The sequence below is a fragment of the Myxine glutinosa genome, chromosome 8 (assembly GCF_964187855.1).
Source record: "Myxine glutinosa chromosome 8, kmMyxGlut1.1, whole genome shotgun sequence".
NCBI lineage: Eukaryota > Metazoa > Chordata > Myxini > Myxiniformes > Myxinidae > Myxine > Myxine glutinosa.
The window spans coordinates 49454651-49526739 of NC_136268.1; the positions used below are offsets into that span (position 1 = coordinate 49454651).

At 45.6% G+C, this 72089-nt stretch overlaps 2 protein-coding genes across 4 annotated transcripts in view; one reads left to right on the forward strand and one right to left on the reverse strand.

Moving 5' to 3' along the window:
• Positions 1-9314: 9314 nt before the first annotated feature.
• LOC144893370 (uncharacterized) lies at positions 9315-46729 on the forward strand. The gene is made up of 5 exons (XM_078783953.1): positions 9315-9416; positions 9878-9947; positions 15697-16587; positions 26613-26842; positions 46022-46729. Exons 1-5 carry the CDS (start codon positions 9315-9317, stop codon positions 46727-46729), a joined length of 2001 nt encoding a protein of 666 aa, XP_078640079.1.
• A 9757-nt stretch (positions 46730-56486) lies between these two features.
• Positions 56487-72089, reverse strand: part of RANBP2 (RAN binding protein 2) — a 239538-nt gene continuing 223935 nt past the window's right edge. For all 3 annotated transcript variants that reach the window (XM_068124437.2, XM_068124434.2, XM_068124436.2), the window contains exons 30-33: positions 69469-69614; positions 67551-67824; positions 66921-67246; positions 56487-57553 (exon numbers count right to left, since the gene is read on the reverse strand). In XM_068124437.2, coding sequence (XP_067980538.2) covers positions 57227-57553; positions 66921-67246; positions 67551-67824; positions 69469-69614 — 1073 coding nt within the window. In that variant the 3' untranslated portion in view covers positions 56487-57226. The remainder of the gene's footprint in view (positions 57554-66920; positions 67247-67550; positions 67825-69468; positions 69615-72089) is intronic.

Genomic DNA, 72089 nt, shown 5'->3' on the forward strand with positions numbered 1-72089 from the left:
GAAGAAGAGGCCATCAAAATGGCTATGTGTGATGCTGATTGACGTTTCGATCTATGGTAATCAATAAAGCCTCCATCTCCTAAACTGCGACTCAAAGGCATCTTATTACAGTGTATAAGGGTGGTTGGTGTATAAGACAGCTTAAGTCTTGCTAAATTCCCCCAATTTTTAAACTCGTCCACCCATTCCCTACGGGAGCGGCTGGAAGGGTCTTTCCTCTCTGGGGTATATAGATTACTGTAGATCTAGGGTCGGGCCTCAAGAACATCGGGGGTGTGTTCATTTACCAAGTTTCTTGTAGAGCGCTCGCCAAGTGGTTTAAGCATTCAAGTAAGCACTCAATTCGAAAGTGACTCCATAACTAGAGCTAGTTAGCTGCTTGGTAACTGAACATACCCCAGGTTTCCTCCCTTTCAGTTTAGTGTTAAACAGCAGGAGCGACTGTTTCAAAAGGTAATCACACTGTGACGTGTTTGTGGTTTATAATATTTTTGACTTCTGGTAGGGGGTGCTCCCACAAAAACAGCACGATAACATGTTTACACACGTTAACACAGCGTTTGTTCAAATAGGAAAACCCCCTTGGGGAGATGGGATATTATTAGTATTAATATTGTTTTGTAAGAACATAAATATTATGTTATATTTAGTGTTGTTACATTTGTTTTCGATAGAAGCGGCCTTGGAAAAACGCCCTGAGAAAGCTATCTTAACACAGATATACACCTCAACATGCAACCCCATTGGTGGGGAAAACCCCCTTGGTGGAGAAAGGCCCCTTGGGGAGGGGGGCAAATGAATTCGCTACAACCTTCATTGTGTGACCCTTAGTGCTCCTGTCACGTTTGGTTGAGATTGGATAACTAACGATGGAATGTATCGCGGACAAAAATGGTCAGACAGACGCCAAATTGCATATTTTAGTATGATGATCTTTAAAATCATTATTTTATTTAAATTGTGATACGGGAGGGCCTTGCCGTTTGTGGGTTTCCCTTTCCTGGATTCTCTCGATCGCGATGAATTTATCGAGGCAATGATTGTGGATCGAGGTCAATGTGCTGAAATAATCGCGGGTTCGTGAACTATTTTCCACATTTATTCACCTCATTAACATGGGCCATCAACACAATAACCCCTTCGAATCCCCCAACATCAATACCATCATCTCCATCAACTCATCTTTATTGTCACCATTGCATTATTGGATCAAGTTTATCATCATTATTATTAAAGGTTGGTTTCATGACCTTAATAACTCAAGAAAATAAACTTTATTTGATGTCTTAAATAATTGTTTTATTCCTGAAAATAAATAGCACAAAAACAATGGGCAAACATGTTAATTAAGGGTACCGTTTGGCCACATTTTAAAGGTGAAGTCCCTAACCCTATTGTCCCCCATTAGCCCCTAAGTTTGCATATCGCAGATTTTCAGTTCATGGGAATTTTCTAGAATGTAACCCCCGCGAACGGAAAGGCCCTCCTCCATATACGCATGAACACTGCGTGGGGTATCGTGCTCTATGAACTCTCTAGTTACATACGTTATTGTGGTGGTTTACATTTGATTGTGGTCGAGTGTGGGGATGGAGGAGGGTTAATTTGTTTGATCAATTTAAAAATTCCCATTTCTGAATTTGGATAGCACCAAAACTATGAGGTCAACTCTTTGTAAACCACAGCAATTTGACAGCATGGCATTTTAGCACCACATCAATAAAACCAAGATATCCTAAAGGTTCACACACTCGCTCCTAAGCCATATAGCCTAGGTTTGAATCCTGACCCAGCTATAAACTGTCATCCCGGTCATGGTGTTTCACAGGCAGGGCGATTCATCAATGTGTGTGCCGTCCCGCAGAGGGACGTTAATCCGGGTATCCCGTCTGCCAGCATTAGTTGGACATTAGAGATCCCACACGGTCCTTCGTGAAGAGTAGGTGAGCTACCACCCGCATCTTTTACAAACTACAAATTCCTACCAAAATCACCTTTAGGCAAACGTAAGGCCCATAAAGTCAGTTCACAAAAGACTTGGGCCAAAAACGTTCCCCAGATGACCCCACAAGAAAGTGGGAATAAATGAGCGTAGTAGTAGTAGTAGTAGTAGTAATAACAGCAGCAACAGCAGAATTATAACTTGTTCGTGGAATGTATGACAGAATAAGATGTATAAAAAAGTTAGATGACGTGAATTTGCAAAATTTTCAATTTGGACTCGACGCCCTGATAAACAAGCCAAGGCTGAGATAACGCTAGAGAGATGAGTGGGAAGGGATAAAAAATAATAATCCTATATTAACTCTTAAAGGGTATCTATTGTATAGGATGTATAGGATCTATTGTATCTATTGTATATTGTATAGGATGTTCTTCGGTTGCATTGAGTAAAAGAGAAAGAGAAAGAGGAAAAGGAGGAATTACCTGTGAAGAGTATCGCTATTTAACTCCGAAGAATATGAATAAACTGATTATGAAAGAAAGACAAGACCTCGTGCAAAAACAATTGAACACCCAGTACAATGTGCTGTTTTTTGCGGTATTGGCTGAAGAATTGTAAGAACTAATGGATAGATAAAGCAATGAAACAAGAGATGGGATGAATAATTGAAAGATGTGGGAGTTTACGATCCTGCTGGTTTATTGCTCGAGTGGTACCGATTGGTGTCATTTTTCATCTTGGAAAGATATCTCTCTATCTCTTTTTTTCCTGTCTGCAAACAACCAGGCAATGATTACACCAGACGACTCGCTGAAATGGCTTTAGAATTAGCAGGAATTACCGTAAGTTATATTTACACGCAGGCATTGCAAAGCCATGCAATGTCGTCTTTTTGGAGAGGACATTACGTTTGTTGTCCAATTTGCCACCACTCGCTTGTGGACATTCAATATCCCACTGTGTCTTCAGAAAGCATTAGGTCATCCTGTACCACTACCTTGGCCGAATTCCTATAATCTTCCGGAGGAATTTAGCCGCTTAAACATACCACGGCAATAGTGCAGCCAGCAGACGCCTTAGCATTGGATGGATGGATTGTAAGTCGGAATTTCTCTAAAGGGCTACCTAGATATAACATAAACACTGGGCAGGGTGAATTTAGAAAAATGGGAAGAGAATGGAGGGGAAGAGGACTTCCGTTTCCCTCGAGCAAGGAAGCGACTTCGACCTCTGCACGGCATCAAAGTTACAGTATTTTCCCATTCGTCTGTCAAATTTCCACTCGTTATTTCATGTGTGTATGTGTTACTGTGTGTTTCGAGTTAGTGTTGGTTTGCAATTCGTGCAAACCTTTGTATAATTAATCGTTTTCTGTTCGCACCGCGTGTTCGACCTGGTCTTTCTAGGCTTCCCTCCCCCCATCAGTGTTTTGTGAATTTAAGTTCTTTCCTTCGTTGTATTGCTTATTTCTAAGATTTTCTCTTCTCCCCCTAACTTCCCCGGACATCTACCCTTTGTCTAATGTTTTAAATACAAAAAAAATAAGAAAAATAAAATTATTATTTCCTTCTAGCCTCGCGGGCACATGCTTGTTGTCTCACCCCGCCCCTTTTATCTCCTTTTCTTCCACCTCTTCCTTCCACCTCCAGCTGATACTCACCTTTCCAATTCTAGTTTCCTCCATCTCATTTAACCCTTTCTCCTTTCTCTGATCCACGCCCACACTTCAGGGACTTTTCCCAGATTGTTTTTCATGGTTTTGTTTAAATATGTTTAAACTTTCCCCTGCAGTGTTTAATTCAGTGGTTTATTACAACACGCTGTTTTTCTTCCTATTTAAAAGGCTTTTTAAAATTTCCTCATCAAATCATTCCATTAACAAAAAATTTTCAATCTCTTACAGTCATTCCTTTCTACATTCTCTAAACTCACCGTCATTCCACCCCTCGTCTATCATTTTCAAAAGGATCTCTGACTTGAAAATCACAATAAAGCCTGTTTGTTATAAATGTTCGTTTTTCATTAATCATCCACTTTCTAAACTCCCCCCCTCACCCCTCCCTTAAAAAACTCCCTCCTCATTTTCAATTCTTCCTCCTCACCCCTCCCCTCCTAAACTCCCCCCTCGCCCCTCCCCTCCCCTCCTAAACTCCCCCCTCCCCTCCTAAACTCCCCCCTCCCCTTCAAAACTCCCACCCCCACCCCTCCCCTTCTAATCTCCCCCCCTACTATTTTGCTCCAATTTTCGCCCCTACCCCCTCCTCCTCCTCAAAGCTGCCACCTCCCCACTTCCTCTCCCTTCCATCACATACATCCATCTCCTCCAACCTTCGACTTTACTCTGCCCACCCTCAATCACCTCACTATGCCTCTTGGCATCATCATCAAACCATTTGTCCTTCTCATCCTTCCCTTTCTCTTAACCCTTCTACAATCTCCGACACACTATCAACAGCTCTCCCGACCTCCCCCTCTCACCCCTCATCTTACCCTTCCCCTCCCATCTCCTGTCCTGTACCCGATGCTCCCCCTCCCTCTTCCTTAATGGTATGGACCTTAAACATCCGGGGCCTTTGCACAAATGTGATTGATCTCTCCATACAGGTTGCTTCTGACAAACCAGATGTAATCTGCTTAACAGAAACTTTCCTCCTTCAAGATGTCTCTGATTCCTTAATATCTCGGCTTCACGCTATTCTCGGCTTCACGCTGTTGAATCCAAAGATTTCAGAATCATTGGAATCTCCCGCGATGAAGCTATCTCCGAGGGCCTTTCACTCACTCACCGCAGGCAGGTAGGTGGTCTTTCTGTCTTCTACCGATTCCTCTCCGGCCTTGCTCCCCCAGCTCTCTCTGTGCTGTCCCCCAAATATTCCTACAGGTCGCACAAGATCTGCCAGCCACCCTCTGATGGTTAAACTGCCGAAATCTCGGCTCTCTGCTCACCTTCACTCTTTCATTCCTCTTTTCTCCCACCTCTGGAACAAACTCCCACACTCACTTCAATCACACTCCTCCCTCCAGGTCTTCAAAACAGCTGTTCACCACCATCTCTTATCTTCCCCCATCCAAAACCTTGATCTTTTCTACCCCCACTAATTCACCCCAGATCCACCTTGTTTGAAATTCCAACTTCTTTCCTGGAAGTCTTGGCAGTGTCCATATGTTTTATACCTCTCCCACCCCCCCCCCCCCTTCCCATGCCTTCCCTCCCCAAAGCCCTCTCCCTCCCACAGTTCTCTCGATGTCTCCATGTCTCTCGGTCCCTGCTCTCAAATGTTGTGTTTGGGTCCTTCCCCCTCTCTCCCCATCTTGTCTACCGCTCCCGATGTTATTTGTTTTGTGTGTCTGTTTGTCTTTCTGTGTGATTAATGTTCGCTCTTTCACGAGCCTCGATCTTGTATACAAAAAAAAAAAAAAAAAAATCTCTTCCTGGTTACTCCCTCCTCTGGTATGATAGACCTGAGCCTCGTCCTGGGGATGGGGTTGCCATCTTTATCAAAAACTCTCGTCCTCACTCTCCTTGCACTGCCCTCTCTCCACCCCAGCCCCAGGAGTACCTCTGGCTACGGCTTGCTCTTCGCTCCCACCTTTTGTTCATATGTGTTCTGTACCGTCCTCCAAACAGTGATGACTCCATTTACATCTCCCTGTCTGACAACATGGACCAACTTCTATCCACTCATCCCAACTCTCTCTTCCTCATATGTGGTGACTTCAACTGTCATCATGCCAGCTGGCTGGGTGTGGGTTCCTCTCACCCTAGCCATGGCACCTCAGCAAAGGACTTCTGCGACTCATTGGGACTGACACAATCTGTCAATTTCCTGACCCGGATCTCAGTCAATGGAGTATCTTCTCTTCTAGACTTGTTTATGACTAGCTTCCCTGCAAATGTCTGCTGCTCTTCTTCTGCTCCAATCGGCTCTTCTGATCATTTCCTTGTTAAAGTGGACATCTCTCTGGCCATTCTCAAAGAGCCTCCTCAGCGCCGACGAGTCTGGCATTTCACTCAGGCAGACTGGCACGGTCTTCAAGGAGCCATCAATCATCTGGACTGGTCTCCCATCTCTACCACCTCTGACATAAATTCTTCCTGGGAATTCTTCCAAAGTAAACTGCTCTCCCTCATGCACAGATTTATCCCATCTCGTCTTCAGTTGTCGTACCCTTCCTCCCATCCATGGTACACTAAAGCTTGTGACGAGGCAGTTACCATGAATCAACTTGCCTTCACCTCATGGAAGGCTAATCCAACTGAAGGTAATCTCAGTTCCTTTCACAAACCTCGGAACAAGCATGTGTCTACCCTCAGGAGAGCCAGGAAACAATATCTCTCTACTCTCAAGACTGAACTCTCAAACCTGTCTCCAATATGTTTCTGGTGTTTGTTCCCCCTCCATCACCTCCCTTACCTCAAATGGCTAATGGCTTGTGTCCCAAACCCATCTCTCTCTGTACCCACCTTACCCAGTCGAACCCAGCTGCTCCTGGACTCTGTGTCTTTCTCTCCTGGCAAGGTGGAGAAGTTTCTGTCAATCCTCGATTATGATTCTGCAACTGGACCAGACGGCATCAGCCCACGGGTCCTAAAATCCTGCTCTGCCACTCTATCTCACCCTCGCTCTGTTCTCTTCACCCTCTCTTTTGCTCAGGGTCATCTGCCATCTGCTTGGAAATCAGCCAACATCACCGCTTTACACAAAAAGGTGCAAAAACAGATCCTTGCAACTACAGGCCAAACGGCCTGCTCCCAATAATCAGCAAGGTCATGGAATCCATCATCGCTTCTGACATCAAAGCCTTCCTCTTCTCCAATGGCTTGATCTCGGATCATCAATTTGGATTTGCACCAAGCCATTCTACGCTGGACATGCTGCTTCTGCTGTCTCAACAATGGATGGAGGTCCTCAATGCCAAACTGGAAATTAGAGCTGTCTCCCTTGACATATCACGTGCCTTCGATACGGTCTGGCACCCAGCTCTGCTCACCAAACTCTCCTCCTATGGTATCCATGGAAATCTCCACGCATGGCTTGCGGACTTCCTCTTTGGTCGTAGTCAACGTGTGGCCTTGAATGGGTTTCTCCCATCTCCCCTTCCTGTTCAGGCTGGATTTCCCCAGAACTGACAGAACTTCTTGGAGAGGGTTGTTCAGAAAATAGATGGGAGGGTTTTCCAGACGATCTTTTCGGAGAGACATAGTGAGACTGTGAGATTTGCCAGGATTGAAAGACATGTTCCACTTGTTTGATCAGTCTGTGATTTTATCCAGGTCTCCAGAGAGTGAGGAGGCTGCAGACTGCCGATCTGAGGGATGAGGTATGGAGCGGCAGAGAGTGGAGTCATCAGCAAAGAGATAGAGAGGATTTTCCAGAGAGTCGGAGAGATCATTGATGAAGACCAGAAAAAGCAAAGGGCCCAGAACACTACCTTGGGGAACTCCAGCCTGAACGGGAAGGGGAGATGAGAGAAATCCATTCAGGGCCACACGTTGACGACGACCAGAGAGGAAGTCCGCAAGCCATGCGTGGAGATTTCCATGGATACCTTAGGAGGAGAGTTTGGTGAGCAGAGCGGGGTGCCAGACCGTATCGAAGGCACGTGATATGTCAAGGGAGACGGCTCTGATTTCCTGTTTGGCATTAAGGACCTCTGTCCATTGTTGAGACAGCAGAATCAGAATTACCAGTGATATAACAGGGAAGTTCCCACTTACCAGTGATATAACAGGGATGTTCCCACTTACCAGGTATATAACAGGGAAGTTCTCACTTAACAGGGATGGTCCCACTTACGAGGCATATACAGGTGGTGTACAAAAAAATGGACACCTGGGTAAATGAGGGACACCAAGCAACACACCCATTGCCTGTTTGTTCTTCCCGGCTTGACACCAAGCATTCCACTATCATCATCACACCCAGGAAAGTTGCTAAGATTATTCAAAGGCTTGCCATTTCAAATTCTACTGGATCAGGTAGAATCCCTGCAATTGCTTTGAAGATTTGTTCATCTGAACTGTCTTCTGTTCTCTCAAAACTGTATTGCTTGTGTTTGTCAAAGTCTGTGTTTCCACTTAGCTAGAAGCAGGCTTCTGTCGTCCCTGCCTTTAAAGGCTCCGGTGAGAAATCGGATCCTTTTATCTATTGGCCTGTGTTATGGATTCGGCCCTAATTATGGTTGTTATTGTTATCATTGTGGGTTCTAGATATGATGCTTATTGTGGCTTAAGGGAAAGGGTTATTGTGGTTAAAAGGTTTAAAAGCGCTCCTGGTAAAATGTGGCTGGAAATCGGATCGTGACCCGGAAGGAAAGGGAGCGAGTAAGAAGAGGCGGGAGGAGATGAGACTCGCTGATTGAACCGCAAACGTGTACGTCGGAGCGCGTCTTTGGGAGGTTTCCCATTCCGCCGCTATTGTGCGGGGTGTTGGACCACGTGACCTGTGGGTTGCTTCGATCGTCCACACCTCAATTGATTGTGATCGGACATTGATCCAACGATCGCTGGAGCGAGTCGACTTCGCCTTGGAGGGGTACAGAGACATTGGGGGAGTGCTGTGAGTTTGGGTTAAAGGAATAGATAAGGTTACCATCTTAAGATTTGATTGTAGGGTTGATTGCCCCCATTGTTGTATGGCTCTTTTTGTGTGATTTATAATATACTAGGACGTGCCCGTACGTGGGTGCCCGTTCGGAAAAACATTCCAAACCGCGTGGCAGTAACGACCACAGAACCCCCCCCCCCCCCTCTATTTACATGAAATGGTTTGGATCCATTCGCAAAGCCAAAGCGAACGACCACAGAACCCCCCCCCCCCCCCTCTATTTACATGAATGGTTTGGTCCATTCGCAAAGCCAAAGCGAACGGCTAAATCGCCATAGCTCGGTAACTACTTCTCCAATTAATATGAAACCTTGAAAAGGCACATCCTCAGGTCCCCAGCAATATACCTGGCAAGTTTCAAGTATATCGGACCCGTGGTTGTCGAGAAACAGCGGTCACAGACAAACACACACACACACACACACACACACACACACACACACACACACACACACAGACACACACACACACAGAGATTACTGGAATTATAGATAGATTATTGTTTGTTCATAACCCTTGGTGTGGTTTCATTATTGATTTGCTTGATTTCAACCAAGGATAACATATCTTTCTGCCGGGGACCCTCTCGGGGTTCGGAGGTTTACCGAGACCAGAGGATAGGGGAGGACCCCGTAACACCTGTTGGCCTTCTACCCATTATCAGCAAAGTGTTTGAATCCTTAACAAAACAAAAACTCATGACTCATCTGGAAACCCACAACCTCCTAACTGATGTTCAGTATGGCTTTCGACAATCAAGGATGTCGGTGACTGGTGATGTTCTATCCCCAATCACTGAACATGTGAATTGGGCTTTGGATCATCGTGGAGAAGCCAGGATTGTTGCTCTCAACATCTCGAAGGTCTTGACAAAGTGTCACACAAGAGCCTCATCCATACGCTAAAATCATATGGCATTCTGGAAGATTTATTGATACAATCTCTGACTTCCTTGAAAATCGTCAAATCTTTGTGGTACATGAGGGACAGTGATCCCCTTTCCATAATACTAATGCTGGTGTTCCTCAGGGGTCTGTGTTGGGTCCAATATTGTTGTTATATATCAATGATCTGCCTGATTGTATTCTTTCTCAATTAAGCATTTACGCAGATGACTCAATACTGTATACCACCTACCCAGGAACCTTGTCTCCTCATACCCGTATCGATGCTAGTACCACTCTCAATGAGGACCAAGAGAGTGTGATAAACTGGCGAAAAGACTGGCTTGTTGCTTTCAATAAAAAAGACCACCTTGTTATCTGTTTCTAGTTCAAGATCACCTTGTTTGCTGACTCTGTCTATGGACTCTTCACCTTTGCAGGAACTACCTGTTATCCATCTGCTTGGATTGGATATCAGCTTAAACCTCAGTTGGGAAAAGTACATGTCTGGTATAGCTAAAAGAGCCTCCTAGCACCTTGGCTGCTTATTTGGTGCTTGGCGATACCTTTCTCAAGCTGCTATGCTCCACCTATACAAGGCCACTATACGTCCTGTCATGGAGTATCATTACCATCTTTGGGCTGGTGCTCCGGCCTGTCACCTATCTCTTCTTGACAGAATCCAGTGACGTGCTGGCATTCTGGTGGGACAGGAATTGGCATCATCCCTGGAACCTCTCTCAGTCAACCGCTCTGTTGCTTCCTTGAGTCTTTCCTACAGATATTACCATGGAATGTGCTCTGAGAGTCCATCACAGGTTGTTCCACCTGAGCAGTCACTCTACATGTTTGGCAGTTTCATCCCATCCATACACTATATCTGTCCCAAGGAGTTAGACTATGAGGTATTCTGGTAGTTTTTTTTATCTGCACGGCATCACTCTGAAGCAGTTTACCTGCATCCTGCTTTCCCCTCTATCCCAACCTACCTCTATTCAAGAGGAATGTCAATAGATTCCTCCTTTCTGTCGAATATTTATACTTTCCTTTGTGTAGCCCTCCCTCAAGTGGCCTGAAAGGCTTGGTGGAGGACGATTTCCCATTTAAAAAAAAACAGCTTCCACAGAGGAGTGGCCCATGTGGTAATTAAGCAAATGACATCCCAGTGTGCTTAGGGTCATGTATATAATGCTGCACAAGCCTGGTTGCCTATAATATAGCTATAGCATGGCAGCAAAAGGAGAACCTCCTCTCCCCCTCCCAACACCCACCCACCCACCCACTGAGCACGTGTGGTCGCCCAATGGTTTGATGAGTGTGACACTGATGTTGTCCATATATCTTGGCCTTCTCAGTCGCTAGATCTGTGAACCCAATGGGACATTCATGGGATACTTTGGAAAGATGCCTGAGACAGCGTTTTCCACCTCTATCAAACAGATGAGTTGATTGACTTTTTTGTGGAAGAGTGGTGCGGCATCCCTCCTGCAGAATTCCAGATGCTGGCGGACTCTATGCAATGGCACATACAGGTCATACCGGCCACACATGGTGGCCCAATGCCCTATTAAGTGACTTTACATTGGTGTTTCCATTTTTTGTCCACTACCTGTACCCACATATAACCCACATACCTGGATGTTCCCACAAATAAGGAAGGTTCCTACTTACCAAGAATATACAAGAAATGTTCAAACCTTCCTGCAACATAGAAATAATGTTCTCCCTTACCAGGAATATACAGATATTTTTCCTGGGACCCACTCAAAATGACCACACTTGAGGCTGTTTAAAGGGACCAGGTTCAATTTTTGAATCCAAGCTGCTTCCTGTCTTCACTCAGGATGCTTTAAATAATAATAATAATACTGTAAAATATATATATATATATATATATATATATATATATATACATACTGTATAATACATATATGCCTTGTGTATTTATTTGTCTGTCAAGAAAGAAGTGACTTTATGTTCAAGGAGGTGACGTCACTGAAAGGGAGCACACACAATATCAGTGTTAGCGCTATTCGCCATTTTGTTTCCACTCAGGAAAGGTGAATTTATGCCATCCAAAACTTTTACAACACGCATCTGAATCTGGGTTGATTGCATGAGCATTCTAGTTGTTTTCACAACTACACCGCCAGAGGTGAGATGTTACATGTTAGTAATTGTTTATTTGCAGTTAAAATATATACAGGTGAGTAATTTTACTCAGTCATTTTAAAATTATGTTATCACTTTGATAATATGTATTTTCTGAAATAATCGGTTTTCTTTATGAAACAAATCCACAAGTTGTATTCTATGGCATGTCATGTCACTGCTCGGCCCGTCTTGGAACGTCATTCATGTCACAGCACGGCATGATCTGGCATACGTCACGCCATGGTAAGGCACGATCTGGCACACCGCGCATAATGTCACAGCACGACATGGCTCGGAAAGTTCCATAACGGTATGACGTGGTTCGGTTACGGCAAGGCTCGGATTGGATTGGTCCGTTACCACCCTGCATGGTCCAGCACATGGCATGGCTTGGCTCAACATGGCACGGATCAGACATTCTGTCACAGCTCACGGCACAGTTCGTCATGCCTCAGAATGATTTGGCACGGCACAGTTCGTCATGCCTCAGAATGATCTGGCATGGCACAGTTCGTCATGCCTCAGAATGATCTGGCATGGCACAGTTCATCATGCCTCAGAATGATCTGGCATGGCACAGTTCGTCATGCCTCAGAATGATCTGGCATGGCACAGTTCGTCATGCCTCAGAATGATCTGGCATGGCACAGTTCGTCATGCCTCAGAATGATCTGGCATGGCACAGTTCATCATGCCTCAGAATGATCTGGCATGGCACAGTTCGTCATGCCTCAGAATGATCTGGCATGGCACAGCTCACAGCACAGAACGTTCTGGCATGACGAGGCTCGGCTCAGAACAGTCCAAAAAAAACCGGCATGGTTTGGCTCACTTTTCGGCTGTCAACATCATTTAACTGAAGGAACTCCAAGAGTATGTTTCTTATTGTATGGAGTACGTGAGGGTATCATCACATACATTCAGGGAAAAAAGAAGGTAAACAGTAATCAACGATATGAGAGCCGTTTGTGTGTCACCATTTTTCTCAGAGATGGATAAACGGATCTTCGTCAAACTTTCAGAGGTTCATCAGTGAGAGCTTGGGAGTGTTCTAGACAAAAAAAAAATTTGGAAAGAAAAAAAGATAGTTTTTTTGCAATAAAAAAAAAAAAATCGCTCTATAGTGCATAAACCTTTTTCATGAATGACAGTTATATACAAGTACACATTCGCATAAAAAATACAAAACAATCACCAGAGATTTGAACACAAATAATCAAACAATTCCGGAAGCGGTCGAAGTTGGTGGTAAGGCTTCTTCTTCTTCCTGAGCGATATCATACTTAACTCGGAAACGTGATGAACTGCACATTTAGCAGCATATATTCAACGAAAAGGTAAAATGATGATTTGACATTTGTGATGGATTCTGATTTAGATGCAATTACTTTCCCATTATATTTGCCCTCATTTCAAATATGTTAGTTTCTTTTTCGCTTGAGCAACGCCGGGTAATCCAGCTATAAACACTTATATACTTTACTCGGGGTACAAATACAAATTTGCCTGGGGGGGGGGTGGGGGGTGGGGGGGCGGGTAACATAAGCTGTGTCCACGGCCTCGTGTGGGGGACCGGGAGAGGGGCATGAATTCTCTGTGTAAATGTGTACCGTGTAGCGCCACCTGGAGTTGGTGGCAGAGGGTATTACAATTTCCTTTGCACAGGCAAATTTTTCCTCCTTCCCTTCCCCCCCCCCCCCCTTCCCAAAAACAGAGGGGCCTGTCAAAGCCGCCACCCCATCCCCATCCCCCTCCCAAAAGATGTATATGTAGAATATCTTTCCCGTCCTTCTCTCCCTGCTCCCTTCCTCACCTCTCCTGCCTCCCCTCTGCCTAAACCCCCTCCTCCTTCCCGGGTACTCCTGCTTGTTTATGAATAAAACTGACCCATTACATTGCAAAATGGCGGCTCTTATTTGGTTAAAAACGGCATTTTCCAGAGGCTGACGTTGATGAAAGTTTGTGCAATGCAAGCCCTCATTGAGTAAGAGTCCAGGGTAGCCACTGCCCTTTGGAAAAGTCTTTCCATCGTCCACCTTACTTTTTTCCTTTGGTGAGTATTTTTCCCGATACAATGGTAGATTTCAATTCAAGCCTGCAATCCATCTCTGTAACATACAAACCAGCACACACCCTCGACTGAAGTCTAGTCTGGAACTGCCAGCGTGATGTGGACGAAGGTGCCTTTTGTTCTGGGGGTGAGAATGGAGCTTGGAGCTGACAGCTTCATTGGCAGCAGCCTTTTCACTGTGGGCCTTGGCATGCTGTGCACGACACGCGCCGCACCACGCTAAAGTCGCCCCGAAGTCTGTTGTGCGGCCCTGCGATGATATAGGCCTGGAAAAGTGTGTGGTGTAAATTTGAGTGTGATTATGTCTGGTTTATCAATTACCAACCCGGTCTGTGTGATCCTTTTTGTGTGCATTGTACTTGCATATCACATGTATTGCATGCAAGGGCTGGAAGGATAGCCTAGATCAGGTACGCACACTCGCCTTTGAACAGGTAGCCTTGGTTCAGATCTCAACCCAACTATAAACTACCACCCTGGTGTTTCCTATGGAGGGCAATGCATCAATGTTTGTGCGGTTCATCGAAAGGACGATATATATATATATATATATATATATATATATATATATATATACACAAGTCAAAGGACCTGTCTGCTAATACTGGTCGTTAGTAAACGCTAAAGATTCCATGGTACCTTTAACAAAGAGTAGGTGAGTAATCGCTGACACTGTGAACAAATTACAGATTCCTGATCAAATCAACTTCAGTCGAACATTATTCTTGGTCAGCAGGTTCGTGAAAAACTGGCCAAAAGCTTTCCCTGGCCGACCGTACTTAAAGTTGGGAAGAATTGGGCATGTGAAAATAAGTGGTGGACTGGTGGTGGTAGTAGTACTAGTAGTAAAAGTAACAGTAGTAGTGGTGATTGTAGTAGTCGTGACAGTAGTAGTAGCAGTACTCGTAATAGCAGCAGTTGTAGTCGTGGTAGTAATAGTAGTAGCAGTAGTACGGGTAGTGGTAGTATCAGTGATAGTAGTTGTAGCAGTAGTAGAAGTAACAGTAGTAGTGGTGGTTGTAGTCGTGGCAGCAGTAGTAGTAGCAGCAGTACTCGTAGTAGTAGCAGCAGTACTCGTAGTAGCAGCAGCAATAGTAGTAGCAGTACGGGTAGTGGTAGTAGTATCAGTGATAGTAGTTGTAGCAGTAGTGGTAGAGTAGAGGGAGTAGTAATAGTAGTAGTAGTAGTAGTGGCAGCAGTGGTGGTAGTAGCAGTTGTAGTAGTGGTAGGGGTAGTAGTGGTAGAGGTAGTAGTGGTAGCAGTAGTGGTATGGCAGTACTCGTGGTAGTAGCAGTAGTAGAAGTGGTAGTTATAGTAGTGGTAGCAGTAGTAGTGGTGGTAGCAGTAGCAGTGGTAATAGCAGTAGTCTATGCATCTTAGTAGTTTACTTCTTATTTAGCTTCATGAGCCAGGTGATCGCAGAGTTTCTAGTTGTGAATGTGTGTCTATGTGAAATGTTTGTCTCCGTAAATTTAGTCATTTCCATCTCTGTCTGATTTTCTTTCCACTCCGACAAGCCCACCCGACACCCAGGAAACGTGTCGATGTCTTTTTGTAATAAATGTTCCATGATATGTGAATCACCATGACCTCCTGGAATATCGTCCCTGGCTTCTTCTTCTTCTCCTTTGTAACACAATGTGCCATTTGTAGATGTTGTGCCATTTGAGTGCAAAAACGCTAAAACTTGCATAAAGTTGTCGTACCGTATACTAATGGGAAGAGGTTACATTTGGAGCAGGGTTTAAGCAAGAAAGCAACAGCAACAACAAGAAATAGAAAGCGGAACTTATTAATTTCAGTAAATACATCAATAAATACAGCACAGTATAAATTGACATAAAAAACAAACATTATTGATGAAACTCACTTTATTTAAGCGTTTTACATCTGGTACATCTTCGTCAAGCAAAGTGTGAAAGTTGGAAAATCCATTGTCTTCAAACGATGCTTAATGATTTCCTTGTCTTTCCGACCCTTCCCCAAAATGCACTCTTGGCGACCTGGACCCGAACCTTCGACCATGATCACAAGAGGCCATCCTCGACCCTTACCGTCTCAGTTTGCACCTGATTGCCGGCTTCGGTGAGGGCATCACTTTGCAGCATGCCGTAGACCGTCTTTTCGACCACCTTGTGGCTGGATTCCGACCCATTTGCGTCGCCGAGTCTCACAGACACCAGCATCACCACCGTCGACCTCGCCACACGAGAAAACCCAGGCCTGGCTACCCCCCTCTGCATGTCCAGGTGTTCCTCATGCCGAAGGAGCTCGGCTCGTCTTGTCGCTTGCTGTCGAGGCCTCCCTGGCGCCTTCGGCACTGGCATCTACCACCCGGTGCCCCTCATCGAGGGGTTCGTCTCTATACCCTTTCCGATTTGCCTGCCCCACTATGGTCAGTTGTGGAGGCTCCAGGAGGGCGGCCGATGCTACGTTTTGTGGTGAATGCGAGTCAGGACACTTTCTCCGCTTCCTGTCGCCTGTACACAGAGCTGCTCCTTGGCGGGGAGTCCAAGGACTTGGGTTTAATGGGCGACGAAGAGGCACTCGGGGGCATCGATGCCCTCAATAACATGGCGGGGTTGAGAGAAAGCGTGGTGGACGAAAAGATTGCCGGAAATTATTCTGACGAACACACGCGAAGATTCGCCGATTTAAAGGCCGAGGGCAAAAAGAAGAGCAGCACGCTTCATGGACATGATGGACAGAGGAACGATAAACGTGGAGGTTGTAACAGCTCCACCCTCACGAAAGACCATGTGAAGACCTGTGGACAGTCAAACGGAGTTGGCAAAGCAGATGATGGGAGTCTCATTGGGGACGAAGGCTGCAGGAAGTCCAGCGGCCTTACCCCAAGCAGACGCCTGACTAGTCAACCGAGCCAAGATGGAAGTGAATGGTCTAGATTTGCATCGGCTTTTGAAGGTAAGCTTGAATTCCAGGTAACTTTGATTATCGGCCTTATTCATCCGCTAAACCACTGAAGCTCAGGTGCCAGGTGGAGGACCATATGACAATACTAATTATACATATGGGATGTTGTGTTGGCCTAATGGTTAGGACTGGTTTACTATAGGGTTGAATTCAAATGGATTTATCCCTTCCTGTACATAACATTGATCTTTCAAAGTGATTATATTTATATTTATATTTTATTTTAGGAAATGTGATTGGACACGCACGAAAGGACTCCTGCTTAACACAACATCGGCAATTATATTCTCACACTTCAGGGTGTCTCAATAAAATGTATACTAGTGGGGCGGCTTAGCCCAAATATTCAAAAGAATTGTGCATTTTGTGAAACAAGCACCAAATTTGGCACAAATGTACATTAATATGTTGCGAACATTTTCAGATATTGGGCCACTTGAAATTCCGTAATTTTTTTTTTCAAATTTCGTAATTTCAAATTTTTCGGGTGACACCGTCACAATTTCGGTCTTCGAGGCCGGCCGATAGGCAAAGTGTGACCGGAAGGGACGAGGTTCTCCTGACCACGTGGCCCTCGATCTGGGAAGCGAGAGGCGTTCCATTAGTGGACGCGCCCCTCACGCCCGACTTTTGGGCGGCCCCGGCAGGCCGTTTGTTTTGACGTTCCGTGACAGGCCCCGCACCCCCACCTCCGGGCCGACCGGAAGCTTGTGCTGAGTACGTCATACCTGAACAACTCAGTGAGGCAGAACACAGCAGTGCACACCAGGGTGACCCCTTCAGTGCATAAACCAATTAACCTGTCCACTGCAGGGCATATAGAAATGAAGTTATTTTCTGCATATAATAATAATATAAGTTCAGTTCTATATAACAATTTCTGTTATCACCACTACCACTACAACTACCACTACTACAAGCTTTGTCTGGAATTTTGTGGACTAACAGACAAACAGACATACAGACAAGCTGGGATCAAAACATTACCTCCTTCCACCATTGAGTGTAGAGGTAAACATCATGGAAATTATATCATGCCCTAGATTTAATTCATGCTTACCCGTGTATTTGCTTCACTGGTTCACAAGGTCTTTTGCATACATGTAATTCAGACTCTCGTCTTCATTGCTGACCACACAATGTTCGCAACATATTAATGTACATTTGTGCCAAATTTGGTGCTTGTATCACAAAATGCACAATTCTTTTGAATATTTGGGCTAAGCCGCCCCACTATATCGGCCGGCCTCGAAGACCGAAATTGTGACGGTGTCACCCGAAAATTTTTAAATTACGAAATTTGAAAAAATTTGAAAAAAAAAATTACGGAATTTCAAGTGGCCCAATATCTGAAAATGTTCGCAACATATTAATGTACATTTGTGCCAAATTTGGTGCTTGTATCACAAAATGCACAACAGGTTTGCTATGCTGCTACACTAACAGACTTTATATATAAAAACCTATACTAGTTCGTCGTTCTGCACTGCCTTATGGGTATTTTTGGATACAAGATCGAGGTTCGTGTAAGAGCTAACATTAATCACAAAAAGCCAAACTGACACATAAAACATGACAAAGGGAGCGGGAGATAAGATGGAGAGCAGGGACATCGGGATATCTGTGGGAGGGAGAGGGCTTGTGGGGAGGAGGCATGGAAAGGGGAGGAGGGGGGGGGGTGGGAGAGGTAAAAAAAACACATGGACACTGCTAGGACTTCCAGGAAAGAAGTCGGTATTTCAAAAAAGTGGATCTGGGGTGAATTAACGGGGGTAGAAAAGATCAAGGTTTTGGATGGGGGAAGATAAGAGATGGTGGTGAATAGCTGTTTTAAAGACCTGGAGGGAGGAGTGGGATTGAATAGAGAAAAGAGAACTGATGATGTGTTCGATCATACATTAACATCACGTTAGGTATTAACACTCGAGATTGCACCTCTCTGCGCTACTTCATGAAATTCTCTGCAACATGAAAGTCTGTGTACATTTTATTGCACATCCTGTATTGTGCAGACATAGCCGGCCTCCTGAATGGAATAAATTACAAATTCCTGCCACCTTCAGTCAAATATACGGCTCGGCCAGCCGGTTCATGAAAGATTTGGGCCATCAACACCAAAAGAGGTGGGAATAGCCTGGTGTTGGCTTAGCGGTTAGGGTGCTGGCTTGGGATCCAAGGATCCTGGGTTCGAATCCCGGTCGATCGCTGAATTAATGCCAGGGGGGTTGACTCAGTCTGTCATCCTTCCCTAGGTCAGCAAATTGAGTACCAGTTCACTGGTAATTCCCTGTGTGTCACAAGAGGCAACTAACAGGGTTGGCGGCAGGAAGGGCATCCGGCCGTAAACATTGCTTCAAAAAAAAAAAGGGGAACACGGTGCCCAAAAAAGGCCAACCCCTGCTCTGCAGGGAAAAATGGCCTCCAAAGGTGGTTCTTTCTTCTTTGTACACAATATGAATCCCATGCGCCCACGATATCTGACTATTCACACGGCACGGACCTAGACAGGACAAGGTCACAAGACAATAAAAGAAAAAGCTGACTCCCACACCATGCCTGTGTGGGGTCAGTGCCAGTGGTTCGAGGGGGGAGCTACAGTGGTGGAGCATTGGCCGGAAGAGATGCGTATGGTGGTGGTGCATCTGGGCCCCACAGCCATTTGGTATTCGCGTGGTTGTCCAGCTTTGCTGAGTCCATGTCTGCCGCGTGTACTCATTGGACGCCTCTCGCCTACCAAACTCACTGCTCAGTCCTGACTCTGTATGTAGCTGCTCGCCCTCTAAACTGCTCTGTACTGGCTCTCCGGACTAACTGATCTAACCAATCACCAGTCCTGAACTTCCGTGGACTGTCCCCACCCCTCTGCTCTCCTTACCCCGCGCTGATTGGTTTTTCGCCTGGGCTCTCAGTATTCCCATGGTTATGAGCGATTTCAGGACGTTTCAGTGCTTTCCAGCATGGGCTGTAGTTCTTACCTTAGTACACGATCTTGAGGTGTTACTCTTGCCGTCCTTGGGCGGAAGAGGGGGTTCGCTGAGATCACAGAGCTGGTTATAATAGCAGTTCACTTTTAAAGAAACACACAAAGACAGATTACCAAGGGAACGATTTAAAGGATTAAAGAGGGGAAACAGTGGGGAAGCTTGTCAACACATTATGGTGGAGAGCGGTCACGATCATCATCTCCTGAATAAACTTCCATATATGCTCTGTCATTTTCACAAATAAACCACACACTCATACCACCACACATAACTGAACATACCTCGGGTTCTCTCCCTTTCAGTTTAGTGTTAAACAACAGTAGCGATTTTCAAAAGGTAATCATACGCGTTTGTGGTTTATAATATTTTGGGGTGCCCCCACGAAACGCCACGATAATCTATTTATACAAGTTAACATGGCTTTTCTCCAAGGAGGAAAAACCCCTTCGCGAAGGGGAATTTTATTAGTATTAATATTGTTTTGTAATAACGTTAATATTATGTTATCATTCGTGTTATTACCTCCACCACTGAAGGTGGATGGACGTTATGTTTTCATCCCTGTATGTTTGTCTATTTGTGAACAGGATATCACTAAAAGTAAATTTAGTGGAGAGGTTAAGTATCGGACACAGACGAAATGATTAGAATTTGGAGAAGATTCGAAGATTTTGGTGAGGATTTTAAAAAGTGATTCGTAAAGTGATTCTTTACCATCGAGTTATAAGAGCTAAAGCCGATTAAATCGCACGATATCTCAAGTTGTGGACGGATTCGGATAAAACTTCATGGACAGGTTGGGCACGTGACAAGGATGAATTTATTACATTTTGGTGAAGATCCAAAGCTGGTTCCGGATATGAGAATTTTAAAATTTTCTGATGTAATTCTTCATCATTGAGTGATAGGACCAAAAACGATAAATAGCACAATATTTCAAAAACTTGTGAACGGATTATGACAAAACCTGGTGGGTGAGTGAGTTAGGCGACAAGAACAAGCAGATTAGATTTTGGTTCAGGTCTGGATCCAGATCTGGCCTAATCAGTGGGATGTAAAATGTAATATGTTCGGCCTGGTAGAGATTTGCACTCTACCGAGTGCCATTCCAGTTACCCTCGCCAGGGGAGGGTATTGCATTTGAGTCCGTTTGTTTGTCTGTTTGTCCGCAAAGAATAAATATGATTTTCTCTGCAACTGTTGGTCCGATTGACAGGAAATTTTCACCATAGGTGCAGCTCCACCTGTATAATTTTTAAAATAATTATGACGTCATAGGTCATGTGGTTCGGCCGCCATCTTGGAAAATCAAAAAACTTTGCACCTCTATATCTCGGAAAGCGCTGAATAGAAAAAATTGAGACATGGCTCATTGTAAAGAACTCTCCATGCGGAATAAAATATGTTGATGATGTCATAGGTGCCTCCATTATGACGTCATAATTCGACAAGTACAAAACGTCATCCAATCAAGATGAATTTTCTTGAGCACCATGTCGGCATAAACGGGTGGAGAAAAAAAAAAAGATGACGTCATCAGTCACGTGGTTCGGCCGCCATCTTGGAAAAAACGAAAAACTTTGCACCTCCATATCTCAGAAAGTGCTGAATAGAAAAAATTGAGACATGGCTCATTGTAAAGAACTCTCCAAGGGGAATAAAATATATTAATGATGATGTCATAGGTGCCTCCATTATGACGTCATAATTCGACAATTACAAAACTTCATCTGATCAAGATGAAATTTCTTGAGCATAATCTTCACCGACAAGACATCAAGACCAACCTCATCTCCATCTCATCTGCTCCATCATTTGAACACCTGGCTTTTAAACTCTCTGGTCACACACAGTCAGTCATGGCTGTTGTCTACCGCCCTCCCAAACCACACCCATCATTCCTGTCTGACTTCTCCTACTTTCTGACCCAGCTATGTTCCCTCTCCCCCTCAATCCTCCTCCTTGGTGATTTCAATATCCACATGGACTCCACTGACTCCACGCTAACCACTGACTTCACTGATTTACTCACCTGCTTTAACCTCACTCAACATGTCAACTTTCCTACCCATAACCGTGGTCACATTTTGGACCTTGTCTGCTCTACTGGACTAATTTTGCACCATCTCTCTGGCTCCGACCTCACTCTCTCTGACCACCTAGCCATCACTCTGACCATCAACATCCCCACCCCAGCACCAAGGCATTATCGCACTATCAACTTCCGTAAGCTAAACGCTTTTTCACCTGCCTCATTCTCATCGACCCTCTCTGAAAAAATGTCCACTTCTCCCTTCGTTGACCTCCACACCCCTTCTGACCTCACTGACTACTACAACCACACTCTCTCTTCCTGCCTTGACCAAATTGCGCCTATAAAAACCAAAACAGTTTCTTTCACCCATTCTGCTCCCTGGTTTACCCCTGAGCTCCGCCTAATGAAAACTCGTGCTCGCCAACTTGAAAGACTCCGCAATAAAACAGGTCTCACAGTTCACTCCCAGGCCTACAAGAACCACATACAACACTATAAAGATGCCCTCTCCCGCGCCCGCTCCGCCTACTACTCTCAAATTATCCACTCTGGCTCCGGAAACCCAAAAGCACTCTTCTCTACAATAAACAAACTCCTCAGCCCCCTGAACACCACCACCCAGTCATTCACAATAGACAACTGCATCTCCTTCCTTTCATTCTTCCAACGCAAAATTGAAAACATCTACAACAGCTTGACCACCGCCGCACCCGCTCCCCCTCAAACCACCTGCCCCCCCTTATCCTGCCATCCCCTGTCTCAATTCTCCCCAGTCTCCCCTACTGACCTCTCTGAACTCCTCATCGGAATGAAAACTGCCACCTGCACTCTTGACCCCATCCCCTCCAGCTTTGTCAAGGCCTCCCTTCCTGCTCTTTCTCCACTTATCATTGCAACAATAAACTCCTCCCTGTCTACAGGCATCGTCCCACCATCCCTCAAAATTGCTGCTGTTACCCCCATTCTGAAAAAACCTGGACTAAACCCTGACACCCTAAATAACTTCAGACCCATCTCCAACCTACCCTTTCTGTCAAAGGTTTTGGAACGCGCTGTAGCCACTCAACTCAAGCATCACCTCTCTGCCAATAACCTGTATGAAACATTCCAATCCGGATTCCGGTCCAACCACAGTACTGAAACTGCTCTCCTCAAAATCACCAACGACCTTCTCCTCTCCTCTGATGCTGGCAACCTCAACATTCTCATCCTCCTCGACCTCAGCGCTGCCTTTGACACCATCGATCACACCATCCTCCTCACCCGACTTGAAACCACCTTTAACATTACCGGCACTGCCCTCTCTTGGATTAAATCATACCTCTCTGACAGACGTCAGTTCATCTCCATCAATAACTGCAAATCCCCCACTGCTCCCCTCCCCCAAGGTGTCCCCCAAGGTTCAGTTCTTGGCCCCCTCCTCTTTATCCTTTACCTGTCCCCCCTCGGTCACTTAATCCGCCGTCATGGTCTCCAATTCCACTGCTTCGCCGATGACATCCAGCTTTTCATCTCCACCAAGTCCATCTCCACCGCCACCCACTCTATCCTGACAAACTGCATCACTGAAATAAAATCCTGGCTTCAAATCAACTTCCTCAAACTTAACTGTGATAAATCTGAAATAATCATCATTGGCCCAAAAACGCTCACCAAGTCCACCCATAACTTTGCCCTCAACATCGACGGTTTCCCAGTGTCCACCTCCCCTCACATCCGGAATCTTGGCATCATCTTTGACCAAACCCTCTCCTTCGACAAATACACTAAACAGATCACAAAGACAGCCTTCTTCCACCTGAAAAACATCGCCCGTCTCCGTCCATCCCTCTCCTCTGTGGCTGCAGAAACCCTCATCCACGCCTTCATCACTTCCCGTCTGGACTACTGCAATAGCCTCCTTTATGGTTCACCCTCAACAATCACCAATAAACTCCAATACATTCAGAACTCCGCTGCCCGTCTACTCACCCATTCCCGGACCCGTGACCACATCACCCCCGTCCTTTACAAGCTTCACTGGCTCCCCATCTCCCAGAGAATCCAGTACAAAATCCTCCTCTTGACCTACAAAGCCCTCCATAACCTGGCCCCATCCTACCTGGCTGACCTCCTCTCCAGACACACTCCCACCCGCAACCTCCGCTCTGCTGGTACCAACCTCCTGACCCCCCCCATCCGGACCAAATTTAGATCCTGGGGGGACAGGGCCTTCTCCATCGCTGCTCCCACCCTCTGGAACTCGCTACCTCACACCATCAGAGACTCCTCCTCACTCACCACATTCAAAACATCACTCAAGACCCACCTGTTCAACACTGCATTCAACATTTAACCCACAGCATCTAACCCCTGACTATCTCCTCTCCTTCTCCCTCCTTTGTGCTTTGAATATTTCCCTATTGATTCTTCTTTTTTTGCAATTGTCTTTATGTTTTGCTATGCGTTATGTTTTGCACTCTGTCAAAGCGTCTTTGGGCTTCCTGAAAAGCGCTATATAAAATAAATGCATTATTATTATTATTATTATAATCTAGGAATAAAGTAGTTTAGGAGAAAAAAAAAAAGATGATTACATTGGTCACGTGGTTCGGCCGCCATATTTATTTTAACACAAAAGCCTTAAAAAGACAGATTACCAAGGGAACGATTTAAAGGATTAAAGAGGGGAAACAGTGGGGAAAATACATCCTTGCAATCTCCGATTGCTCTTTTTCTTGTTACTTTTGTTATTAGAAGTGGCCTTGGAGAAATGCCACAATAACCTATCTGAACACGAATTTACACCTTCACACGGATTTCACCCAAGGTGGAAAACCTCCTTGGGAAGAGAGGAGGGGGATTAAGCCACTATAACCTCCATTATGTGACTCCTAGTCCTTTTGTTAAGATTGGTTGAGATTGGATAAGTAATGACCAAATGTATCGTAGTCAGACAGGCAGATAGACAGACACCAAATTGCGTATTTTAGTATGGTAACCGCCCGAGGCGCTCATTAATTCAGGGGATTCTTAGAGCGGCACTTATTAGAGGAAATATGGTACACACTTTAATGTGTGACTTGCAAAGTTGTAAATGTTTCTTCGGACAAAATGTGTCTTGATAATTAACAAAATTTGAAGAACATAATTATAGACCCCCGGTTTGTTGACAAGCTATCATTTCTGCACGTCCATAATACTTTTCATAATCTGAGTACCAAAGCAAATATTTGAAGTCATATTTCACTTGGTTTGCTCATGTGAGTAGTTGGCACTATACAACTGATAGATATAGGGATGGTAACAAGAGATTATCATGTGAAACCATCCCAACATCTTTCCTTGAGTAATGGTTGTTGCCTGTCCATCCCTCCATACATTTGCAATCATAGTGCATGGCGATTGTTTCCATGTACGAATTTAACCAGTGATAGTCAGTTGGACAAACCATAGTTCACCACATTTTTCAAGGCAGAATCAGAGATTTATCAAAGCAGAATGAAAAACCTGATAAAGCAACGTACTCCACATCCATCATCCCAAAAGGACACGTTTCTGGAGAACCTCCCTTGATTTACAGGTTTCACACCTGCAATGCAATGAAACCTGCAATTTCACACTGCCAGTGGTTGATTAACGGTGCTTCCTTCCTTGCTCGAAGAGCCGTGATGTGTTACTTCCGAATGCTGTCATTGGCGATGACGCAATCTGACCGGATAAGAACGAGGGCCTTCTGTGATGACAATACAAGGACGTTGAGAGCAGTAAATACTACAAGTCTTCATTAACTTCATTGAACCGGGAGTCAATTACAAATTATACCGCTGGGTGAATCATTCCCGAAGCCTGTGGGCCATGCAGCTGATGCAGTGCCCACTGTACATTGGGGGAGGAAGTTGTAATTTGCACAGGGTGTCAGCAATAACTCCCATACTCTTTGCATTTCTTCTGTTGGCACGTTTTTGCCAAGCTAAAATTTATCTTGCCACAGCCAGAGTACCATGACCCTGTGAATGTCAGGGTGCACTTCCCTTGCTAGAGACTAGAGTACAACTTTCTCTGCCAGGACTGGGGTACATCTTCCCTTGCTAGAGACTAGAGTACAACTTTCTCTGCCAGGACTGGGGTACATCTTCCCTTGCTAGAGACTAGAGTACAACTTTCTCTGCCAGGACTGGGGTACATCTTCCCTTGCTAGAGACTAGAGTACAACTTTCTCTGCCAGGACTGGGGTACATCTTCCCTTGCTAGAGACTAGAGTACAACTTTCTCTGCTAGGACTGGGGTGCACTTCCCTTGCTAGAGACTAGAGTACAACTTTCTCTGCCAGGACTGGGGTACATCTTCCCTTGCTAGAGACTAGAGTACAACTTTCTCTGCTAGGACTGGGGTACATCTTCCCTTGCTAGAGACGAGAGTGCAACTTTCTCTGCCAGGACTGGGGTACATCTTCCCTTGCTAGAGACTAGAGTACAACTTTCTCTGCCAGGACTGGGGTACATCTTCCCTTGCTAGAGACGAGAGTACAACTTTCTCTGCCAGGACTGGGGTACATCTTCCCTTGCTAGAGACGAGTACAACTTTCTCTGCCAGGACTGGGGTACATCTTCCCTTGCTAGAGACTAGAGTACAACTTTCTCTGCCAGGACTGGGGTACATCTTCCCTTGCTAGAGACTAGAGTACAACTTTCTCTGCCAGGACTGGGGTACATCTCCCCTTGAGAATCATATGGTAGGATTTTGTACTTCCACTTAATTGCAGAAGCAACACCTTGCTTAAAATCACTTTCCCTTCCCTATCCCCAAAAAAGTCACAAAATATTTGCATCATACATTCATTTATATTTCTACAATTAAAATGTAGTTTCACAGTACTTACTGAGGATTTGAATTTTGTCAATGCAACTTTTTCTGAATTGGTTATATTCCTCCGAGACATACCGAAGAGTTTGTAAAAACCAAATGTCCAGCTCAGTGTTTTGAAAATGGGAACCAAGGCCTTCTTCTGGTTACAGGTTTTAGCTGCATGGCAGTGACAGTCACACCATCACTGCTGGTACAGCTGGCTGTGCAACGGCTGCCCATTGGAGTTCCACCAGGTAGATCTCCCTGTGCCTTGCTGGAGGTGAGGGTGCCAGGCAGTGAACTGGGTCGCTTCGTACCACTACTACCATCATCTTGTCAGCCAATCAGCGCCACACGCTGGCAGACCCGCGACCATGATGGAAACAAAATCCTTCTGCAGGTAATTACCTCTGCCACCAAAGGTGAACGGAGGTTATGTTTTCATCCCCTCTCTGTCTGTCTGTGAGCAGGATATCTCAAAAAGCTATGGACATATTTGAAAAAAACTTCGTGGACTGGCTGAGTGTGACAAGTGTTTGTCTGTGAGCAGGACATCTCAAAACGTTATGGACATATTTGAAAAAAAACTTTGTGGACTGGCTGAGTGTGTGACAAGGACGAATTAATTAGATTTTGGTGAATATCTGGATCGAAGAATTTTAAGTGATTCTTCACAATTGAGAGGAAGAGCCAAACGATACATCGCATACAACAACAACAACATGCATTTTAAAAGGCCATTTTCCCTGCTAGAGCGGGGGTTAGCCTTGCGGTCCCCATGACAATCTTCTCCATTTTGCCCTATTTTCTGCATCTCTCCTTGTTAACCCCCTTGCCCGCATTTCTTCTTCCACCATCTTTAGCCAAGTCTTTCTCGGTCTTCCCCGTCTTCTACTTCCTTCTACATTCATTTCCATCACTCTTCTCAACCAGTCACTTTCATCCTTCCTCAACACATGACCAAACCATCTCAACCTGTTCCTCTTCACAGCATCAATCACAGGCTCTATTCCCATCATCTTTCGCAATTCATCATTTGTCTTCCTCTCTCTCAACGATACTCCGCACATCCGTCGAACCATTCGCATTTCCACCCTTTCCAACCTTCGTTGCTGCTCTACATTCATTACCCATGTCTCGCTCCCATAAATCATAACACTTCTCACACATGCAGCATACACCTTTCACTTCAGCTTCAACGACACTCCCCTCATCATCAGCACGCCACTCAATTCCCGAAACTTCTTCCATGCACATCTCACTCGAGCAACCGTTGCCGAGTCTGATCCACCTTCTCCATTCAGCATGTCTCCGAGGTAGCAAAATGTTTTCACACCTTCCAGCTTCACACCGTCTCCAAGATCCAACTCAACATTTCCTCCATCTGCAGCTCCCTCTGTGCACACTTTACATTTGAATGTAGCTGCCACACTGGTTAATGACCCTCTCAGACCACTACATTTTTGATGAACCCACTCAGCGCACATTGTACACTGAATGGAGTTCACTCCGACACCCTTCCTACACACAGCACAGGGCCACTTCCCAGTTCTTTCCACCTCACCACATGCTTTACCACTTGCCATCACCTTCGTCTTTCCGATATTCATCTTCAGACCTTTTGTCTCCATACATTCCTTCCACGTGTTCATCTTTTCCTTCAGTCCATCCATACTTTCCGCAATCAACACCAGATCATCTGCATACAACAACTCCCACGGTAAACCCTCCTTTACGTTCTGAGCCAGCACCTCCATCACAGCTACAAATAGTAGTGGACTTAGTACCGACCCCTGATGCACTCCCACCTTCACCTCAAACTCACCACTGTTCCCGTCCTTCGTCCTTACAGCTGTGCGCGCTCTTTTGTACATTGCCATCACTACTCTGATCAACCATTCCTCCACTCCTAACTTCCTCAATGCCCATGTCAATACTTTGCGTGGAACCCGATCGAATGCTTTCTCCAGATCAACAAACCCAAGAAACAACTTCTTCCTCTTCTCCAGCAACTGCCTCACAATGAAAAGCGCGTCTGTCGTTCCTCTTCCTGGCATAAATCCAAACTGCATTTCGTCGATCTTCACTTTCTTCCTTATCCTCCTCTCCAACACCCTTTCCAATACCTTCATTCCATGCTCCAATAACTTTATCGCTCGGTACGAGCCACACTCCAGAGGGTCACCTTTCCCCTTGTATAGAGGGACGAGGGTACTCAGTTCCCAATCCACTGGAATGCGGCCTTCTTTCACCACCAGATTACAGATCTCTGTCATTCTCTTCACACCCCAACTTCCTGCTGCCTTCAACATATCTCCCACAACTCCCGTCGGCCCTCCTGCTTTTCTACCCTTCATTGCTTTTATCGCTTCCTCAACTTCCTTCTCAGTTATCTTCTCTGCCGGTCCTAAAACTGGGTTACTCTCTATGTTGCCATCCCATTCATTCTCTGTATTCAACAGCATTTCCATATATCTTTTCCATCTTCCTTTAATTCCATCTGGGTCGACAACGATTTGTCCCACTTCATCCTTCAAGCAGCTCACCCCCATCACATCACACCTCTCTTTCGCTATCTGCTTTGCAATCCTGAATACCGCTCTCTGACCCTCTTCCGAATCCAAGCGTTCTCCGAACATTTTCCTACATGCCTCCTGCGCCTTTGCTACCTCTTTCTTTGCAGCCTTCCTGGCTGCCTTATAACTTTCATGCTCTGCTGTTTCTGCTCCCGTACCCTTCGCCTTCTGCCACTCCTTGAACTTCTTCCTCTTCTCGTCAATCCTCTTTCCAACTTCATCATCCCACCACCATGTTTCCGAGTGCCTCGGTGGTCCTTTTGTCCATCCACATACCTCACCAACGGCTCCCAACAGACTAGCTTTCATTGACATCCAACCACTTTCAAGTTCAACCACATCATCCTCGACCCTACTCAGCCTCTCTTTTAATGCCTCCCTTACTGTCACCTCTTTCAACCTCCACACCTTCATTCTCGGTTGGTACTTCACCCGCCGAGCTCTCCTCGCACCTTTCACCCTTACGTCGCAGACAACCAAGTGGTGCTGTGAAACAGCCTCCTCCCCCGGGATCACCTTTGTGTCTCGGAGGTGCCCCCTATCTCGCCTACGCACCATCAGGTAAGTCAACGGTTGTCGTCGATCCACCCCACGTGTATGTAACAAGCTTATTATCCTCTTTCTGGAACTGAGTATTACAAATCAACAAATCAGCTCAATCAGCAAACTCCAAAATCCTTTCACCTTCTCCATTTCTCACATCATATCCGTAACCCCCATGAACTCCATCAAAACCATCCATACTCCTTCCCACATGTCCATTTAGGTCTCCTCCTACCACAACAACTTCCTCATCTTTCACGTTTTCCATCAGCTTCTCTATCGCACACCAGAACTTGTCCTTCTCTTCATCGCTCCGACCAACCTGCGGAGCATATCCCGAGATGACGTTCACCAAGAGCTTTCCAATCATCATTTTCACCATCATCAACCTATCACTCACTCTAGTCACACTCACCACACTGTCTACAAACTCCTCAGAAAACAGGACACCAACACCATTCACGCCCTCCAGGCACCCTTGCCACACAAACTTGTATTTCTGTCCCTGCCTACCCTTCACCATTCTCACACCACTTCCCTTCCATCTCGTCTCTTGCACACAACATATGTCCACTCTTCTTCTGACCAATACTTCCACCACTTCTCCTGATCTCCTTGTTATTTTCCCTACATTCCATGTCCCAAACCTCAGAAACCGATCTCCACTTCGGGCTGTACACTGCCCACATGTGGTTGTAATTGTCATGGTTCTCCTTTTGAAGCAATGTTTTTTATGGCCGGATGCCCTTCCTGACGCCAACTCTCTTAGTCGCCTCCTACAACACGCAGGGATACGGCGTACCTATTCTTATCCAGGGTACACACTGGGAAACGTTTAAAACATGGAAATCCTGGGGGGGGGGGGGGGGGGGGGGGGAGGGGGGGGGATCACCGCTGCGGTTTAAACATATTTAAATAAATATTTAAACAAAACCATGAAAACAATCTGGGAAAAGTCTCTAAGTGAGAACGTGGATTTGAGAAAGCAGGAGCAGAGGTGAAAGAACAAACGAGAATATAGGGGGCGGGGCACAAGTCGAGACGAGGAGGCCGCACGAGACACCAGGCCGCACGAGGCGCACGAGGCGCGGACAAAGAAACGACTAATTACACACAAATTTGCAACAACTACAAAACCAAAACCAAATAGAAACACACAATAACACATACACAACAAAATACGCAGCGGAAATTTGACAAAGAAACGAACGGGAAAACACTCAAACTTTGATGCCGTGGAGAGATCAAAGCAAGCCCCGTCGCTCGAGGGACCGGAAGCCCGATCTCCAGAGCCCGAGCAAGCCCCGACCGGAAGCCCGAACATCGCATGATATCTCAAAAAGTTATGGATGGATTCGGACGAAAAACTTGGTGGACAGGTTGGGTATGCGCCAAGGAAGAATCAATTCGATTTTTATGGAGATCCGGATACGATAGTTTTTTGGGTTTTTAAATGATTCTTCACCATTGAGAGATGGGGCCAAAATCGATATATTGTATAGCACGATATTTCAAAAACTTGTGGAGTTATGACAAAACTTGGTAGACGAGTTCATTAGGCGACAAGACCAAAGCAATTACATTTTGGTTCAGGTCTGAATCCAAATCTGGCCTATCAGTGGGATACAAGAAGTAGACTGTTCTGCCTGGCGGAAGTATGCTCTTCATCGAGCATCTTTCTAGCTCTTACCTCTGTGCTCCCCCGAAACAATTTACACTATAATATATATATATATATATATATATATATATATATATATATATATATATGTATATTGTTACGGAACCCAACGTCGGCCTATGGTTCCCCTTTGATGGGGGATTAGTCCCCTCGATTATTGCTGACCGACGTGGTCCCTGAAGCTACACCGCGGCCTCCGGAAAGGCTGGTGCACAGCCCCGTTCGTACCGCGGATAAGATGTTACTTGATTGCCGAGCGGTGTTTAGCAACCGCAGCACGAACTGTTAACAATGACTAACCCGATTCTGAACGTTGGCCAAATCGTGCCACCGGTATTCAATTTGGAAAAGACAAAGACGACGGATGTGAAGAAGAAGAAGACAAGAGGTAGGAAATACGAATATGATTTATTTACTATTTACAATCAAAAGAAACCAAGGAGAAGGAAGGATAATAAAATAAAGCAGAAAGAGGGACGGACCAGAAGGACACAGTGAAACTTAGCTTACCTATGCAGTCTTAATTAATACCCAGGACAGAACAAACAAAGACGGACTCACACGAATGGGGAATTTGCAGGTAGGAATGACTGGAAGGAGGAATGGGAAGGTTCAGCTGGTTCGAGCTGGATCCCGCACGGGACGTCGGGCTGGACCTCGACGGCCACCGATGCCACCGCAATCTGGCTCCCGCGTCGCAGCGGGTCGAAACTGCGTGGTCTCCAAGCTGGTGGTGGTGGACTCCAAGCCAGTGGTGGTGGACTCTCTGGGGACTCAACGTGGGGATCCCTTACTCATCTGCCGTCCCTGGCGCAACTCTTAGAACTCAATGGTTCGCTCTCCATGCTGCCGTGGGGACGTCGTGTGCTTTCTCAGGACTCATCTGAGGTGGGGGCGCCTCCCGTGGGTTATATATAGCCCCACCCTTGAACCTCTTCGAACCTCCCCGATCGCTCTTCCTCCGCCCTCTCAAGCCAAACCCCTCGTGCTTGGTTGGTTGTTCGGGGCTGGCTCACTCCTCCCCTCTATTACGAGGTGGAGACACGCCTTTCTTCTCCGAGTTGGAGCACATGGGCAATGGCGGCGAATGCAGTTGGCAATAGAGGCTTTGGGAATGGGGCTTTGGGAATGAAAGGGCATCTATCTATTTGAATTCGGTGCAATGGAGTGTCAATTAATGGAAGACACAGCCTTAACCTACATAGAATAAGGAAATAAACTACCAACAAGGAGGAAATCTATGATTGGCTAACGTGATTGTTTATGACCTAATTACGGGACGCACTTTGACCTTTATACACAACTGGAGGAAGGAGGGTGATATTTTACAATGTACTACACAATAAAAAAACACAATCCTCATATCCACAACAATATATATATATATATATATATATATACTGTATATATATATATATATATATATATATATATATATATATATATATATATATATATATAGTTGCGGATATGAGATTGGCCTCCATCCATATCCGCTTGTAAATATTCCCCTATTTCCCCAATACTTCCCAACTATCCCCAATCCCCCATTCCCTAGTCCCATTTTCTGTAAACAACACTCTGTAGACCCGACCTCCCCCTATTTCCCCCATTAAATGTCGCATCCAGGTCCACCGCATCTCACGTAGACAACTATAGGACATCTTGCTAGTTATTCTTAGTCTATGTCAGTTAAGGACTCGTTTCCATTAATTCTGACTCTTCGTTGCACCAGAATGTGATTGTATGGCACCGTTAGGAAGTTTAGGACCTCCCAATACCTCCCCGCAGCTCTTCCTCACGGTTCAGCAACAACAACAACAACAGCAACAACAACGGCGGCGGCGCGGGGAGTGCGCGTCCTCACTCCGGCTTGGTTAGCCGCCATCGAACATGTGCTCCGACGGGGTTACCACGTAGGGGCTCGCTGTCAGCTCCTCGTCAAGCGCGGAGCCCGGTAACCCCCTGCACCCAATAGAAGCGGCGGACCGATCCCATCTGGGGCGGGGCCAACGAGCCGAGGGCGTGTCACTCCCCGCTGAGCATGCGCAGGAAGAGGGAGGTGACGTCAGATGCGCGCTGGACTTGAAGGAAGAGAGACGCTACCTCCGAGCGCTGCAATACCTCCCCGCATCTCTGGACTGGACCGTGCGTGATTCTGCCCCTGAGCCAAGGTGCACCTTGTGCTATCGACTGCCTGTCCTTCCCTGCCATCAATCCCTGTGTAAGTCAGTCTTGTTCCGTTTGTCTGTGGTCTGTCTGGGATAGATAAGATTGTGTCTAAGTGCCCATCTTTTCTGTGCTTTACATCTTACCTTGTAATCTACCCCTTTTCTGCATCACCAATTATATCCTCCTCCGGAGGTCTTGAGAACTGTACCCCTTGTGTCGTTTCATTTATCCCAGCCGTTGTGTCCTTTCCTTCATTGATTTAGCATAGCGCGATTTGGTCAACGTCGGGTGGAATCGGGTAAACTGTGCGAACACGGCGGCCATTCCGCTTGGCCCATCATAACATCTTAATCCGCGTGTCCGTAACAATATATATATATATATTGTTACAGACACGACTTTGATGTTAAGGTGGGCCGAGCGGAATGGCCGTCGTGTCCGCACAAGTTACCCGATTGTGCCCGAACGTTGACTAGTCGCGTTACGCTGGCTCAATAAGAAAAAGAAGACACCCGGCTGGATTACAATAACACAATACGACACCAAGGGTTCAGTTCTCAAGACCTCCGGAGGAGATTATATTCGTACGGAAAGGTCAGATTACAGGGGCTAGAGTTATAATCACAGAAAGACAGGCACTTAGACACACTCTTATATTAACCCCGGACAGACTACAGACAAACGGGACAAGGCTGACTCACACGGGGGTTGATGAAAAGGACAGCGGGTATCGATGGCTCAAGGTGCACTCTTGGCTCAAAGCAGGGTCCAGTACGGTCCGGTCCGGTCCAAAGATGCGGGGAGGTATCGTCGCGCTGGGGGTGGCGGTGGCTTCTCTCTCCAAGCTGAGGCGCATCTGACGTCACGTCCGGCAAGCGGCTGCGTATATCCGGCGGGGAGTGACACGCCCTCGGCTCGTTAGCTCCGCCCAGATGGAATCGGTCCGCCCTTCTTATTGGGTGCGGGGGGGGGTTTACCAGGCTCCGCCCTTGACGAGGAGCTGACAGCTAGCCCCTTCGTGGTAACCCCGTGGGGCGCATGGATAATGGCGGCTAACCGAGCCGGAGGGAGGACGCACACTCCCCGCGCGCGCCGTTGTTGTAGTTGTTGTTGTTGTTGCTGTAGTTGTTGTTGTTGTTGTTGTAGCTGTAGTTGTTGTGGTTGTTGTTGTAGCTGTAGTTGTTGTTGTTGTTGTTGTTTGGGGAAGAAGATGGGAGGAGGTATGGGAAGGTCCTAAACTCACTACTGGTGCCATATAATCACATTCTGGTGCAACGAAGAGTCATAATTAATGGAAACGAGGCCTTAACTGACATAGATTAAGAATAACTAGGAAGATGTCCGAAAGTTGTCTACGTGTGGTGCGGTGGACCTGGGCACGACATTTAATGGGGGAATAAGGGGAAGGTCGGCTCTACTGATTGTTATTTACATGCAATGGGACTAGGGAATGGGGGATCGGGGAAAGTTGGGGAGTATTGGAGAAAATAGGGGAATATTTACAAGCGGATATGGAGGCCAAATTCCATATTCGCAACATTGCACCCTTCTCTACCCTCGGGGCGTCCCGACCCGATAAATTTTTACCTACTTTAGTGTGGCACGCAATGTAGTTCCCTCTACTATTAACTCTACCCTGAGTGCGACAGTTTTACAGATATTCACAAATGAGTAAATATGTCCCCCTGCGACGTTGCACCCTTCTCCTCACAGAAACACACCCACAGGATAACCGAATCCGGAAAGAATTCTCAAACTAAACATACAGCCGGTAGGGAGCATTATTTACAAGACTACGCTGCTATTTACACTACGATCCAGGACCTGTTTTTGGAGGAACACATGCAGATGTTATGCATAGAGAGAGCGCGCTTGCCAACATCGATACACCAACCCACGAGTGCTCTGTGGCCGACGGCCTTTAATAACGTGCAGAGCACCCTTCCCGAGCATCAACAGCACCACCCCACCACCAATCGGTGCAGTCACCATTGTTCATTGGAATAAAAATAAATTCGACAACCCCTAACCCTGCAGGTGTCTCTTGCTCTTCTTGTGGTGCACTTGGTGGTAACTAAAAGTGGTTCACCTGTATGGCATAGGTGCCACGTTGACCCATAGGTCCATCCCCGGGTGGTGCTTGGCCGCAAAAGAGCTGCGGTCCATTGTGGGTGGCCACAAACATTGCGGTCCATATGGTGTATCGATCCAGGCAGCCAACAGCGAAAGTGCAGGCCCACAACTGCGTAGCCAGCACCTCTCTCTCCTCTCTCTCTACCCCAAAGCCAGATCCTCGGAGGTGGGAGACAAAAGAAGAAACAAGTGAGTAAGGTGGTAAGGGCGCAAAAGTGCACGCAATGTAAGGTGATGCACACTGGGGGCACATGGGAACCAGGTGAGACAGGTACGTTCCTATCGTACGCCCCCCCCCCACCAGGTAACCTACATGGCCCCTCCCTTACCCCTTACTGTATCCACAAAACACAACACTACCCATAAACATCTACTTTACAAATCGACAAACATCCCTACTGTCTTCCCCGTTCCTCCCATAAACCAAATTCGTCTTCTCTCCCTCCTAACCAATCAAATTTGCCATTTTCAACTCTCATCATAATTTGCCATCTCCAACTCAACATCAAAATTTGCCATTACCAATTCATCATCAGTCCCTCCTAGGGAGGGAGAGATGGAATCACCCCAATGTCTCATCCACGTCGTGATGCGTCTCACAAATCCACACAGCGATTCATCTCCTGCAACAAAACAAAGAAAACACAGGTGTGGAGTCATCATCATCACCACAGGTAAGTGGCTGCGTATGGTGCGACAGGTTCATCAATCCTAACTATCTCCTAAATGACTTTAACAACTTTACACTACCCGGGGCTTTCTCCGGCCAAACCATTGGCCCTCTTACACTATGGGTTCTAAAAACCAATTCCCATTGGCCAAACTGTGGTGCTCTTCAATTTGGGGTCTCACTCCCCCGATTCATCTCCCGGTGCCCTCGTACAATTTCTGGGCTGCGACGTGTACCTCTCCCAGTGGGTCTACCCACCTGCACACCTCCACCACTGCAGTTGCCTCCGAGCTTACCTGCTCCTTACCCTAACCTAACTACCTGGGGAAGGCCCTCTGGCACTCTCCCCACTCGGTGCCCTCTCTGGCACTGGGCTACCCGGGTCCGTCCTCCGGATCCTCGGGCCCCATCCACAACTCTACCGGCTCCCAGAGCCCACCTGCGGCCTCACCTGGCCGACATCCTCACAGTGGTGGAGTGCCCAACCAACTACACACACTAACAGGCTACACGCCCAGCCATTTCCACAACACTAATGCACCCATCCACAACACCATTCTGCCACCGCACCACAAATGCCAATATCCAACCACAATTTACCTGCACCCTCTACCTAACACTTACACTACCCGCCCCGGGTACTCGTGAAAGGGGTCCACTCTTCCCCCATCCACACCTTCGCACCACGCACACCACTCCATACCACTTACTCCAACTCTCTCCACACACCTGTACTTGCACACCTGTGCTCTCACACCTGGTGCCACCTGCACCCTTCTCTCCCCAAGCGCATTCGCGCTGATCCACACACTCACTACTCATACACTGCTCCACACACCTGTCCAGTTGCACACCTGTGCAATCACACCTGTTCAATTCTCACACACACGGCATCATCTCAGCTAACTACTCCCTTCTGAAACTTGCGCTTCCCAGTCGTCCCTTTAAACTATTGCGCTCCCACGTCATTATCATCCATACTAATCTACCTGCGTCCCCACTACAGGTATCAGTCACTAACTAAACTTAACGTCACCTAATGTCAATCTTCGCTAGATCCCTACACACCATATCCTAACCCACCCGGGCTAGTTTTCACTGCCATACACCCCATAATCTAGTGCTCCTTTGCCCCACGCATGGGAAGGATGGTGGATTTGCCATCCCACCACATCGGGGGTCTCTCACTACCAATTTTGCACATCAAATTTCAACAAATCAAAAATTTGCCAATCACTACTCATCATCTGCCAATCACTACTGCCAATCCCTTGCCAATCATCAAATTTTGTTTTTCTCTAATTTTGGGGCCAAAACACTAACCTCATCACCCAGTCTACTCACTACTGCCTCTCGGTGCGCCAATTCCTGTCCAAAGCCCGGCTTCGTAAAGCCAAGCAATGGATGCTGGTTGTTTTGTGCCAGCGGCTGGATACGTCCGGCATTCGGGGCAGGGACGGGGGCTTACCCGGGCCGAGATCCCACGCACCACCTCGGCGTGGAGCCATCCAATGTCCCGATCTCGACCTGCCGGCACGTCTCAACAAAAAGTGGTCGCCATGACGACCCTTTCTATCGGGCTGCCAGCTCCGCCTAGTGGAGCCTGGACGCGGCCGTTCAAAGCGAGGCCCGGCACGCACCGAGGGCCTGCTTCGGCTAAAAGTCGCTCTAACCTCTAACCCGTGTAACGTCGATGCTTCACCTGGACGCTTACACCCCGCAGCCCGTTCCTTGCTCACACATCCAGCTGTGCCCATGCTCCTCGTACCCTTCCTTACACACCCAGGTACACCCATTCCACTCACAGCTTTGGTCACACACCTGACCACCGAACACTTTGGCACACACTCGTTGGTAGCACACCTCACCAATACACCTCTTCGCGCCCCCTCCTCGGTCACCTCCTCTGTGACAATCACAGGTGTGCTCTCATTCGCACACCCAACCACGTGCCTCACCACCAACTCCAGCGTGCATTCCCACTCACGCTCTACCATTCCAGGTGTGCATCCTTCCATCCCAGGTGTACATCCTCGCTCACCTGTCACAACTAACTCACGCTCCATGTCACTCTCACTACTTTCACCTCCATTCCTGACAGCGCACTCACCCTTACTCTTGACAGCGCACTCTTTCCTCAGGCACCTGTCCGTTACACACCGTTCTCGCGCACACGCTCCCGTTACACCCTCTGTAACACTCACCACAGCTGTGCATTCTTCCTTGCCTTTGACAGCGCACTCTTTCCCCATGCACCTGTCCGTCACACACCTTCCTCGCGCACACTCTCCCGTCACATCCTCTGTAACACTCACCACACCGCGCTTCCACGTGCTTCCTCGCACACACGCTACGACCGACTCATTCTCGCCAACACCCTCACTCCTTGGCACGCACTTTTTCCTCACACACCCCAGAGTCGGACTTTCTCGCACACCTCCTCTTTCGCACACCAGACCTGTCGCACACTTCACCAACGGCCTCTCACGAACACCCGGGTCTATCTCGACCCCCAAGCTTCTTAAATCCCCTGGCGCATCATACGCACGACCATATTGGTCACCACTTACACCGGGTCCTCTTCCTCTTCGCTTCTCCTCCATCACCTGCGAATCCCTCATCCGGTTAATGAGCACATCATCACGATCCAAACACAGACTTTGGACCAATTCTTTTATCTCCTCTTTTATCTCTTTCTTATCCCCTCTCCGTCGCTTCTTAATTTCGCTCATCCCTTCTTCCACTTCTTCTAATTTGTGCTTCACCTCTTTTATTCCCCGGTACGTCTCCTCAAGCTCGTCCTCCAAGGCTACCTTGACCGTTTCCATGTGCGTCCTTACCTGCCGGTCCTTCGTCTCCATTACCTCTACCACCTCGTCCAACCTCGTTGTCAGTCCCTCACGTACCATCTGACATTCCCTCTTCGTCGCTATCAAGTCGTCTTTTAGTTCTTTCTGTGTCACTTTTAACCCTCCTAATACCGCAGTGTTCCTTTGAACCTGCTCCGTTAGTTCTTTTTGTCCCTCCGTCAGCTGTTCCACCTCCTGCGTCAGGACCTCTATGCCCCCCTGTAACTTTACAGTCCCCTTTCTCACCTCCTTTTCCATGTGCTCCTCACAGTGCCTCACCTCCTCGCGCACTCCTCCGACCTCCTCACTCACTCCTCCTCTGATCTCCTCTCCCATCACTTGCATCTCCTGCCCAGATGCCACCCTCATCTGCTCCATTTCCTCCCTGTGAGCATCCAGTTTGGTTTCTACCCCCATTCTGACCCCCTCTATCTGCTGCTCCATTTGTTTAACTTCCCTTTCCGCTTGGTCCCTCATGTCCCTCAATTTGCCTTCCATACTGTTTTCTAACCCCTCTAACCCAGTTTTCACCTCTTTTATCCCGTTGTCTAACCCCTCAAAATTATTGTCTAACTTCCCAAATTTCTTGTCTAACTCCTCAAAATTATTGTCTAACTTCCCAAATTTCTTGTCTAACTCCTCAAAATTATTGTCTAACTTCCCAAATTTCTTGTCTAACCCCCCGATTTGATTCCCTAGTCGCTCCCCCATTCTGTTTTCCATTTTCTCCATTTCCCTGGCTCTTTTTTCGTTGTCGCTCTTCGACTCTGCCATGTATTCGCTAAACCGTGCCATGAACTGCTGCATGTCAAACGGCTGCATGTTAAAGCCCGCTGATACAGCCGGCTCGGCTACCGCGCGCTCGTGCGAGGCGCCTTTTTGCGCGCCCGCTACTTCGTGCGTGACGGCGCTATTTTGCGAACCTGCCGCCCTCACTGCTTCGCTCTCCTCTTGTCCCTCAATTTGGTCCTGGACCGACCCTGCTTCACTCTCCCCTACCGGACCCCAGCCGTCTTGATCCGCCATAGCGCGACTTTCAAAATTCGAGTTTCGTAAAACAAATTCGAAATTTCGCCGTTATACTTTCGTCGAGCGCAGTACCCGCGCTCCGGATCGATTTTGTCGAGCGCCGTACGCGCTCCGGATCGATTTTGTCGAGCGCAGTACGCGCTCCGGATCGATTTTGTCGAGCGCAGTACGCGCTCCGGATCGATTTTGTCGAGCGCAGTACGCGCTCCGGATCGATTTTGTCGAGCGCAGTACGCGCTCCGGATCGATTTTCCCTCCCAAAATTTGGGCCTAACTAATTTAGTCCCGGGTCCGAATCCCACTCCTGACACCAATTGTTACAGACACGACTTTGATGTTAAGGTGGGCCGAGCGGAATGGCCGTCGTGTCCGCACAAGTTACCCGATTGTGCCCGAACGTTGACTAGTCGCGTTACGCTGGCTCAATAAGAAAAAGAAGACACCCGGCTGGATTACAATAACACAATACGACACCAAGGGTTCAGTTCTCAAGACCTCCGGAGGAGATTATATTCGTACGGAAAGGTCAGATTACAGGGGCTAGAGTTATAATCACAGAAAGACAGGCACTTAGACACACTCTTATATTAACCCCGGACAGACTACAGACAAACGGGACAAGGCTGACTCACACGGGGGTTGATGAAAAGGACAGCGGGTATCGATGGCTCAAGGTGCACTCTTGGCTCAAAGCAGGGTCCAGTACGGTCCGGTCCGGTCCAAAGATGCGGGGAGGTATCGTCGCGCTGGGGGTGGCGGTGGCTTCTCTCTCCAAGCTGAGGCGCATCTGACGTCACGTCCGGCAAGCGGCTGCGTATATCCGGCGGGGAGTGACACGCCCTCGGCTCGTTAGCTCCGCCCAGATGGAATCGGTCCGCCCTTCTTATTGGGTGCGGGGGGGGTTTACCAGGCTCCGCCCTTGACGAGGAGCTGACAGCTAGCCCCTTCGTGGTAACCCCGTGGGGCGCATGGATAATGGCGGCTAACCGAGCCGGAGGGAGGACGCACACTCCCCGCGCGCGCCGTTGTTGTAGTTGTTGTTGTTGTTGCTGTAGTTGTTGTTGTTGTTGTTGTAGCTGTAGTTGTTGTGGTTGTTGTTGTAGCTGTAGTTGTTGTTGTTGTTGTTGTTTGGGGAAGAAGATGGGAGGAGGTATGGGAAGGTCCTAAACTCACTACTGGTGCCATATAATCACATTCTGGTGCAACGAAGAGTCATAATTAATGGAAACGAGGCCTTAACTGACATAGATTAAGAATAACTAGGAAGATGTCCGAAAGTTGTCTACGTGTGGTGCGGTGGACCTGGGCACGACATTTAATGGGGGAATAAGGGGAAGGTCGGCTCTACTGATTGTTATTTACATGCAATGGGACTAGGGAATGGGGGATCGGGGAAAGTTGGGGAGTATTGGAGAAAATAGGGGAATATTTACAAGCGGATATGGAGGCCAAATTCCATATTCGCAACAATATATATATATATATATATATATATATATATATATATGTATATATATATATATATATATATAGTTACCGATTTGGGAACCCCCCCCCCCCCCCCCTTCACTTGTAAATATCCCCCTTTGTAATATTATCCCCTTTTATTAATTATTAAATATCGCACCCTAGGCCATCGCAACACGCAGCCAATCTTAGAATCATCTTACTAATTATTTCCTATTCTATGTTTAATTAAGGCTCTGTATCCACTAGATTGACACCACGTTGCATTAACAAATAAGGATAGCTCCCCTTCAATAACGCCATACCCCAGCAAACTCTCTCTGCAAACAGCTCAACAAGCGTGGGGGACGCACCCTCTCACTGGCCTTGGTGCTCTGTATTGGACAAGAAGGCGGGGTCGCCGAGAAGAGGCGTGGCCGTGGCTCGCCACAAGGGCGGAGTTGTTCAGCTCCGTTACCAAATAAAGCTACAAACAGAGCATGTGGGCGGGACCCAAACGTGTCGCGACCCCACTTCATATATATGTTCGAGGATCGCGCATGAGGAGATGGGAAGAGAGAAGGCTTGAGACCAGCAGAGGTGATGCATGCACAGCACAAGAGGGTTGCCCGACGCGAGAGGTTGCCTGACGTGTGCCTTGCCTGAGAGGAAATCCCATCATTACTGAGAGAGCGAGAGGGTCGTGGCGTCGACGCAACCACGTTGGTTCCAGCGGTTGTCGGGTTCGCTTTAAACCACGACGCGAGGTCGGAACGGAACCTCGACGGCTGAACGAGCCGAACTGGCCGCCTTTGCCAGCTGAACGGACCTTCTCCTGCCATTCCTGTCATCATCCCCATGTGAGTCTGTCTTTGTTCTGTCCTGGGTATAAGTAAGACTGTATAGATAAGGCTGCCCTGTGTTCTTTTTACATCCATCTATCTTTGTACAGCTTTGATCTTTCTTTTCCTCTGGTGGTTGTTATAATAAATTCTCCTTCCAAGCTTTGGTTTCGTCTTCCTCCAGTTGCATTAGTCTTTTCTTTCCATTGGTCTCCGTGGCACGATTAAAACCGCTATAATCGGGTTAGTAATTGTTAACGGCCTGGGTCGTGACTCACTTCGCTCGGCGTGTCCATTACCGTCGCGACTCGGGCGGGGCTGTCTCCTCGCTGGTTGGGAGGTCACGGTAAGCAGGTATTCGGGGGGTCTTTTTTTGGGGTCTCTGGCCCGATTACCCTGGTCGTGGCTGACCACCAGTGACGTCACAGACCCCCAGGATCGGCGACGGCCAGTATAACGGACAAGGGGTTAACCCCCCTTGCTAACGGGAGAGCCGTCATCCCAGATCTGTAACAATATATATATATATATATATATATATATATATATATATATATATATATATATATATATACACATATACACAATTATACATACATACATATATATATATATATATACAGGGTATTTCAAAAAGATTGTTAAAAGTTTGACTTCCTGCCATTTATTTGTTTTTTGACCTACAGTTTTTGCTTTTCAGGGTTTGGTGGTGTTATCGTGGTATTTGTTCCCTGGGATTTCTAGCTCCATAGCTCAACTATGCCATTGATAGTGAAGCAGAAGACAGAAGTGGTGGCTCTGTAGTACGAGACGAAATCAACAACCACAACAATATTTTCTGGCGGGCAGAACCACCTGAGGAGATCACTGAGAGGTACCTGAAAGGGCCTAAGGTCACATGCTTCTGCACCTTCAATGCCAGGTGGGGAATGTTAGGGCCTTACTGGTTTGAGAATGACAACAGCAGGACGGTGACGATCAACGATGAGTGCTACCGGGCCGTGCTCCAGAAGTTCCCTGATGATCTAGCCCAAAAGGTCATCCCATACCAGCTCAGCATGACCTGGTTTATGCAGGATGGTGCACACCCGCACATAGCTGGTGACACCATCACTTTCCTGCAGCAGCTCTTCAGAAACTGCCTCGTTGCCCTGGGTACAGCTCATGACTGGGCATCCCATAAGCGCAGACTTGAACCCTCTGGACTACTGGTTCTGGGGGGCTGCCAAGGGCGCTGTCTCTGTCAACCACCCTGCCACACTAGATGACCTGAAGCAGGAGGTGTCAGACTATCTCCAGGCAGTGCCACATGAGACCTACAGGAAAGTTGGACAGAACATTGGAGTCAGGATCAATGCCTGTCTGAACCGCGGAGGGGCACACATCGAGAACGTCAATTACATGGATTTTGTGTAAATGCCAATTTCAGACCTTGGCCTCTCACTAACTCCAGCAGTGATTTACCACAATAGCAATCAGTGATAGAAAATACCACGTCATAAGCTTTCAATAAATGTTTGGGTTACGATGCTGAGGTTTCTGTTCCTTTGTAAATAAACGTTTAAAGTTGTATCACTCTTTTTGAAACACCTTTTATATATATATATTTGTACTATGTTCTTTAATTCCTTTATTCCCTTCCCTTCCAAATTCCTTTAATTCCCCTGCCATCCATCCACCTCCACACCTCATCCTGCATTTTATAAATTTCTCTCATATGACCCCCATGTGTATGCATAAATGTACACAATGAGTCAGTTACATTCAGTAAAAATGATCAAAGTAAAAAAAAACAAATGAAGACCCACTGCAATGAAAAAGAAATCTTTTTGGTGCCCATTTTGTCTCGAATTACCCAACTCCTTTGGATGAACTTCGTTGATGAAAGAGGGCTTGAAGCAGAAACAGCTGTCCAAAAGTAAGAGTTTAATTTTAGCTTTTGTAATAATCCCATGTGGCTATTGTTTGCTCTGGTCCATTATGAGCTCAGTATAGATATCTTTCCCTCCATTCTATCTGCAAGAAAGCTCACTTTTCAAGTACACTCCGACAAACCATCCAGACAAGGCCTCTTTGCCCGTCACCGCCTTTCCGACCACTTCCATTTCCATGGCAACAAGCACCATTGGAGCACACATCTCCCTTGCACTGCTTTTCAAAGGCCTTCGCTTGATCGTGTTCATAAAACGGCTCTAAATTTGCGTAACGTTGTAGTTCCTAGAGCCACTCAGGGTTAATAAATTCGAAAGTCTCTTTTCTTCTTGACCTTCATTGCTCTGTCACTTTGTCCGTCTCGGGATTGAAGACCCAGAATGGTCTCGAAAAATGATCTCCGCGCCTCGCTGGCAGTGTGAAAGAACTGTTTTGTCAGACATGGGAAGTGACTGATGTTGGGGGTGGTGAGGGAGGGGGAGGGGAGGGAAGAAGGGAGGGGTGCAATCGTTTAACACTGAAAAGTTTGGATTTTGCAATGGCACTTGTTTCAATGTACCGGATGTTAAATGTCCACAGACACGGATTTTTTTTTGTGATTGTATTGATTTTTAAGTAATAAACAAAGAACTGAACGTGCTTTTTATTTCTAACTACAAAGCATCTGAAAATGCAAAGCCCGTCCGCGTCTGTTTTTATTCAGACATAGTTTTCTTCTTCCATATGCTAATAAATAACGAAATAGTAAAAAATAAAAAAAATAAAAATAATTGACTTTACCTTTGAGTTTTAGTTCTTAAAAAAAATAAAAACAACAACAGCTTCTAGCTTTTGATTGGTGAACCAATTATGTGACCTAAGTTCTTAAAATTTGAGGTCAATTGGACGAAAATTGGCAATTTTATGTGATGCTTGACCCTTGACCTTTTCACAAAATTATTAATTTACCTTCTCCGTATTATAAAGCTTTCGTGAAAATTTGATGACAAAATTCAAATGGTAAAAAAGTTGCCACACACACACCACACACCACACACACACACACACACACACACACACACACACACACACACACACACACACACACACACACACACACACGACGTAATCAATGGCAAGGTTGTTTCAGCTCATAACGGACAATGGCCGAACAACTCGATTCACTCGTCAAAGTTAATTTGATGAAGATTTTTCTGATCAAGAATGATAGTCAAAGTCATTGTAAAAACAGCCCGCAACAAAAAAAAAACCCCCCAAAAAAACCCCAATAATAAAATAAAAATAAATAAAAAGCATTCTCGAGATGACGTAGTGGGTCACGTGGGTAATAAAATCGTTTTGGGGGGAGGGGGCGGGGAGGCCAGGGCCAATCAAGCATAAAAGGACACCCAACAAACATTAATATTTTCCTTCCAATATTGCCTGGGGGCACAGTTGTGCCGCTGATGCAGTGCCCCCTGTAGGTTAGAGCAGGAATTTAGAGATAGCTCGCCGACAAAGCACACCGTGGGATATTTAACGTCCATCCGAGGGATGGCATAAAGATAGATGAATCACCCTGCCTGTGAAACACCAGGAGGGCAGCGTATAGCTGGGTCAGTACTCGAACCCAGGCTAGACGGCTCTGAGATGTGTGCATACCTTAAATTACATACAAATGTCCTACTAATGGTTGTTTGTTGTTTTCTCTTCTTCCTTAAACGCAGACAAACAGTGTTCCAGTTCTGCTTGGACCTGAACCCTGGCTCTCTTTCCCAGTTGATGGTGCAGATGGGGATACAATTTGTTCTCTACCCACAAGCCCAGCACCAACGCCATCGCTCCGACCTAATTGCCAATCACTTCCAGCAAGCCCTGGTCCGAGTCTTCCTTGCTGCTCACCTGCTCTAAGTCCAACTCACAGCCCCACAAGAAGCCCTGAGCAACATCCACCTTGCCGATGTCGTCCACGTAGCTACATCGCCGCATCCAACTACCAATCGCCTCCTCAAAGCCCCACACGCAACTGTATCTCCCCAAAGTCCTCCTTTTCTCCTCCATACCAATCGCTGCCACATAGTTCCAGCAACAGAGCACAACTGTTTTCAGCTCAGCGTCGGCACTACTGCGGTCTTACAGCCAACCGATCTACCAGCCCCAGGTTGTCAACTTACAGTGCTTCTCACTCGAGTAAGCTAGTCCATGATCCATCGACCAAAAGACCATCCAGACATATGATGTCCCACTTGTCTTGTCACGGTCAACAATCATCCCGTTTCGCCAGCGGACAGCAACAGATGGGAAACTGCACAGAAAGTCGTCACAAAGCTCCACTGGCTCAACAAACTGGCCGAGCTGCAGGACCGAATGTCGTGGCAGAAAATACTTTGAAGGAAGGTCAGAAAGAAGCAGAAGAACAAGAATTTTTCATTTGATGCAATGGTTCAGGTTATCAATGTCACTTTCCTTCTCCACACAAAACATTTTTCATTCCCATCTGTTTATCAATCGAACTGATATAAATGATATTGCTGATGTGCTGTGGAAATGATGCATCCCATCTGACATCGCTTTCAATTTCACCGAAATTTCTGCTTTTTATGCTGATCTCGTCTTACTGATGGGTCTTTAGAGGAGAAACAGGTATCCCAAGACGGATGCTCAAATTACCAGGTTTGCACCATTTAGGAGCTGCTGTCAATATGAAGTTAGAGAAAAATCATTTCATGCTCACATTTTCATGCTTCTTTCAAATGCTGCACAAGGCTGCAGGGTAGCATCATTTGCTGATGTTGCGGTTGTACCGCTGATGCAGTGCCCCCTGTAGGATATGGCAGGAAATTGGAAATTTGTTCAAGGTGCCGGCAAATTGCTCACCTTCTCATTGATGAATCGTCCTGTCTGCGAAACATCGGGATGACAGTTCATAGTTGGGTTGGGATTCAAACACAGGATAGACGGCTTCGAGGTCAGTGTGCGTACTTGTAGGCCATCGTATTTTCTTGCTGTATCCTCAGAACATCTGTGGCTATACAAGATTGGTATTGTTATAGACAAAGGCAATATCAATGTAACAATTGAACACTGGTCCATGGTAATGCCCTGTGTATATCTCTCTGGGTATATCAGGATTGCTTAAGTTTGTGACAGCTATCTTATGATCCTCATCTGACATCATCTGGTGTTGTCGTCCATCATTGCTGGTTCGAAAAGAGAAACAATTGCTCCGCTTTTTAGTTTTTGACCCAAAACAAATTAGCCGCAGTTAACGCAAAGCATTGATTGAACATTTTAGATAGCCACGTGACAATCACACATTGCCCTTTTGGGGTTGTGGTTGCTTTCTGATCCACTCAGTTTAACCTTAACTCTTGCAAATTACTCTACCACAATAGTTCTGATCATGACATTTAAGATTTACTTCCCTTTAATTTTGCACACATTTATCCATGATTATACTGTAATTTTACATCGTTTCCTGGCATTGGGGCAGAGGTATGTGTGGGAGGAGGGAGGTGGAGGGGGAACATATCACAAAGTAAAGATCATAATGCTTGTAAATATGAAGTTGACAATTCATCTGTCTAAATATCATTTGACGACTTAATCTGCTGTGTGTGTTTTTTTGACAACTAAAAATGCGTTTAACTGTTCACTGTACATCGATTGCTAAATCATTATACAGATATTGTCTGGAATGAATGTCTTTTGGAAATATAATCAGATTTTAACCTACAACTCTGTCTGTATTCTAATGAAAAAGTTTTTTGTTTTTTTTTCCATTAACAACTAACAACGATACCCACCCTATGGGCGGGGCTTCAATTGGTTGGGAGGCCCAAATGAAAAGTCAAAATATCAGGCTTTTTTATTTTAAACGATTCATATAAACATCCGTTGAATCATATTACACGCAAATCATCAAAATCTAAACAGTACATGGCGCCCATTTTGAAAAAAGATTGAATTCTGCAAAACGGAAGCGGCCGCTACACGTCTTTCTCAGTCGCTCGTTTATATGTGAAGAGTGCGCGCCGAATCTGTTACACGGAAGCGGCCGCTACACGTCTTTCTCAGTCGCTTTGCACACGCTGCCATGTTACTTCAGAGCCGCACGTTTATATAAGAAGAGTTAGTCAGGAGTCGATCTACTCTCTCCTGGTACGTAGAATTTCAACAAAAGCCACATCACTGTTCATATCGGTAAATATTATTCCATCGTGTTTAGGAAAATTGGAAAAACAATATAGCCTATTTTACTCCCAGGGGTCCCAGGAATACCCACCCAAAATGTTGCGATCGATTCAGCCGTTGTTGCGGTACCTTCGAACGGACAGACGGACATTTGCTGAATTATAGTAAAATTGCATCTAAATTCATTGCGGAAGGTAAAAGAAGACGAAAAAAGAAAAAAAGGAACAAGTTGTGTTTGTCACAGGAATATCAATGTTTCATGTTGTTCCAGGTTCGGGCTCTGAAAAATGACAACAGTTGAAATTCTGCAATTTGAATATGGGGGAAAATAATAAATCAATTGCATCCTACTAGCAGAGAACTCATCCTTATGGATGGGTTAATTCCACTACTTTTATGGTCTCTGGGATATTTTATTACTTGTAATAACGGCTCCCACCAGCTGGCAGTATACAACACAATGTCGAGAAAATCGAGCCTCCACACTGAAACCCCCAGGACGTTTTTTTTTTTTTTACCCTTAAAACCTTCACTGACGCAACCCAAGTAGAACCACCAGCTTTTCACTCATTCCGTCTCGTGGTCCAAGAGTGCATCCAAGTCAAACAAAAACTTCTTGAATTAGAGCATCCATTGAAAACCAAACCCCATACAGTCTTGAGAAAAAGGACATTGGAAGGGTTACCCCTCCATTTTTATTTGGACAAAGCTTAGGCGATGCGTCGCTGGATGCCACCATTTTATCAATCTCGATGTTCCCCCACCCCGATAGTGAGCAGCAAATCTGATTAATCGAGACGGCAAAAAAAAATAGCCAATTACTGCTGAACTGAAGGTTTTTGAAAGCACAAACAAGGCGATTTGTGTTTTACAGTTTTCAAAATACATAATTCAATTGAAATAAAATAAAAGTTTTAAAGGCTGTAGAAAAGAAAAAAAACACAAACGAGAACGGTACTCATACAGCGCATAGTCTCTCCTCGCATGGTCATTCTGAACAAAAACACCATCGTTAACTGAACACACCGTTATTATGGCCGACTGCTATAATTGCCCAAAAATATTGGCACCCTTGCACTTTTTTCGAATAATGCACCATTTCTTCCAGAAAATTGTTGAAATTAAAAAATATTTTGGTATCCACATGTGTATGTCTCCCCGGTGTGTACCCTGGTTTAGAATAGGTACACCGTATCCCTGCGTGTCATAAGAGGCGACTAAGAGGGTTGGCGTCAGGAAGGGCATCCGGCCATAAAAACATTGCCTCAAAAAGAGAACCATGACAATTACAACGACATATGGGCAGTGTACAGCCCGAAGTGGAGATCGGTTTCAGAGGTTTGGGACATGGAATGCAGGGACAATGACAGGGAGATCAGGAGAAGTGGTGGAAGTATTGATCAGAAGAAGAATGGACATATGTTGTGTGCAAGAGACGAGATGGAAGGGAAGTGGTGTGAGAATGGTGAAGGGCAGGCAGGGACAGAAATACAAGTTTGTGTGGCAAGGGTGCCCGGAGGGCATGAATGGTGTTGGTGTCCTGTTTTCTGAGGAGTTTGTAGACAGTGTGGTGAGTGTGACTGGAGTGAGTGATAGGTTGATGATGGTGAAAATGATGATTGGAAAGCTCTTGGTGAACGTCATCTCGGGATATGCTCCGCAGGTTGGTCGGAGCGATGAAGAGAAGGACAAGTTCTGGTGTGCGATAGAGAAGCTGATGGAAAACGTGAAAGATGAGGAAGTTGTTGTGGTAGGAGGAGACCTAAATGAACATGTGGGAAGGAGTATGGACGGTTTTGAGGGAGTTCATGGGGGTTACGGATATGGTGTGAGAAATGGAGAAGGTGAAAGGATTTTGGAGTTTGCTGATGGAGCTGATTTGTTGATTTGTAATACTCAGTTCCAGAAAGAGGATAAGCTTGTTACATACACGTCCGGTGGGTCGACGACAACCATTGAATACCTGATGGTGCGTAGGTGAGATAGGGGGCACCTCCAGGACACAAAGGTGATCCCGGGGGAGGACGCTGTTTCACAGCACCACTTGGTTGCCTGTGACATAAGGGTGAAAGGTGCGAGGAGAGCTCGGCGCATGAAGTACCAACCGAGAATGAAAGTGTGGAGGTTGAAAGAGGTGACAGTAAGGGAGGCATTAAAAGAGAGGCTGAGTAGGGTAGAGGATGATGTGGTTGAGCTTGAAAGTGGTTGGATGTCAATGAAAGATAGTCTGTTGGGAGCCGTTGGTGAGGTACGTGGATGGACAAAAGGACCACCGAGGCACTCGGAAACATGGTGGTGGGATGATGAAGTTGGAAAGAGGCTTTACGAGAAGAGGAAGAAGTTCAAAGAGTGGCAGAAGGCGAAGGGTACGGGAGCAGAAAAGCAGAGCATGAAAGTTACAAGGCAGCCAAGAAGGCTGCAAAGAAAGAGGTAGCAAAGGCACAGGAGGCATGTAGAAAAATGTTCGGAGAACGCTTGGATTCGGAAGAGGGTCAGAGAGCGGTATGCAGGATTGCAAAGCAGATAGCGGAAGAGAGGTGTGATGTGATGGGGGTGAGTTGCTTGAAGGATGAAGTGGGACAAATCGTTGTGGACCCAGATGGAATTAAAGGAAGATGGAAAAGATATATGGAAATGCTGTTGAATACAGAGAATGAATGGGATGGCAACATAGAGAGTAACCCAGTTTTAGGACCGGCAGAGAAGATAACTGAGAAGGAAGTTGAGGAAGCGATAAAAGCAATGAAGAGTAGAAAAGCGGGAGGGCCGATGGGAGTTGTGGGAGATATGTTGAAGGCAGCAGGAAGTTGGGGTGTGAAGAGCATGACAGAGATCTGTAATCTGGTGGTGAAAGAAGGCCGCATTCCAGTGGATTGGGAACTGAGTACCCTCGTCCCTCTATACAAGGGGAAAGGTGACCTTCTGGAGTGTGGCTCGTACCGAGCGATAAAGTTATTGGAGCATGGAATGAAGGTATTGGAAAGGGTGTTGGAGAGGAGGATAAGGAAGAAGGTGAAGATCGACGAAATGCAGTTTGGATTTAAGCCAGGAAGAGGAACGACAGACGCGCTCTTTATTGTGAGGCAGTTGCAGGAGAAGTACATGGAGAAGAGGAAGAAGTTGTTTCTTGAGTTTGTTGATCTGGAGAAAGCATTCGATAGGGTTCCACGCGAAGTAGTGACATGGGCATTGAGGAAGCTAGGAGTGGAGGAATGGTTGATCAGAGTAGTGATGGCAATGTACAAAAGAGCGCGCACAGCTGTAAGGATGAAGGACGGGAACAGTGGTGAGTCTGAGGTGAAGGTGGGAGTGCATCAGGGGTCGGTACTAAGTCCACTACTATTTGTAGCTGTGATGGAGGTGCTGGCTCAGAACGTAAAGGAGGGTTTACCGTGGGAGTTGTTGTATGCAGATGATCTGGTTTTGATTGCGGAAAGTATGGATGGACTGAAGGAAAAGATAAACAATTGGAAGGAATGTTTGGAGACAAAAGGTCTGAAGGTGAATATCGGAAAGACGAAGGTGATGGCAAGTGGTAAAGCATGTGGTGAGGTGGAAAGAACTGGGAAGTGGCCATGTGCTGTGTGCAGGAAGGGTGTCGGAGTGAACTCCATTCAATGTACAATGTGCGCTGAAAAAACAAAAAACAACAAAAAAAAAAAAACCTTTAGAGGCCATTTTCCCCCGCAAAGCGGGTGTTGGCCTTTTTCGGGCACCGTGGTTGTTGTTGTTGGTCCTCTTTTTGAAGCAATGTTTCACGGCCGGATGCCCTTCCTGCCGCCAACCCTGTTTGTCGCCTTTTACGACAAACAGGGAATTACCAGTGAACTGGTACTCAAATTAGCCGACCTCGGAAGGATGACAGGCTGAGTCAACCCCCCTGATATATGGAAATATATCCATTATATGGAAATAATGTGTGCTGAGTGGGTTCATATAAAATGCAGTGGTCTGAGAGGGTCATTAACCATTGTGGCAGCTACATTCAAATGTAAGGTGTGCACAGAGGGAGCTGCAGATGGAGGAAATGTTGAGTTGGATCTAGGAGACGGCGTGAAGCTGGAAAGTGTGAAAACATTTTGCTACCTCGGAGACATGCTGAACGGAGAAGGTGGATCAGACTCGGCAACGGTTGCTAGAGTGAGATGTGCATGGAAGACGTTTCGGGAACTGAGTGGCGTGCTGATGAGGAGGGGAGTGTCGTTGAAGCTGAAGGGAAAGGTGTATGCTGCATGTGTGAGAAGTGTTATGATTTATGGGAGTGAGACATGGGTAATGAACGTAGAGCAGCAACGAAGGCTGTAAAGGGTGGAAATGCGAATGGTCCGGTGGATGTGTGGAGTATCGTTGAGAGAGAGGAAGACAAATGATGATTTGCGAAAGATGATGGGAATAGAGCCTGTGATTGATGCTGTGAAGAGGAACAGGTTGAGATGATTTGGTCATGTGTTGAGGAAGGATGAAAGTGACTGGTTGAGAAGAGTGATGGAAATGAATGTAGAAGGAAGTAGAGGACGGGGAAGACCGAGAAAGACTTGGCTGAACATGGTGGAAGAAGAAATGCGGGCAAGGGGGTTAACAAGGAGAGATGCAGAAAATGGGGCAAAATGGAGAAGATTGTCATGGGGACCGCAAGGCGAACCCCCGCTCTAGCAGGGAAAATGGCCTTTAAAATGCATGTTGTTGTTGTTGTTGTTGTATCCACATGTGTATGTCTACGGTTTGCAGTGAAACAAACCAAAACTAGAACAATGCGACTGTCACCAATATGCCTCCGCATAGTCCCACAACGGACAGATGTCATCTGTATGGGTAGTGGATCACGTTTGTGAAGTTTCGTGTTGATCGGATAAGGTTCGTTTTTCTATCCAAGATGGCTGCCAAATCACGTCACCTATGACATCATTTTCAATCTGTGTGCAACAGTGCTGTTCGATGATATATGTAAAATTTCGCATCAATAGGATGAGCGGTTTCAGAGATACAATTATTTCATATTTTTCTTTAATCCACAATGGCTGCCAAACCATGTGACCTATACAACAACAGGCATTTTAAGGCCATTTTCCCTGCGAGAGCGGGGGTTAGCCTTGCGGACCCCATGACAATCTTCTCCATTTTGCCCTATTTTCTGCATCTCCCCTTGTTAACCCCCTTGCCCGCATTTCTTCTTCCACCATGTTCAGCCAAGTCTTTCTCGGTCTTCCCCGTCCTCTACTTCCTTCTACATTCATTTCCATCACTCTTCTCAACCAGTCACTTTCATCATATGGAAATAATGTGTGCTGAGTGGGTTCATATAAAATGCAGTGGTCTGAGAGGGTCATTAACCAGTGTGGCCTATGATACCTATGATAGATATCATTATCTATGATACCACCTATGATATCATTATCATGCTTTTCTTCCCCATTGGGAGGACTTTACAATGTGCCAAGTTTAAAAATTTTCCATTCAGCGGTTTCCGAGAAAGAATTTTTTCATTATTTGCTTTTAACCCAAGGTCGCTGCCATACCACGTGACCTATGACATCACAATTATCATAAAAACATTCTGCATAGGTGTCACTCCTACCCTGAAAGTTTTGTCTCAATCGGACATTTGGTTGCTGAGAAAAACGAGGTTTAGCCCGAATGGACGGACGTACGTATGTACAGACAACCCGAAAACATAATGCCTCCAGTGACTTTGTGGGCGGAGGCATAAAAAGATGAACAATTACTAAATCTTAGCTTATTCCACACAGAAATGCTAAAATGGCCCAGTCAATATTATTGGCACCTTTTAGAAGTTGCTCGAAATAATTCGATTTCAAGCAGGTGATTCTCCTTTACTCTGGCATTGAACTCACCCGTGGTGAGTTGCAGGTGACTGCAATATAAAAATCACTCATTCAACCAGTTTTAATAGAGAAAAGGAGTCATTCTGCTGTTTTGTGTCACTGTGTGTACCACAGTGAGCATGGAGAAAAGAAAGAAAACCAGAGCATTGTCTGAGGTCAGACACAAGATTGTAGCCAAGCATGGACAATCTCAAGGCTACAAGTCTATCTCCAAAGACCTTGGTGTTCTTGTGTCCACCATACACAATTTTGTCAGGAAGTTTGAGGCCCATGATACTGTAGCCAACCTCCGTGGACGTGGCCGCAAGAGACAACTTGATTGAAGATTGCAGCGAAGGACTGTTGGAATGGTGGAGAGAGCACCTCGATCAACTGCTAAACAGATTCAAGCTGACCTTCAGACACAAGGTACAACAGTTTCAACTCTCACCATCTGTCACCAACTCAATGAAAGGGGATTCTAGGGTAGGAGACCCAGGAGGACCCCACTGCCGAGAGACAGAGATAAGAAAACCCGACTGGAGTTTGTCAAAACACACCTGAACAAGCCAAAATCCTTCTGGGAGAATGTCCCGTGGACAGATGAGACCAAATTAGAGCTTTTTGGTGAAGCACATCATCTCTATGTTTACAGAAAACAAAATGAAGCCTTCAATGAAAAGAACACCTTCCCTACAGTTAAACATGGATGTTTTGGGGTTGCTGTGCTGCCTCTGGCACCGGGTGCCTTGAATGTGTGCATGGCATCATGAAATTAGGAGATTACCAATGCATTTTGGAGCGCAATGTTCAACCCAGTGTCAGAAAGCTGGGTCTCCGTCAAAGGTCATGGGTCTTGCAGCAGAAAAATGACCCCAAACACACTTCAAAAAGCACCAAGGAATGGTTCAAGACAAAAAGCTTGACTGTTCTGAAGTGGCCAGCAAGGAGTCCATATCTAAATCCCATTGAACAACGGTGGGGAGATCTGAAAACAGCAGTTGGGAGAAGGCACCCTTCAAATCTGGGAGAACTGGAGCAGTTTGCACAAGAACAGTGGGACAAACTGCCAGTAGAGAGGTGTTGGAAGCTCATTCATGGCTATAGGAAGTGCTTGACTGCAGTTGTTTTGTCCAAATGCTACCAAATATTAAGTCAAGTGTCTAATTTTATCGATGCCAATTCTTTTTATTTTGTGATCTAAAAGGATATATTAAGTTATGAATCAAAAACAAAGGTTCTGTAATATTAACAGTGAAATAAAGAATTGTGGAGACCAAATACTTTTGTCAAATTCAACTTACTTTTCGAGAAAATTGTGAGTTATTTTTAAAAAAGGGCAAGGGTGCCAATATTTTTGGCCACGACTGCACCGGTATCATTCATGCACCCTATCATGTCACATACATTGCCGTTACACGTAGATTTATTGATTAATTATTTGGATATTTAACAACAACTTTTGTACACATTAAGGCTGAATTGAATCAATAAAGGTGAATATGAAAAAAAAAAATTATAACTATATTCCTCATGTCTAGTCAATCTGTTAAGCAGTTCTGAAGAAGGTATCTATAAAAATTTTTATATTGAATCCAATATGGCCGACAGACTACATGATCGATGACTTTATTAATTTAATTAACCACTCACAAATAATCGGGTTGTAGATCAGATATGTGAGGTTTCAGATGTTTCAGATAAGGATTTCGATTGAACCACTTATGGCTGGAATATCACTTCACAGATGACGTCAGTGACATCACCCGATATACCCCATGGGGTTTTTTTGACCTATGTCAAGTTTAAATTTTTATCATCGAGCGGTTTCAGAGAAAAAGATGGCCAATTTTTTTTTCTTTGAATTCAATATGGCTGCCATACCATGTGACCTATGATGTCAGAGACAGAAGGGAATTGCAATGGTCTCGCATCCCCTTCGGGGGTGAGACTAACAATATAGGACTTTCAAAATGACATACGCGTTCTAAAGAGGGCTTTCGTGCATGCGCTGTGTGCATTTTCAATGACTCGTTTATGCTTTTCAGGAACTTTTAATTATTCAGGGAATCATTTAGTTTTCTTTTACTATCTTTTGTCCTTGCCAACTTGGGATTTGAGTCCAGCGAGTATCTAGGAAATGTGTAAGCTGCGATCCAACGCAGTGCAGACACAATGCCTGTACAAAATATTTATTGTTCCCAATGACCCATCCAAGAAGCCAACCCCAGCACACGAAAATATTTCGACCATGCAAAATCGAAATAATCCTTTACAAAAATACTCGAAAGCAAATTATTTTCGCATCTAACATTTTATAAATTCGATTCACCAAGGTTTTCCAAACCTAACCACCACTCCACCCAACCCCTTCAAACTGCTCAATAACTGAGAAATCAAAACAAATGACAACAATAAATAAAAAGGGCAGATAATCCCCCATGCACGAATGTGTGAAAAATCACAGCTGCCTCGAGTTGGAGGTTAACATTTCTTCATATCAGCATCAATGTCATACCAACATGTTCAGATTATGGAAAGCAAGGCGATGAAGCAAGATAAACGATAGACCGCAATAAAGCGTTCAGTGACTCCAGTTCATATATAACCATGCTCTATTCAACGTAAAAATCAAATCCAATACTTTATTTTGAAAACTTAAATTTCATTACCCTCTCCCCGAAAGCTCTCGTGTACACAAGTAGTTCAACTTCTGAACAAAGTTGTTTATCACTAAAAGGAGTGTGTGTGTGTGTGTGTGTGTGTGTGTGTGTGTGTGTGTGTGTGTGCGTGTGTGCGTGCCCAAAACAGTGAGGGGGTGGGGGACGCACAGTTAAAGCCAAAAGATCACAAATTTCTCGCACGTCCATTTTAAATTTACTTTTCAGTGCGAAAATCCCAGATATTCACATCAGGTTAGTTTTCTACCGACTCTCTCTCAAGTTCTCCGCAGTCGCCCACCAACACAGGCTCGCTTGTCTGGCCCGCAACTGAACCCAGCGCCTCCATCTTGTGTAGCACCTCCAGACTGCCATGCAAGCAGCCGAACACTACATGCTTGGAGTCCAGGTGTGGGGTTGCTTTCAGGGTGATGAAAAACTGCGAGTTATTTGTATTTTGTCCACGGTTGGCCATGGAAAGAAGGCCCGCTTGCGTGTGGCACAACTTGAAGTTCTCATCATCAAATGTCTCTCCGTAGATGGACTTTCCCCCAGTGCCATCGCCGAAGGTAATATCTCCTCCCTGCAAACAATTTAATAATACACTGGGTATGAAATCAATACACCCTTCCCACACCCACTGCAATATACAATAGGTTCCCCTTCCCTTACGACCAAACCTCTTTCTTCACTCGCTTACATCAGTTCTAAAGTTATCACATTTTTACCTGACATGACCTCTGACCTCTTGACGCCATAATCTAATCAGTTCATCTTTGCATCATTAAACATACTTGCACCAAGTTTGACTTAGATCCCTTCAGCATTCTTAAGTTATCATGCTGTAAATAAAACTGTAAAAAGCTGTAAAAAGTTATCACTGCATAAACACTTCTTCCAATAATAAAAGCATTTAAAAATGATTCATTTCCCTATTTCTCTGCCAGAAGTACCCCAAAATCATCTTCATCCACAATATGTTCTTCTTCTTTTTCTTCAAATATTATTTGCCAAAATTGAGTGTCAGCTAGGCACTTGGTCCAACACATCCTCGTTTTGCTCGACCCAAGAAGGTAATCTTCCATCTGCTTGGAAATCAGCCAGCATCATTGCATTACATAATAAATAGCACCGCAAAGCGGGCGTAACCCCTCAGCCCATGCATTATGGAAACCAATTTCAAGATGGCTGCCGTGGCGGCCAAATTGTAAATCGCAGCGCGCCCATTTTTGAAAGGAACCTTCCTCTACTCAACCCCAACACACACTGCAAAAAGGGATTTAATCAGACAAGCCGTTCTGCTTGAAATTGACGGAAACCAATTTCAAAATGGCTGCCGTGGCGGCCATATTGAAAATCGCAGCGCGTCCATTTTTGAAAAGCACCTTCCTCTACTCAACCCCAACACACACGGCAAACATGGATTTAATCGGACAAGCCGGTCTGCTCGAAATTGATGGAAACCAATTTCAAGATGGCTACCGTGGCGGCCATGTTGAAAATCGCACCGCGCCCATTTTCGAAAGGAACCTTCCTCTACCCAACCCCAACACACACTGCAAAAATGAATTCAATCGGACATGCCGTTCTGCTCGAAATTGACGGAAACCAAATTAAAGATGGCTGCCGTGGCGGCCATATTGAAAATCGCACCGCGCCCATTTTCGAAAGGAACGTTCCTCTTCTCAACCCCCACACATACTGCAAAAATGGATTTAATTGGACAAGCCGTTCTTTAAATTGACGGAAACCAAAAGTTGACAGACGCCCAGACGCCCGGAAGACAATACCCCTTAGCCCAATTTGGGCTGAGGGGTGAAAAGGTGACAAAAATAACCCCTCAACTACAGATCTATTGACTTGTTTCCAATCATCAGCAAGGTCATGGAATCCATCATCACAGTTGATATTAAATCCTTCCTTTTCTCCAACAACCTCATCTCAGATCACCAATCTGGTTCCAGACGTTTGGAACAACCAGCACTCTTCCTAGAGCTGGCCGCCCGGCCAAACTGAGCAATCGGGGGAGAAGGGCCTTGGTAAGAGGTGACCAAGAACCCGATGGTCACTCTGGCTGAGCTCCAGAGATCCTGTGTGGAGATGGGAGAAACTTCCAGAAGGACAACGACCACTGCAACACTCCACCAATCTGGGCTTTATGGCAGAGTGGCCAGACAAAAGCCTATTCTTAGTGAAAGACACATGGAAGCCCACAGAATCTTGTTTCTCACAATCTGAGAGTCCTTTAGGTGCTTTTTTGCAAACTCCAAGCGGGCTTTCATGTGTCTCCTGGTTGTTCCAAACTTCTTCCATTTAAGAATTATGGAGGCCACTGTGCTCTTGGGAACCTTCAATGCAGCAGAAACTTTTTGTGGGCTTCCCCAAATCTGTGCCTCGACACAATCCTGTCTCTGAGCCCTGCAGGCAGTTACTTCGTCCTCGTGGCTTGGTTTTTGCTCTGATATGCATTGTCAGCTGTGAGACCTTATATAGACAGGTGTGTGCCTTTCCAAATCGTCCAATCAATTGAATTTACCACAGGTGGACTCCAATCAAGGTGCAGAAACATCTCAAAGATGACCAGGAGAAATGGGAGGCACTTGAGCTAAATTTCAAGTGTCATAGCAAAGGGTCTGAATACTTATGTCAATGTGATATTTCAGTTTTTTTCTTTTTAATAAATTTGCAAAACTTTCTAAAATCTTGTTTTCTCTTTGTCATTATGGGGATTGGTGTGTACGGTGTGTACCCTGGTTAGAATAGGTACACCGTATCCCTGCGTGTCGTAAGAGGCGAATAAGAGGGTTGGCGTCAGGAAGGGCATCCGGCCATAAAAACATTGCCTCAAAAAGAGAACCATGACAATTACAACTACATATGGGCAGGGTACAGCCCGAAGTGGAGATCGGTCTCTGAGGTTTGGGACATGGAATGTAGGGACAATGACAGGGAGATCAGGAGAAGTGGTGGAAGTATTGATCAGAAGAAGAGTGGACATATGTTGTGTGCAAGAGACGAGGAGATGGAAGGGAAGTGGTGTGAGAATGGTGAAGGGTAGGCAGGGACAGAAATACAAGTTTGTGTGGCAAGGGTGCCCGGAGGGCGTGAATGGTGTTGGTGTCCTGTTTTCTGAGGAGTTTGTAGACAGTGTGGTGAGTGTGACGAGAGTGAGTGATAGGTTGATGATGGTGAAAATGATTGGAAAGCTCTTGGTGAACGTCATCTCGGGATATGCTCCGCAGGTTGGTCGGAGCGATGAAGAGAAGGACAAGTTCTCGTGTGCGATAGAGAAGCTGATGGAAAACGTGAAAGATGAGGAAGTTGTTGTGGTAGGAGGAGACCTAAATGGACATGTGGGAAGGAGTATGGACGGTTTTGAGGGAGTTCATGGGGGTTACGGATATGGTGTGAGAAATGGAGAAGGTGAAAGGATTTTGGAGTTTACTGATTTGTTGATTTGTAATACTCAGTTCCAGAAAGGGGATAATAAGCTTGTCACATACACGTCAGGTGGGTCGACGACAACCGTTGACTACGTGATGGTGCCTAGGCGAGATAGGGGGCACCTCCGGGACACAAAGGTGATCCCGGGGGAGCAGGCTGTTTCACAGCACCACTTTGTTGTCTGCGACATAAGGGTGAAAGGTGCGAGGAGAGCTCGGCGGGTGAAGTACCAACCGAGAATGAAGGTGTGGAGGTTGAAAGAGGTGACAATAAGGGAGGCATTAAAAGAGAGGCTGAGTAGGGTAGAGGATGATGTGGTTGAGCTTGAACGTGGTTGGATGTCAATGAAAGATAGTCTGTTGGGAGCCGTTGGTGAGGTATGTGCATGGACAAAAGGACCACCGAGGCCCTCGGAAACATGCTGGTGGGATGATGAAGTTGGAAAGAGGATTGACGAGAAGAGGAAGAAGTTCAAGGAGTGGCAGAAGGCGAAGGGTACGGGAGCAGAAAAAGCAGAGCATGAAAGTTATAAGGCAGCCAAGAAGGCTGCAAAGAAAGAGGTAGCAAAGGTGCAGGAGGCATGTAGGAATATGTTCGGAGAACGCATGGATTCGGAAGAGGGTCAGAGAGCGGTATTCAGGATTGCAAAGCAGATAGCGAAAGAGAGGTGTGATGTGATGGGGGTGAGTTGCTTGAAGGATGAAGTGGGACAAATCGTTGTGGACCCAGATGGAATTAAAGGAAGATGGAAAAGATATATGGAAATGCTGTTGAATACAGAGAATGAATGGGATGGCAACATAGAGAGTAACCCAGTTTTAGGACCGGCAGAGAAGATAACTGAGAAGGAAGCTGAAGAAGCGATAACAGCAATGAAGAGTAGAAAAGCGGGAGGGCCGACGGGAGTTGTGGGAGATATGTTGAAGGCAGCAGGAAGTTGGGGTGTGAAGAGAATGGCAGAGATCTGTAATCTGGTGGTGAAAGAAGGTCGCATTCCAGTGGGTTGGGAACTGAGTACCCTCGTCCCTCTATACAAGGGGAAAGGTGACCCTCTGGAGTGTGGCTCGTACCGAGCGATAAAGTTATTGGAGCATGGAATGAAGGTATTGGAAAGGGTGTTGGAGAGGAGGATAAGGAAGAAGGTGAAGATCGACAAAATGCAGTTTGGATTCATGCCAGGAAGAGGAACGACAGACGCGCTCTTTATTGTGAGGCAGTTGCAGGAGAAGTACATGGAGAAGAGGAAGATGTTGTTTCTTGGGTTTGTTGATCTGGAGAAAGCATTCGATAGGGTTCCACGCAAAGTATTGACATGGGCATTGAGGAAGTCAGAAGTGGAGGAATGGTTGATCAGAGTTGTGATGGCAATGGACAAAAGAGCGCGCACAGCTGTAAGGACGAAGGACGGGAACAGTGGTGAGTTTGAGCTGAAGGTGGGAGTGCATCAAGGGTCGGTACTAAGTCCACTACTATTTGTAGCTGTGATGGAGGTGCTGGCTCAGAACGTAAAGGAGGGTTTACCGTGGGAGTTGTTGTATGCAGATGATCTGGTGTTGATTGCGGAAGGTATGGATGGACTGAAGGAAAAGATGAACAAGTGGAAGGAATGTATGGAGACAAAAGGTCTGAAGATGAATATAGGAGAAGACGAAGGTGATGACAAGTGGTAAAGCATGTGGTGAGGTGGAAAGAACTGGGAAGTGGCCATGTGCTGTGTGCAGGAAGGGTGTCGGAGTGAACTCCATTCAATGTACAATGTGCGCTGAGTGGGTTCATCAAAAATGTAGTGGTGTGAGAGGGTCATTAACCAGTGTGGCAGCTACATTCAAATGTAAGGTGTGCACAGAGGGAGCTGCAGATGGAGGAAATGTTGAGTTGGATCTTGTAGACGGCGTGAAGCTGGAAGGTGTGAAAACATTTTGCTACCTCGGAGACATGCTGAATGGAGAAGCTGGATCAGACTCGGCAACGTTTGCTCGAGTGAGATGTGCATGGAAGAAGTTTCGGGAACTGAGTGGCGTGCTGATGAGGAGGGGAGTGTCGTTAAAGCTGAAGGGAAAGGTGTATGCTGCATGTGTGAGAAGTGTTATGATTTATGGGAGCGAGACATGGGTCATGAATGTAGAGCAGCAACGAAGGCTGGAAAGGGTGGAAATGCGAATGGTTCGGTGGATGTGCGGAGTATCGTTGAGAGAGAGAAAGACAAATGATGAATTGCGAAAGATGATGGGAATAGAGCCTGTGATTGATGCTGTGAAGAGGAACAGGTTGAAATGGTTTGGTCATGTGTTGAGGAAGGATGAAAGTGACTGGTTGAGAAGAGTGATGGAAATGAATGTAGAAGGAAGTAGAGGACGGTGAAGACCGAGAAAGACTTGGCTAAAGATGGTGGAAGAAGAAATGCGGGCAAGGGGGTTAACAAGGAGAGATGCAGAAAATAGGGCAAAATGGAGAAGATTGTCATGGGGACCGCAAGGCTAACCCCCGCTCTAGCAGGGAAAATGGCCTTAAAATGCATGTTGTTGTTGTTGTTGTTGTATTATGGGGTATTGAGTGTCGATTGATGAGGGAAAAAATGAATTGAAACGATTTCAGCATAAGGCTGCAACATAACAAAATGTGAAAAAAGTGAAGGGGTCTGAATACTTTCTGAATGCACTGTATAGTAGTCGGGCAATAATGTCTAGAACAGCGTTTGTCTGTCTGTCACCACAAATGTTCACAAATCAGAGCTGAGGATCTCGTCACATGAGAGGGGGGGCATGTTTAGTAACTATTACAGTTGTATATTTTACTAAAATAAATATAATAACCTTCTGTGGAACGTTTTGGGGGTCCCAGCGGGTGTCGTAAGGTAGGTCGGAGGTTTCAGAAATTCCTCAATGCAATTACGATTTTGAAATGCGATCGACACGGACCTTGCTCCCGAATCCGGAAGTGAACAGATGGTGGTGGATTGCTGGCTTGATACCTCAATACAATTTGACTTTTCTCAATACAATTTGAGTCGCTCCAGTGACTAAACATTATATTTTGATAAATTAATACAATATTATTAATTTGTGATTGGAATGATGAATGATGCTGTCTGGAATGAAAATATAGAGAACGCGATGTCAATGCCTGACGTTTGACTGAAGGTGGCACAGGAATGTGGAATTTATTGGTTCATCATTTACCATTCACCGTTTTTGTTTTCACCAAGTCATTCATGAACCGGTTGTCCATGCCTGAAGTCAAAAAAAATTTAATACTTACATTAGGCCGAGAAAAATATATTTCCGGTCTCTGGTCAGCGCGCGCATCGATTTTGACTCTGCGCATCAACAATTATTATTATTATTTTATAATTTCCAACGGTACCTACAACAGCACGCGCCTGTTATTGCCAGGCCGGCGCGCTATCTCGGGGAGTACGGGTCTGTAAGGGTCGCCATTGGTATCGACGTTCGCACACGGTTCTCCCCTACAAAACTACGTTTATTTTGTCCAAATCCAACCAGCCGTTCCAAAAATATGAGCAGTTGAAAATGCGCATGTGCAGTGTTGACGCAATCGACAAATTGGAATGTTTGACGGTACGGCGAGGCGATCTTGAGAACGAAATGGCAGTCTATAATATGCTTGAAGAACTTAATGATTTTCAGAATAAATACATTTTAAAATAACTTAAGCGTGTGTTCATTATTTACGAAAAGGCCTACCAGTCCCATCGGCTGTCTTTAATTTCTCTCTGGACGGCGCCACGGCAGATGAGGAGGACCGCAAGGCATGAGGACACAAAAAACACCTTTATATGTGCAATCCATGCTGTTCAAAAAAGAAAAAATACCAAAAAAAAACTGCATTGCCACATCAATTCTGGAACTTTGGTCTGACCAGAGACCAGCAATATATTTTTTTCGGCCTTATTTGCTAACTGGTATCTGGTATCCCCACCCAGGTTATACTATGCTCTTCAACTAAAGCATCAAACAAGCTCGGCTACGCCGTTGTTGGACCATCAGTCTTGTTTTACTCTCGTTAGCTACACCCAAATCGCTCCTAATTTTCCAGTTTTTCCTCCTTGGTGTTTCCTTCTCCATGCATGCATGTTTTGCGTCCTGTTGTACACCGCACCTTTCCTATACCATCTCCAGGCATTGCAAATCGTCATTGCTGGGCACCGAAGGGGGCTCGGCAGTGACGCACGCTGAAAGGGAGTACTCAGTTTTCACTCTGTTTGTTTGTTTTCTTGTTTGTTTGTCCGGACGATATCTCGGCCATCCTTTGAGCGAGGAAGCTGAAATTTCGGCACAGTAGTGAGCAAGTCCTTTGTCAAAAACTGTATTTTTTGTTTTTTTTGAATAATCAATTAATTGAGGAGTTATTTAATTATTAGCGATTAATTAAGTACTTATTTAATTAATCAAATTTCCTTTCTCTTCTGACCATTAACTCAGGCACCTTTTGAGTTAGGAAGCTGATATTTGGACATGCCAATGACCAGATGATTTGGCTGCAAAGGCTATTTTTTATTTATTAATTAATCAATTAATCAATTAATTATTTAATTATTCGATTAATGACTAAAATGTTGTTTTTTTTAAGTTGCAGATTCTGATGAAATGGTGGTGGTTTATGTGTTCTCTGACCGAATTGATTAATAATTTAATTTTTTTATGATTATTATTTATTTATTTTCATTATTAATAATAATAATAATAATACATTTATTTTATATAGCGCTTTTCAAGAAGCCCAAAGACGCTTATAATCATTTATTTATTTTCTTTCTCATTTGGCCAATATCTCGCAACTTTTGAGCTCGGAAGGTAATATTTGGACATGTGACTAAGTGATGTGGCTATCAAAGATATTTTTGATTTATTGATTAATCATTTAATCGATTAATTATTTATTGATTAATCAATTAATTATTAATTTTTTTATTAATGACTTATTTAATTAAATTTCTAAAAGATACATCTTCAGATAAAGCACAAGTGGTTTAGTTATGCTCTTAGCCAATTGATTAAGAAAATATTTTGCGATAATCTTTTATTGATTTTAATTATACAATTAATCAATCAATTAGTGCACACATCTCCCTCCCAATGCAGCCTCAATGAGCTGCACTGCGGTATTGCCGGGCGCCCTGGCAATGCCGCGCTGTAGGATATTTAATTATTTGGCATGGGGGCGGTGTACTTTGAATGTATCTGTACTTGTTTTTATCAGTTTCGTTCTGATCTGATCAGTGTGCTTGCTCTTCCATGTGCCTCGTCTATGTATACAAAAAGAAAATTGCATTCTTCCATCCAAATGTTCAAGTTGGACTATTTTCATGAAGTAGGGGGTTGGTGTTACGTGCTCCTCTCCAAACCCCGGTCACGGTGTACCTCCGAGCCCCGAGAGGAGTCACGGCAGAAAGATGTGTTATTCTGTGTGTCAAAGATCAATGCTGAAACCACACCAATTGTTACCAACAAACAAGTATTGTATTAAGGTCACACAAGAATAACAGTACAATAACAATATTAATCAATTGTACAACCAATATATATCATTCCTATGATGGTACCATCAGTTTCGTACAATGTAACTCACTGTGCTCCAAGTGAGCGAAAATAATATTCCCAATGTCTCGATCCCGGCATCAAGCCAAAGTCGATCCACGCTCCAGTGATCGTCAGAACGATGTCGTATCGAGACCAGAATCCCGTTCGGTTGACAGTCACACTGTCAAAGATAGGCGAAGGTACCCTCAAGAGGCGACTGGGAAATCACACCTTCGGGTATGGACATTCGACGGCTCCCCACACGGCGAACCGCAAATTCCACTCAAAATCCACGACACACACGACACACACGACACACACGACACACACGACACACACACACACACACACACACACACACACACACACACACACACACACACACACACACCAGGTTCGCGTCTGGATGCAGTGAAATGGTTGAAGCGAGGTGAAGAGCCTGGAGCGATGCGAAATCAGGCGCGAGGTAAAATGGCCAACGGTCCGTTCTCGAGACGTAATGGCACTCCAATGATTCTCTTCGGAATCAACCGCAAAACCTGTCACGCAGGTTTATCTGTCACAGCGATGACACCTCTGTCGCAGGAATCCCTTTCCCAGGAAACCCCAAAGTTCGCTAGTGACCCCCGTTCGCCAGCGTTTGCTCCAGACCTCCAAGCAGCTCGGCTCCTTCTCCGACCTCACTTGCTCCGCTTCTTCTTCTTCCTCTTCCTCTTCCGATCCGGTTTCTTTTTAAAACACTAACTTTTTTTTACCTTTTGAAAACAGTAATCTCTATTTCCCTTAAACGATAACAATAATAGTACATGGAACCAAAAATGTTTACAATGGATGAGAACCACAACCACGGAAGTGACGAATCCATAACAGTTGGTCAGATATATATATCATATATAAGACAGGTCATATATATAAGACAGGAAAAAGCCACACATATGTGCACAAACATGTGCGCAAAGAACCTACCTGACACATGAATTCAGGAATAATGCGGTGAAAAGGCGAGCCACGATATCCAAACCCAGCTTGGTGCGTACACAGCTGCCGGAAGTTCTCAGCTGTGTGTGGCACTACATCGGCAAAGAGCTCAATCGTAAGCTTGCCCAGGGGCTGGCCACCGGTTGTCACATCCAAGAAAACTATGGGGTTGGAGATGCTGGAAAACGAACCGGGCTTGACAATCGAACGCTGATTCAATCTGGCTTTACACCACTGCACCAGGTCATTGAATGTGGTTGCAAGCTCTGGTGTCTTAAACCGTACAGCAAAATGTTCAACGTTTCCAGAACCATCTTCATTTCAGAAAAAAGAAAAAAGAAAACAAGAACCATCTTGTGAAAATAAGTAGAGGAATCAACATACCCACAAATGCAAATGTGTAAATAAATAAATTCCCTTTCAGCGGAAATTAGAAATAAAAAACATGGTCAACATCATGGGCCGGAACTTAAAAAGCTTTCAACAATCGGTGCACTTGTAACATGTCCAGACCAAAATGTTTTTTCTCCTTAAATGAGTTGATGGTAGAATAAAATTGTACATTGCCAAAGGTTTGAATTTGAAGCCTCATATAAGCATAATGATAAAAAGCCTCACCACTGTAGTCTGCTGCTGTCCAGGTAAAAGCATTATTGGAGGCCTGCATGGGAAGCAGTTTTAGATCTGATGTGATGGGTTGGTTGGCGCACACCTTCAGAATTTGATCGCGGCGCATAAGCAACCGAAAAGAATCCCTGCCAGGGTGATGCAGGATCTTCATGTCACCCACACCACGCTCTTTCCATTGACTGCCGTCCCGGTCAAAGCGGAAAAGCTTGACTCGCTCCTTGAACACAATCCTCTCATCCTCCTCCCCAGATCGTACCTCCACCTTCGTTTACACACATGCGCACGCACACACACACACACATACACACACACACACACACACACACACACACACACACACACACAAACACAACACAAACAACACACACAACACACATTAGTTTGAGAGATGCATGTTGCAAATGGAGCCTGTAAGGGAAATAGTGTTAAATAGAAAACCTACATGGAAGATGTGCAAAATAAAATAGGCAAACAACATAAAAGCAACAAGCCTTGTGTTTTTTCCTCATCAAGGGAGCTGTCAATAATGTTGAGCTTACAGTTATACAGTACCCAAAGAGACAAATGTGATGCTCGGGCATCAGTCCATAAGGGAGAACAGTACAGTATTCCATTGAGCTACAGGTAATGGCATGGTACGCTGTAGATAGTGCTGATTTTTCCAAGGAAAGACTTGGATCAACGAAGGATGCCCGAACCTGCTGCTGACTTTTAGGCCAGCTTTACTATTATGGTCAGCAAAGGAGAGGTTAGACCTGATGACGAATCAAAGAAGTTCAAGAGAAACTCTGCCAATGGATGCCCATGAAAAGAGATGGTTTGGTTTGTATGATTATCTTTCCGGAGCAACAGTGCGAGACAGATTTTTCAGGATTGACAGAATCCTACTTCCCATGCACGCCTCTAACATTAAGACCGAAATGTCTCATCTAAGCTTCAGACCAGTTCCAAAGTATAACTTGAGAAGAGCCTGTGTGTGTGGTTTCTAAGTTTAACCTCTATGCTCTCCTGAATTGCTGCATGGAATGAGTTGAAAACTTGTCATTGTACTCGGGGAAGGGGGTGGAGGGCGGGGGAATGACCCATCGATTAGGATGGGCTCTTCACCACTCATCAATTCCTGATAGGCAGAAAGTAATGCAGCCGCTGTATGCCTCCCGGTGGATAATATGGTATAATCTGCAAAAATGAAGACAGGGTTTTCCAGAACATCCGGGATGTTATGTGCATGAGGAACGTGACTGGCCCTGACACTTCTGCACCAATAGAGGTACTTAATGATGGGGACACTTCATGACTTAATATGAGCCTGTGGCTGAGGTTCCCCACCCCAAACCCCCCAAAGTCACCCTGCCCCTTACCCCCCTCACCATTTCGAATGGCGCTGGTGCAGGCCCATCCAATTAGCCATGGCACCAGCGGTTTTATTATCAAAACGTAAGAAACCCCCAAAGGCTAAGCGGGGAGGGGAAACAGTAAAGCAGAGGGGCACAGGAGGGAAACCTTGACCGTTTTCAGTGCTCACCATTCCACATGGGTATTGCATTTGACCATAACTATACTTGGCACCCTGATATCTCTGGTATCAAAAATGCTCAGGACATGCAATGTTCCCCTTTAACGGGTGCAGCAGTTGCCAAGCTGTCACAGAAGAGCGATACAGATGAAAAACAAAATTCTAGATTGAACTATTCCTCAACAATATTTAAATTAGTCAACAGCAAACTGCCCAAAATTGACTGACAAACAGAAAAACCTGAAATCATGGAGGTAAATAGTGCAATGCAACAGGGAAATTGTACAGCTTGTCTCAAAAATGGACAAAGCCTTGAGTTTTTATGAAAGTTTAGTAGTTTTACTACCATTTGTTACCCACTCGTGATACAACCACCCTGAACAGCCTCACCTCTGGCAGATAAACGATGGGCTCAAAGTGGATGTCAACGGCATCTTCTTCATCGTTGCAACGTGACGCTTGCTCATCAGAATTTTTGGCTTCTGCAGTTTTCTGGAATATGATCTTCCCAGCTCCAGCCCAAGAAAAATTGGGGTCTGAATAGATAAAAAGCAAAGTTCATTAACATATTATATCAGATAACAAAACATGGGGTGCAAAGCAGGAGGAAGCGTTTGGAATATAGTTTCCTGCAATTGCCATTAATGTGGAAAAGATGAAATAATTTGAGCAAAAAGGAGAGAGCTTTAGCCTGGATAATGGAAGTGGGAAGGCAGGAAATAATGACTATAATCAAACAAGACAACTTTAGCACTCCCAACTCAGGACTTGACTTGTCATGACAAGACTCCAAGCTTGAATTCCATATTCGGGTTTTCCATTTATCGATCTAAAATTCATGGAGCTTGCACATATATAAAAAATTTAAAAAAAACACCTTTAGAGGCCATTTTTTCCCCGCAAAGCGGGGGTTGGCCTTTTCGGGAACCGTGGTTGTTGTTGTTTTTCGGTCCCCTTTTTGAAGCAATGTTTTACGGCCGGATGCCCTTCCTGACGCCAACCCTTTTTGCCGCCTTTAACGACAAACAGGGAATTACCAGTGAACTGGTACTCAATTTGCCGACCTCGGAAGGATGACAGGCTGAGTCAACCCCCCTGGTGTTAATTCAGCGATTGACCGGGATTCGAACCCAGGATCCTAGGATCCTAAGCCGGCACCCTAGCCGCTAGCCCAACACCAGGGTTCTACACCAACACCAGCTTGCACATATATCACATGCAGAAACTAGAACAGCACTCGTAAGAGCACATACCTCCGCCAGGCTAAACAGTTTACGTTCTGTATCCCACTGATAGGCTGGATCTGCATTTGGACCTCCAAATTCTAAGCAGCTCGTTCTTGTCACCGACCCAACTCATCCAATTAAGTTTGGTCCAAATGCGGCAACGTTTTGAAAAATTGAGATATATATCGTTTTTTGACCGATCTTATTATGGCGAAAAATCACTTTAAACATTCTTAGGATCAGGATCTTCACGAAAATCCAATCAATTCCTCCTTGTCACACACCAACCCTATCCACCAACTTTTGTCTGAGTCTATCCATAACTTTTTTAGATATCCTGCTCAAATAAATAAACAGAGATAGGGGTGGAGGTGAAACCTTTGGTGGTGGAGGTGAAAAAAAAACTTTAAAGACAGTGTACTTTAATGTGAATTACAAGGACAAAGGGAGACAGACATAGTATTTTTTTTAAAGAAAAAAAGTCCTCCGTCGTGCGAAGTCCTTCCTTGGCACACCTGAGCTCCTCACCAACAACACAACAACAACATGCATTTTAAGGCCATTTTCCCTGCTAGAGTGGGGGTTAGCCTTGCGGTCCCCATGACAATCTTCTCCATTTTGCCCTATTTTCTGCATCTCTCCTTGTTAACCCCCTTGCCCGCATTTCTTCTTCCACCATCTTTACCCAAGTCTTTCTCGGTCTTCCCCGTCCTCTACTTCCTTCTACATCAATTTCCATCACTCTTCTCAACCAGTCACTTTCATCCTTCCTCAACACATGACCAAACCATCTCAGCCTGTTCCTCTTCACAGCATCAATCACAGGCAATATTCCCATCATCTTTCGCAATTCATCATTTGTCTTCCTCTCTCTCAACGATACTCCGCACATCCATCGAACCATTCGCATTTACACCCTTTCCAGCCTTCGTTGCTGCTCTACGTTCATTACCCATGTCTCGCTCCCATAAATCATAACACTTCTCACACATGCAGCATACACCTTTCCCTTCAGCTTCAGCGACACTCTCCTCCTCATCAGCACGCCACTCAGTTCCCGAAACTTCTTCCATGCACATCTCACTCGAGCAACCTGAGCTCCTCACCAAACAAAGCTTTCATCCGCAGCTCAATGGAATACTGTACTCCCCTCTGGGGCTGGTGTTCCTGCCTCACACCTAGCTCGGCTTCACGCTGTTGAAACAAAAGCTTTCAGAATCATTGGAATCTCCTGCGATGAAGCTAACCCCGAGGGCCTTTCACTCACTCACCGCAGGCAGGTTGGTGGTCTTTCTGTCTTCTACCGACTCCTCTCCGGCCTTGCTCCCCCAGCTCTCTCTCTGTGCTCTGTCCCTCAAATATTCCTGCAGGTCGCACAAAATCTGCCAGCAACCCTCTTATGGTTAAAATGCCAAAATCTAGGCTCTCTGCTCACCTTCACTCTTTCATTCCCCTTTTCTCCCGCCTCTGGAACAAACTCCCCCACTCCCTTCAATCCCACTCCTCCCTCCAGGTCTTTAAAACAGCTGTTCGCCACCATCTCTTATCTTCCCCCATCCAAAACCTTGATCTTTTCTACCCCCGCTAATTCACCCCAGATCCACTTTTTTGAAATTCCAACTTCTTTCCTGGAAGTCCTTGCAGTGTCCATATGTTTTATACCTCTCCCACCTCCCCCCCAAGCCCTCTCCCTCCCACAGTTTCTCAATGTCTCTGGTCTCAAATGTTGTATTTGTGTCCTTCCCCCTCTCTCCCCATCTGGTCTACTGCTCCCCTTGTTTTGTG

Bases quoted from the DNA above. Each gene is read 5' to 3' on its own strand.
- LOC144893370 (XM_078783953.1), top strand. From the start codon at position 9,315: ATGTCGGTGACTGGTGATGTTCTATCCCCAATCACTGAACATGTGAAT. The intron at 9,948-15,696 runs GTATAGCTAAAA...CATGATCACAAG, and splicing joins TTGGGAAAAGTACATGTCTG to AGGCCATCCTCGACCCTTAC. The intron at 26,843-46,021 runs GTAATTACCTCT...CCTTAAACGCAG, and splicing joins GAAACAAAATCCTTCTGCAG to ACAAACAGTGTTCCAGTTCT.